Genomic DNA, 65972 nt, shown 5'->3' on the forward strand with positions numbered 1-65972 from the left:
TAACTCCCAGTCTTGTAGAGAGATGCCCAGAGACGTCCCAACAAGCTGAGGGGCTGTGACAAAGGTGAGGAGAGAGAGACAAGGCGAGGTCTGCCCTGGGGGGCTGCAAGGTTCAGGAGCCAGGAAAGGAGGAGAAGGCAGGACAGGTCAGCAGTGCCGTCTGCAGGCGGGACGGGTCATGGGGCACACAGCCTCTTCTAGAGCAGGGGAGCAGGACAGAGCAGGGCCCTCTGAGGCCGGCTGGAGAGGAGGAGTGACCCCGCCAGGAGTGGGTGGGCACACCTTGGAGCCCGGGGGCAGGGGAGGGTGCTGGAGGACGGCTGCAGGGGCAGGCATGGCAAACGGCAGGATTTGGGAAGTATCAGGAGCACGAGAAAGGTGGCTGGATAATGAGCTGATTGGCAAATGAGTAAACAGCAATTGCTTGATGAAAAATGTTTATGATGCAATTAGCAGCTGTGCCATAAATAAAAGTTTAACTGTGTTTATTATAAACTTGTTGAGCCACAGGAAACAGCTCCATGATTGAGCCAGCCTTTAATGCTCTGTTTACTGCATGAAACGTTCTCTGTATGATGCGTAATTAAGTGCGCTCTTAGCCTCAGCGCAAGAGGCTCGTTCTTTCAACCTGCAGCCCTCTCTCTTCCATACCCACGAGCTCAGCTCTATCCTGACCCCATACCTGACCCCTGAAGCCTGGACGGAGAGAAACCGGCCCCTCCCTGAGCCACACGTTGCCTCTACTGCCCAGATCCTGCGGTGTGATGCCGGTGCACAGCCCTACCCGCTCCCCGGGGCCCCACAAGTGTCATTCTGACTCTGTGGGACCTGCTTGGCATCAGCCTGCCTTAAGGCCAGAAACTGAGCACCTGCCTCACCCTTGGCCCACCCAACCTTCCCCAGATCCCTTTGCCCTGGACTCTTCCTCTTCTCTTCAGCTCTTCCTGCTACAAAATTCTGCCCGGGGCCCTCAAAGTCCTCCCTCTGTCCAGACCCAACACCGCCTGCTCCTTCCTCCACCACCTGGGGGTAAACTCCCTTCGGCGTGCTGTCTTTTCATCTCATTTCCCATAATCTGTTTGGTTTGGCTTGGTTTTTAAGCATGAAAGTGTTCAAAAACAGGGACGATGAGAAATGCTTGGGCCTTCACCACCCTCCCTAGAGAGCGTCTCTGAAATCGGTTTGTGTCATCTCTGCACATTTTCAGAGTCTTACCATTTGCAAACACACCCAAGAGCAACGCACTTGTATTCTGTGCAGATTGCATCAACGTGATCGCAAATACCAAACCCTTTGCGGCTTCCTCTCAGGGCTCAGCGCTATTTCTGATGCGTATCAGAGCTGGCCCTGCTGATTCTAACCCCTGTGCAACACTGTGATGAGCAGAGAAACAGCACCTATGTATTTTCCTGCTGAGGGGTCTGCAGGCCCGCTATTTTGTCATGAGAAGCACATTTTCAATGCCTCTGTCTCCTTGCTGCCGGATGCCCCAGATGACCCAGGGTGCCTTGATGACCACAGGTTGCTGTGGGTGACCCGATGCCTCGGATAAGTTTCTCCAGGGCTTGCGCTGGTCGCTCTCTTGCCACAGCATGAAGTTCACCGCTTCGCATCTATTTGCCTGCCCTTACGGTACCTGAGTTTTGGGTATTGCTAACCTCTTACGTTTTCTTGGTGACTAGTGAGATTGGGTGTCCTTCCATACAATTTGGGGCTGTAGAGGCAGCTTCGTGGACAGGCAGGACGTACCACACACTCAGGTTCCCAATTTGGTAGCCAATGACCCAGAAATCCAGGATTGTCACAAGGGCAGGTGAGGCTTCTCCCGGGTCTTGCTCCCGCAGAACCTCTGGGCCTGGAACATTCTCCATGCAAGACAGCCATGCATCACACCCTTTACCCTCAGGAAATTCGCTGTCTGCTGCCCCGCCCCCGCCCCCTGCCCCAGGACAGGGTTGTGAGTATCCTGGTGTCCTGCTTCTCATAGGCAGCTCAGGACCTACAAGGCCACTTCTTTGTCTGGGGAGAGAGGGAGGCAGCACTCAGGGTCCTCAAAACCATTTATCCACCCCCACTCCTGCACACCGCCTGTTGCCCTTTGTTTCTGTTGGTTGTAATTTTCTTATTGATTTGTAAACATTTCCATGTTTCCGGGAGTAACCCTTGCTCATTGCGTATGTTACAAATGTCGACATCCAGCTGGGGCTCCTCTCTTTCCTTCGGTTATGGCCCTTGTCACCTGAACCCCTGTATCTGCACAGCTTGCTGCCCTCACCCACTCCCACGGTTCCCTCGCCCACGACAGGGGATCCTGGGCCTCGCTCTAGGAGCCAGCACCCCTCCATGTAGCAGCGTCGTTTCGCAGTACTTTGCTGCTACGTACTTTAAACATGCGTTGTGTATTTTTTAATTTTTTTTAATGTTTATTTCTGAGACAGAGAGAGACAGAGCATGAGAGGGGGAGGGGCAGAGAGAGAGGGAGACACAGAATCTGAAGCAGGCTCCGGGCTCTGAGCTGTCAGCACAGAGCCCGACGTGGGGCTCGAACTCACGAACCCACAAACCGTGAGATCATGACCTGAGCCGAAGTCGGTCGCTCGACCGACTGAGCCACCCAGGCGCCCCAGGTTGTGCATTATTTAGAACCCCTTCTCATCACAGAAGGAATGGGATGATGTTACCAACCTGAAAAATAGGAAAGATAAGCACCTTTTTGGTATCCTAAGTGTGATTTCACATGGCTGTATCTATGCACACCCCACATAAAGCAGCTGAGCAAGCTCTTTGTGTTTGTACCTGTCTCTTCCGCGAGGCAGTGGTGCCTCGTGGAGGGTGGAGAGACGAGGAGGAGCTAGAAAAAGACTCAGAGCAGCAGCCTCTCCAGGGCAGTGAAGAGAAGGAGGTGGGGAGAGGCCTTGGGTTTGCTTCTTAGTGACAGACTGCTGAGCGTGTTTGAAGTCCACGGGGCAGGACTCAGATGCCCAAAGAGGAAGGGAGGAATCCTGCCAGGAGGGCATCTCCTCCCCAGCCCAGCCACACGCCCCCACACCCCCTACTGCCTCCTCGCAGGGCTCCCAAGTGCCATTCCCTGCCCCAGCCCTTCCACACACACCCATACCCGCTCTCCCTTTCCTTTCTAGGCCACTAACGCCTCTTCCAGGCACGTCTGTCCGCCCGGAGTGTGGGCTCTGAACACAAAAACTGCACTTGCTTGGGCCATCTGGGTGCCTCAGTGGGTTGAGTATCCTATTTTAGCTCAGGTCATGATCTCACGGCTCGTGTGTTCGAGCCCCGCGTCGGGCCCTGTGCTGACAGCTCGGAGCCTGGAGCCTGCTTCCGATTCTGTGTCTCCCTCTCTCTCTGCCCCTCCCCTGCTCACATTCTGTCTCTCTCTCTTTCTCTCTCTCTCTCTCTCTCTCTCTCTCTCATATAAATAAACATTTTTTTTAATTTAAAACAAGAAAACTTTTGCTTGTAGGTAAATACATTTATCTCCAGTCCCGAGCAGCTACCCAGCCCACAGTTGCACCTGCCTTCCCTCCACATGGCGTCCTCTGTGGGGCCTGGGGTGGGGACGGTCTTGGGTGTAGGGACAGCTGCTGCCTCCGTGCCATCCCATGCCTCACCCGGCCCAAGGGTCAGAGGAAGGCCCCCAGCACCCAGTCAGAGGGCCACCAAGCAAAATCACCCACTGAGCCTGGGAATGATCACAAAAAGGTGAACTGTCCCTTTAATTTCTTCCCAGGCAAAGCCTTGAAGACTACAAAAACAACATTTTAATTTAAATTCCGATTCCACATTCATTCACGGAGCACCTCTGAGCAGGGATTTCATTAAAGGCTTTAATAGATTTTATAGGACTTGTCACATCCGTAAAGGTGATGGAGCAAATGCATTTTCTCTGCCCCCAGAATTTCAACAACGGCTTGGAAAACAAATTTACCATGAAAATGCAGAGCAGTCCAGCCTTGCACAGACAAGGAGAAACGACCTCACTCCAGGTAAACAGAGCCATGACAAACCCTCGCTTTCTTCCCCCACACAATGGGGCCACTGCCACCAAGGAAATCGAAGGATGGTCAAGACTCGGGGTGCACCGAGGATTTTGCCAGGAACAGGGGAACCAGGGGTCTCGGGTGGCCCGAGGCCCAGCAGCACCCTGCAGGACCAGGCTGGACACCTCATTTGTGCGCTGGTGGGTGTGGCATATAAGCAGTGTGGCCAACTGACCAGCGTTTTCCCAGGCCATCCTGATTTTAAAACGGAGAGTCCTGGAAACCCCCCCATTCAAGCAAGCCAGGATGGTGGGCTACAGGGTCAGACAGGCAACAGATCAGCCCCCCTGCCCCCCCGCCAGCCCATTCCACACTGCACCTGCCTGGGCCCCTATGGGTTCCCCAAATTCAACTGCCCTTAGCAGAGCCAATCAGACCTTGGATCCCCCTTCCCAGAGTGCTGGCAGCCTGCAGGGCAGGGCGTCCTGTGGGTCCTCCTCTGAGAGGAGGCCAGGGACCCTGCACACACCAGTGGCCTCCCTCACACTGTCCACCCCCGCAGACCCTGCTCCATGCACGGCCCAGCATCATCCCCCGCCCCACCCCCACCCCACTGCCCCAGAGAGGTCCCAAGAGCTCAGCAGAGACAGCCCAGGGCTGGAAAGGCAGATCGTGGCTTTGTCCTGAGGGCCACCAGCTCATGGTCAGCTCACCCCACACAGGTCTTTCTCCTTGGCCTCCAGAGCCTCCAAACTCCCAACCTCATCTCGCAGCCTAAGGGCTCTGTCCAACTCCCCCAGGGAGCTCCTCAAAGAGCCCCTTCCCAAGTCCCGCGCTGCTTCTATAACTGGTTCACCACCTTGTACTGGACGTGCCCAGCATCTAGCCCAGCCCCCACTCCTCCTCTGTCCCCTTGCCCAGAGCCACAGGGCACCTGCTGGCCACCTGCCTCTTGGCTGCTGCCTGAGGACCCTCGCAGGAGATTGGAGCCCGGGCACTTATTCTCACCCACAGGGCTCAGCTCCTGTAAGGCAGCCTTCTCTAGGTGCTCTCAGGTCTAGGGGTGGGCTCCACCTTACCCAGGGCAATCCTCCTGCCTACACCTCGGTCCCCTTTTTCAGCTCTCCTCAGTTTCCCAACTGGAGCGTGGGTCTCCTAGCTGGACCCTAACTGACACAGATCTCTAATTTGGATTGTATACCAAAATAAATCCGAATGGACCAAAGAGGCAAACATTTAAATATAACAATAGAAGTACTAGAATAGGGACAATATTATGAGCTCACAAAGCACAAACTATAAAAAGAATTTCACCTCGCATAGTACAAACATTTCTGCAAGGCAAAACTACTCTAAACAAAGATAAAAGTCAAATAACAAATGAAGAAAAATATTTGCAGGTGTTTAAGGATAAAGCCTTACTGCATAAAAAGGCTGTACAAATCAGTAAGACAAAGTCCAACAACCCAATAGAAAATGGGTCAAGGACATAAATAATTTATAGAACAAGGAGAAGTTACAAACTTTCAAACACATAGAAAGCTGTTCAACTTAGCTCCCGGTAGGAGAAACGCAATCTCAAACCGTGTCGACCCTCTTAGATTAGCAAAGATCCAAAGGTTTCTCGGCACAGACGCGTTGGGAGAATGGGGACGACACCTCACCCACTGCTGCAGGGCGGTGGCAGGCTCTGTGGGGGGCAACGAGACAACAGACCTTCCAAAGTTAAAACTACCCCGTATTCCTAGGGATCTACCCTGAGACAAGCTCACTATCGGGAAAGGCACACGTTCAGGGACATCGCTGCATCACTGTCCATGACGGAAAAGTGAAAAACAGCCTGAATGTCCATCAACAATGGCTAGTCAGCACCGTGGGCCACACGGGGACTCTCACAGACACAGAGCCACGTGGACGGGGCTGCCCTGGAGGCCCCGTGAGAGACTGATGGCAGAACAGATGCCTCTCTGTGGCTGAGAAGGCAGGAGAGGTTCCCTCCTCAGGGTGACCCTCTCTTGTGCCTTTTTCTTTTTGAATCATCTGCATGTATAACCTATTCCCCCTCCTCCAAAAAGGAAAAATAAAATGTATTAAAATATTTATATATACATTTTTGAATTCCCAATCCTGTAGCCAGCCCCAAAGGCTCTGACCCTGGGGACGGGATCGGGGGCCTCCCCATGTGATTTTATGTGTTGGCAGGCTTCCTTTTGGATGCTAGCCCCTCTGAGAGTCTAATGGGAGCTTCCGCTGACTCCCAGCACCCCACAGACGGGCCCCTCCCCCAGGAGCCCCTGGAAGCTGTCCCTGCGGGCACATGTGAGGGAACTCTGCCACCGTCTGGCAGATGAGAGAGGAGACACAGTCTGGGGACCCAGGTGGGTCCCCAGGACCCTGTTAAACCCCGGGGTGTTGCTCTGGGGCCACATTCTGTGTGATCCAGGGCTCTCTGTGAGGGTCCACGGGGACACACACTGGATCTGAATCAATCAGTGTGTTTGTCATACTTCCATTACAAATAAAGAAACAAAACCCAGGTGCCCGGCTCACCCTGACCTGCCTTGGCAGTGGGGTGGGGTCCTAAAGTTAATACAATCCCCAGAAGCTACTGAAGCAAGTGTTGGGGCCCTTTCCAACATGACTGTGGACAAGACCAATGACCCCAGAGAGAAATGTGGTCTGACAACGCCCCCCCCCCAGAAGCCCCCAGGAATCCACTGGGACGGACAGAACTCAGGCTGGGGGTCCATGAGGACAGGTAGTGACAGGGGTCCCCACAGGATGTGAGAGAGGACACAACCCCCCCTAGGGCACCCCCACCTGGGTTTAGGGCTGAGTTTCAGGCCCCATCTGATGGGCTGCCCAGCCACTCTCGGCCCACAGCCCCAACAGCGATCCTCACCCTGCCTCCTGTGTGCCCAGGGGACAGGCCCAGCCAGGTGCCTTGGAACAGGGCGTGCACAGACGGCCCACACCGTCCACTCTCTACCACAGGATCTACACTGCAGGGCATCTATACCGCAGCCAGCACGTCTACACTGCAGAGGGTCCTCCCTGCACTACACCCTGTACATCCACCTTGCAGGATGCATAGTGGAGCATAGCCACCCCTGATGTGTCTACACTGCAGAGAATCTGCACTGCGCCCTCCAGGGCATGGGTCCCAGGGTGTACCCGCCTTGCGATCTGTCCATGTTGGGATGCGTCTACAAACACATGTGCGCACAAACACGCACAGTCTGGAGCCAGGACTGCCAGAGCCACTTCTACTGCCATTTGTGGACTGAATGACGAAGCGTCGACAATCCAAGGCAAACGTGCTAACGCTCCACCTTCGATACCCAACAGTTGCCCACATGACCCCTGCCTGCCCCTGGGCTGACCTCCGCCAGGACCATCTGCAGAAGTGACTGTGGCTGCAGAGCCTCGAACCCTGTTCTCAGTCCCAGGAGTTAGAACTAATGAAAGGAAAATAAAATCTTTGACGTGAGGATCATGATTTTACCTTTGAAAGTTTTTTCTTTAACATTTCGAGAATGATTTGTTTTCTGTCTTTTGCATTTTTTTTCTCAAAAGCTTCCCACTGCCTTTAGGAAAAGGTACAAAAGTCTCCATGACCCACCCCTCCTCCGGCCTCTCTCGTTTCCCGTAGTCCTGACCCCTCTATTTGGGGCTCCCCGCGAGCATAAAAGCACTGAATGCGTTTCCCGCCACAGATGGGGTGACTTAAAACAGCACAACTTCACTCTCTCACAGTTCCGGAAGGCAGAACTCCAAAGCCAAGGTGCCAGCAGAGCCACGCTCTCTCCCAATGTCTAGCTGGGCTTCCTCTCTCACCCCTCCCAGATTCTGGTGGTCTCCAGTGTCCCAGTCTCCACCTCCATCGCACATCACGTAGCCTCCGGCTGTATCTTCTGTGTCTGTATGCAAATTTTCCTCTTCTGATAAGGATTTCACTCCCGTCCCTACGACCTCATCTTAACTAATCACATCTGCAAATACCTACTTCCAAATAAGGTCACGTTCACAGGTGCTGGGGTCAGGACTTCAACATGTCTTTTTAAGGACCTGACTCAACCCACAACGCTCATTGATGAAGACACCAGTAAAATGTTACGACCCAGTTCAAAGGAAAATCCAAACCACAAACATAAACATAGGCGATCAAGAACCCTGAAATGAGTCTGTAAGTACGTGACGACTGGTCACCACTCAGAGAGCAACCCTCAGGTGCTTTCCACCGACGGAACTAATCTGCGCTTCGGTGAAAAAGAACTGTCTGCACTACTATCAATTTTCTGGGATTATAGAGCTATGAATAGTTCACAGATAATGAAAGACAGAAAATCTGTAAGGTAGAGCCAACAGGACACCCAAGAACTTTTGATGACATTTCAAAGTCTTTTGGCTCACAAATCATCCCGACGACACCACACGTGCACACAGAAGTGGAGAGAACACAGGACTAGCGTGCCTCCCACCACACTCTGTCAAAGATCCGCTCTGTCCACACTCCCAGGACTGTCTTCAGGCAAATCCCAAACACGATCTCATCTTTCGCTCATAAATATTTAATGAGTAGTTTTCAAAGGATTTTAGAGACAAAAATGACATGACCCTACTGGATTTTAGAAAAATCACTCTGGTTGCCAAGTAGAGAAAGACTGAAGAAAATAGCAGAGGCAGAAAGGAGAACTCCCAGACACCCGGCACGTGTGAGCACACAACACACAGTCCGCGCAACACACACGCACACTCAACACGCAGCGTATACACCGCACGCATGCACACGCAACACACAGCGTGTGCACGTGCACATCTCTTGCCCATCACACGAGCTCCTCACCAACGCAGGGACGACGCTTTCACACAGATCACGCGGAAATGTCAAGTCCCCAAAGCCCCACTGGGCACCTCTGGAGCCTTTCAAGCTGCTAGGCCCCCGCTCAGGCCCCCCGGCGCCTGCCTCATCTATCGTCCCCCTGGGCTCCAGGGAGCCTCCCGCTGCCCAGACACCTTCCCACCCTCAAAAGACCCCTGGACCCTCTTCTCTGCTATGTTGGGATGTAAGATTTGGCCACCAGTGTTGCCATCAGAGATCTGCACTGCCCCTGCCCCGCTGGGAAGAAAGCAGGCTGAAGCATCAGGCAGGGACTTAGCTAAGGCCTCTCCGGGCAGTTGAGACCTGTTAAGCCCCTCCCCGTGGATCCCTCTGCAACTGTTCTATCAGTTGCTATCTATCTAGCAACTGAGACTCCAGCCCCCGGTCTCCCAACATCAGGTGTCCCCACCTCTCTGTCTTCAAGGGTGCTGGTACCCATAACTCCCCTCCAAATCAGCCTGTCCCCAGGACCCACCTGCCAGTGTCCCCCTCCCCCACCAGACTGGGATCTCAGTGGCTCCAGTTCCCAGTGGCCACCTTTTGCCAGCCCCAACCCTCCTGTCCACCTTCCATCCAGCAGCCAGAATGATTGTTTTGAAACACAAACGCGGCCACATCACCCCTCTGCCTAAAACTGTCTGCAGTCCGCACTGCCCCCAGATAGAGACCCATTAAGGTCTCTTCTCATTGTGGCCCTGCCGGCCCTCCAGCCTCACCCCTTCCCACCTCTGTCCTTGCTTGCTCCCTCTCATGCTCCTACACCTTCCCCAGGTAACCCTACTCACCCCTGGAAGCTAAGAGGCCACCTCTCTAGGAAGCCTGCCATAACTCGATCAGTGTTGGCCCATCAAAGAAAGACGAGCCTCTAGCATGATGAACATCAACCCCAGAATGGAACTACTTGAAGGTCAGCCACACGTGTCCCTGAATCCTCAGGAACACGCCCCCACCCCCCACCCCCCACCCCCGCAACTGCCACAGAAGTTCACAAATGTGTTGAATGAGCCACGTGCAGTTCTGTCACAAAGCCTGGGGTCCCACCACTGGGGCCTCCTTTCGGCGTGTCCAGGTTATTCTTTAGGAAAGTTCCAAGGGACCTGGGCTGGAGGGCCACCTCCCCCCCCCCCCCCCCCCCCCGCCCCCCCCAAGCCAGCTGTCCTGTCCTCTCTGCAGCAGTGCTCATAACTGGCCACTAGGTGTCAGGGTTGGGCTGCATTGAGCAGAACTCACCGGGCCTGGGAGACAGAGGGGATCCTGCTCACACACCCCAACCCTAAGGAAAATGACTGCCTTGGCTGTTCAAAACTAGTCTGGGAGAGCCTCTTGGAAGACGGGGGGTTCGAGGTGCTTTGGGCCAGTGGCTAACCCGGTTTCTCAGTTCCCTGCACAACCTGATGATCCCCACCACACACCACCTCCAGGAACCCCTGTCCCCCCTGCACCCTGCAGTTCACAGCCCCTTACAGCCTCCTGTCCCACTTACAGCTGATGTGAGGCCAGTATTGACTCCAAGTGTCCATCTGAGCCGCCCAAGCCCCAGGCTGAGACCCCAGACCAGGCCCAGAGCAGCGTGGGCAGGTAGGACGGCAGGTTCATTCCAGCATCCACAGGCAGTGGGCCCAGCCCGTGCAGGCAATGAGCAGAGCAAGGCTCACACAGCAAGGACGGACCCGGCTCTAGACCAGCACTCCAGACCACCCTGCGGGGATATGGACAGAGACCTCAGGCAGGACCCACCTCCGCGGCAAGAGCCACCAGCTCTGAGGGTCTCTCAGCGAGAGCGCGAACTCTGCTCACGGCTACGCTCCTCGATCCCCGGGAAGGACTCAGGGGCTCCGGGTTTCCAGCTGCTCTGGAACCTGCCCGCAGAGGGCCAGGTTCTTGAGGGAGCAGCAGGTAGCTGACACCAGGGCCGGCCCCCGAGTGTCCTCCCGTGGATGACGCTGACGGCAGCAGCTCCATCGGAAGCCAAGTGTGTCCGGTTGCTCTAGCATCACAAGCTCATGCCGGAGAAGCCCCGTCGGAGCCTGCTGTTTTCACCTACAAAGTAAGGCAAGACTGGTACCGCCTCCTGGGTCCTTACGGGCAGAAACAACACGAGGGCTGATAGGTCTGGCAGCACCCGGCCCATAGTGGCCACTCGGGTAAAGCAGAAGGAGACAGGCCAAGAGACTTGGGAAAGGGGACAAGACGTCGTCTTCAGGCAGAGTCCAGGCCTTACGGGCTACAGCAGGCAGCCTTCCCTCTGGGGGAAGTGCCCTCCCACATGCACCCCGGCAGGCCCCATGGATAAATGGTTTGTCCAGAGCCAAGGCGTTTCCTGGAGTTCAGATGTTCGGTACTAAAACCCAGAGAGGCCCAGGTGCACCAGGATGGTCCTTCCCACAAAGGGGATGTCAGAGGCTGCAGGGTCACAGATGGGGAGGTGGGGGGCTCTTGAGAGGGTACAGTCAAGGTGGACACCCAGGTATGACCTGTTTGGACAGGATTGTCATGGAGACTAGAGAGGCTACACATGAGTGGGAGCTGGGCCCTTGCTGACTCACCCAGGGCGGGTGTGGGGCCCAGAATCTCCTTCAAGACCTGGAGCTTCAAGAAGAGGCCTGGGGAGGAAGGACACCCAGGTCCTGGGCTCTAGACACAGCCTTGAGGACACACGGACCACACCACAGTCCTCAAGTCCAGTGAGAAGACAGAGAAGGAGCCCCAGTGAAGCACTTGGCGGGGCTCTGGGTACGAGAAGGCAACGCTGCTCAGGGCAAGAGGCCACCATTAAGCCGAGACCTGGAGCCTTTGCTATGAAACTGGGCCCCCCTGCCCCTCACCTCCTCCAACCCCCATCCCCAGGCTGGCCTGCCTCTCCCATTCCAAGATGGAAGCCGTGAACTCTGTGCCCACACACCCCATTGACTCTGATCTTCCTCCCAGACCGCTCAGACCGCCAAACCACGTCAGCCCTTCCCAAGGTGCCCTCGCCTAGCCTGGCACCTGACCTCCTCCACGAACACGGTGTCACCCTTGCCAACTCCACCACTGCAGCACGGAGGAACTCCGGCACGGGCAACGTACGGTGCGCACACACGGCCTCCTCGCCTTCTCCATCCCCAGCTGATGGCACAGCTTGCTGGTCACCTGAGACAGAAATCACGGTGGGCAAGGGGTGGGGGGACTTCCAGTCTGGATTCAAACCTCCGTCCTCCCCTGGGAAACCACAACCACGGTGGCCACGGGCCCCGTGAAACTAGACTCTCCCCACGGATTGTTGCAGGGCCCAGCAGGCCAGGCCAAGCAGGTCAGCGCAGGGCTCTCCGGCCCACCCACTCGCAGGTCTATGCTTCGGTGCTGGACGGGGGCAGAGGTCCCAGGCAAGGAACTCTGAGCCCTGACCAAGCCACATGCCTGACCCGTAGCAAGCCCGCCTGTGCCACAGCACCAGCCCAGAGTTGTCCGCATGCCCTTGCACACACACCCAGCTCACATACGTGGACACCACGGCCACACCTGCACGGACAGCCTGCTCTGCCGTGACACACTCCCACCAGGTCTGGCTCGCAGCGGAAAACTCCCTCCACCTGCTGTCTCTCTCCCTCCCTGGAACCCTGGGCCGAGCGCACTCTGGTGGGGACAGAATGGTCGCAGACCCAGCCCAGGGCTCCACGAGGAGTCAGGCAGGGAGAAGAGACGTGTATCCTGCGGGACACGGGACCAGAAGAGCCAGGACAAGTGGCTCCTTAGACATGAAGCATCGCTCGCAGGTCTGTCTAGTTCAGTCTCTCAGACAGAAGCCCTCACCCCAGACTCTGGGAGCAGAGGCCACCCCTGCCCTACCCCAAGGCTCCAGGCTGGGTAGAGCAGCCATTCTGAGCTGGGTTGGTCCCAGCCTCAGCCCCTTATCCTGACCACTGCCAGAGTGGCAGCAAGAGGCCCCTCCTATAATCGCTGGACAGAGGTGCTACCACAATCCTGCCAGGTCCCAGCCCAGCCCCGTCCCTAGCATTATTTCTAGGGCCTGGTGCACACACAGTAGGCCAACATCAGCGTCTGCTGCAGGGACCAGCAGAGGTTCAAGTGAGCCAAAGGGTGAGCGGAGTCCAGGGCAGCCCCATCGGCAGGAAGCCCAGTGTGGGGCATGCCTGTGGGTCCTGGGCTGGGCTGCCTCCCTCTACTCCTGGAGGCACCCTTTGTTCAGCAGCCATCACTGGCTTGTGGAGCAAAAGGCCAGGCCCTGCACAGAGGACGGAGACCTGGAGGGAGAGGCCAGAGCCAGCCCCGATGCCCCCCAGCTAAGCCCTGCTTCCTTCCCCACACTCCCCCGGCCCCAGGCACGGACCCTCCCCAACCCCCACAGAGCACCCAAAATCCCTCCCTGTGTCAGAGCCTTGCAGACACCGGGCCTGCCGGTCCCCACCACAGCAGGACCCTGGTCACCGACCACAGAGGCCAAAGAGAAGGTGCTCCAGGTGAAGGTGTCCGGGATGAGTAGACGAGACTCGAAAGCAGGAACGGGCGCTGGTGCCACGTGCAGCCCCGAGGCAGAGCCAGTCATGTGCACGTACGTGTCACCCAAGGGTGAGCGAGTACCACGGGGCGTGTCAGCATGACACGTGCGAGCAAGATGCTGCACACACGGGGCATGAAAACATGTGTGCTCACCAGCACCTGTATATGGAGCAGCGAGCACCTGACCTGGGGGCCCCACGCCTGCCCTGGCTGCCCTTCCCCCATCACCAATACCCCTGCAGCCAGAGAGGGCCCCTTGCCAGTGCCCGGTCTCAGTGGCCATCCCGGACAGCCCCACGCCACCATCTGGATGTAAAGATGGCAGGAGGGGTGTGGAATTGAGCAGGAGTTTCTGCAAGTGCGGGGGAGGAGGGCGTGTGTGCTGAGATCTGTGTGCAGTGCGGGAAGGTGTGCGTGCTATACTTCGTACAGGGCCCTGGGGTCGCCAAAGCTCGTGCAGCAGGCCAGGCTCCCTCCTCTGTCCTTGGGGTCGGTGCCAGGCAGGTAGGGAAGGGAATAAGCAACCTTGCCCGGCAGGACCCGTCACTCTGGCCCTACTTGCTGCCAGCTCAGCCTGTCCTCCCCTGCCCAGGAGCCCCGAGGGCGACCTCATCCTGGCCTTACTCCACCAACTGTCCCACCCCTGCCTCATCTGCCCACAGTCTGAGAGCCAGGTCCAAGGTGAACAGGTCTGGCCTCTGGAGCATCCTATTCCCGGCTGCACCTGTGGAAAAGGCCGGCTGCCCACGTTCCCCGGGACCAGAAACAAGCTGAACTGTGTGGCATGAGCCCTGCACAGAAGGACAAGCACTGCCCAGCTCCAGAACCACCTCCTGGCCTGGACTTCTGGTCTGAGTCATGGCTCTGCAGGAGTTTATTCGAGGATGAATCAGCCTTGCCTGTCTACTGACCTTCGGCATGAATTCGGGGACTGACAAGGAGGCCGGGCTCATGGATGGCTCCTTCCTGGGTCCCACCTCTGGCCCAGGGTGCTGGGCCACTCCAGGCGTAGGGGGAGGGTGTCCAGGTACATCCACAATCTCCCACCACCCACGTGCGTTTTTACATACACAGATGTGCCTGTGACCCCTCCCACCTGAGACACATAGGCACCTGCACCCTCCCTCCCTGCCCTCGCTCTCCGAGCAATCACAGGAGCTCTGCTGGAGACAAGAGGAGACCCCCCCCCTTCCACCCATCTCACTCCAAGTGCACCAGGACCACCCGGGGAGACGTGCCCCCCAACTCGGGACAGGGACACGTGCTTGGTGAAGCCCCCCTTCCCACCCAGTAGGGCCCGCTTCTGGTTGCTGGAGCCTGAGCAGGAAGGAGGGGAGCCGCCACTACAAAGTTGCCCACACCTGCCGCCCCATTTCCATTTCAGCCTCCAAGCCCTCCTCATCCGAGTTTCTGGGGGACAGGAAGGGGTAGGCTGTCTGGTAATACAGCCAAATGACCCTCCCATGCTGAGAAGGGCCTGGCTTGCCTCGGGGAACCCTCGTGCCTCATTCCTGCCTGGGTTTAAGTCACCTAGAAGTTTCTCAGCTGGTGTCTGGAGAGGGAAGAGGGAGTGCGTGTGGGCAGGGCAGGGGCCGTATGCAGGGCAGGCAGGCTGTGCAAGCAGCCCAGGCCCTGGCCCAGGTTGCCCCAAACCCTGCCTCCCAAAGACCTCAGGTGGGGCTGGTGCCATCCACAGCCAACTGGACTCTGGACAATACGCCCCCTTCCAACCTGGCTGCCCCTACAGACCCCCGGCGGGGCTCCTGCACCAACCCCTCCCTCGTCCCCCTCAGCCCCCTCCACCCCCTCACCCCACAGACCCTCTCCACCTGAGGATGTGGCAGGACCATCCTCCCCTCCTCGAAGTTTCCACAGAGACAAGAGCCAGTACCCTGGTCCGGGCAGCCAAAGCCCCTGGTCCCTCCCTCCCTGAGACCCCTCCCTCCCCTTGTCCTTTGTCCTCAGCACACACACTTGCAAGGCTCTGCCACCTCCTTGGACTCTTGAGGCTCCAGCCTTCTCAGCAGGGCCACCCTCTCAAAGATGGACGGGGCGCCAGCATCGCCGGCAGGCCCCTCTGCTTTGCTCCCCCGTAGCACACCTCGTCTTGGACCACATCTCACGCCGCGCTCGATGCTTCCCTGCTACGGCATCAGCCCTGTGAGAGCGGGAAGACTTTCCTCTTTGCTCACTGCTGTATTCCTGGTCAAATGCTCGTGGAGCAAACTAATGACCCTGGGCCTAGAGTTGGGGTGTTTGAAAGTTGACTAAGCCGGAGCCCCTGTGGGACCCCAGTCTGGCTGCCCCGGGTTTCTCCCACCTGCCCTGAGCCAGAGGCCTCCCTCAGCACCTGGCACAAGAACCCCCAGGCCATGACCTCCCCCTGGGGACAGCTCAGCGCTCACTGGGTGTTAAAGGACGGGGAGACAGCTGGGCGCCCAGTGGCAGGGAGGGAAGGAGAGTCCCGTCCCCTCAGGGTTACACATAGAGGGCTCTCTCTGCCTCCCGGAGAAGTGTGAGGACCTGGTTCCCATCCTAGGAAGACGGGCCGTGTCTTTTTCCAGGGAACTCAGCTTCTCAATTACCTTCTTAGAGGCAGCTGGGGCCCAGGCACCTCCTCACCTGGTGAGCCCGTGAAGGAGAGAGCAGGAGAGCAGGCAGGCCTGGACCCCAACCTGCAGGGCAGAGTGCCTGTCGTCCCCACCAGGCCTGCCTGGGTGGAGCTGACATTGCCGAAACACAGGCGAGCACACGGGTGCTCGGTGCACACATGTGCACATGCGTGTGTGTGCATAAGTGTGTGTCTATATGTCTCCACGTGTCTCTGTACATGTCTGCATATGCCTGTACAAGTGTGTGTGCACGCGCATGTGTGTGTAAAGACCCAAGTCACCCGTTTCAGTCAGGGATAGGTGGAAGGTGGCTGCCACACCCACGTATCATGACAGAGTAAAGCTGACACGGCTAAGCTCGCTCGCGGCCTACATTGTCTCAGGGTCTAACGCTCATTACCCACTAGCCACACTGTCCGTGCTCCCCCGCCGCCCTGCTCTGAGGGGGACAAGGGCCCACTGGGCTCTCTGGACCTGCTTCCCCCCAAGCGTGCAGACCGGTGCACACAGCAGCACACAAACACAAATTCACCATCACACAAGATCACGCTCCCTCCCCCACGGCTCCCTGCCCGCATCTCTCCACAGGCTGACAGCATCTCACCTCACTCATTTCTGAAAATGGAACCGATCTCCCCGGAGTGACGTTCACACAGTGCCCAACCCACAGGGCAGGACAAAGGACCAGGGGGCAAGGGCTGGGGCCACGGTGTTGCCAGGAGCCTCAGCTGAGGTGCTTCTGTGGGAGGAAGGGGCATCTAGGAGAGTCACTGCGCCTGCAGGCCTGGCATTGGCTCCCTGGGGTCCCGAGACCCCCACCTGAATGTGCCAGGGGCTAGCTAAGCACCCGCACCTGGTGTCCCCATTCTCCCCCAGCCCCTGCTGCCTCTGGGCCCTCCACCCTCCCATCTTCTACCCCCCCCATCCCACTTCAGAGGTGACAGCGGGGAGCCAGGCCAGCACCCAGGACAGACTTAGGAGGGCAGAGACCAGGTCTCAGAGGGGATCAGAGTCCCAGACCCAGCCAGACACCGGTGGGGTGAAACCCAGAGTCCGGTTTGCCTCAGAGGAAGCCAAAGGCACAGTGGGAAAGCCCACGAGAGGGTTCTTGTACTTCTGATACTGGGCTGTGGCCCCTCCCGAGCACTCAGGAAAAGGCCTGCCTGGAATCACCAGCTCCGGAGAAAGTTTGGGACGGCACTTGGTCCTTTGCTGAGCCGGGACAAAGCAGGAGGGATATAAGGGTCCCACCTGGGCAGGGCTTGCCGTGAAGAACCCCACTCCAGGGCCCGTGCTCAGGGCGAGACAGGACACCAGTCTGCTACGTGCTGGCCAGAGGGCAGACAGAGCCACAGACCCCTCCTAAGATGAGCAAGGGACGGGGACCCCGGCATCCCTCCCAGGGAAGGCCCACAGCCAGGCCCAGAGCGGTCAGCCACTCAGCACAGCCCGCATACCTGCCGACATGGCCAGTATGGCCAGACACTGTGGCCAGACACGAGCCTGACCCTCTCCTCTTCCTGTCTTCTGGCGTCCAGGAACCAGCACCTCAGCCCACCCGAAACATCCCCAAGTCCAGCCCCAGCCCCACATCCTCAGAGGGAGCCACCCCCAGGGCTTCTCCTCACAGTCCCTGACCACACATCCCCCAGCTTTGCTGGTTCTCAGCCTGGAGCTCACCGTCGGCCCAGAGACCATCCTGCCCGGGCCAGAGAGCCACTCCCTCCCTCCCAGGGTGCCCGGGCCCAGCCTGGTTCACAGAAGCAAGGCGGACAGCATTCTCTCCGGCCTCTTTCACTCTGCTTCTCAGAGAGAATGTCCTTGTTCAAATCGACGAAGTCTGAGGGTATTCACACAGGACAGTGAATTGTTCCAAAGCAAGTTCTAGCGACAGTGCCCTACACACACCAGAAACAAATGCCTGCGTGCTCCTGCATGGAGGTGAGGGTCCTTGGGGCTGCCAGGGTATGGAGCAGACCCTGCTGGGGGCCCCGTGGGGTGGAGGCTCAGCCCTAGAGGGGTGGCCGGAGCCCCCGGCTGAGGCTCCCAGCACCCCCACCCGGCTATGCCCACCTCTGGGCCCGTGGGAGGAGAGGCTGGTGCACCCAGCCCCCGGCCTCGGGCCGGGTGACTTCAGGGTACTTGGGCAACTGCCCCGGCTCCTGTCCTGACCCAGGCCGCGGGGACACAGGAACTGCGGCTCTGGTGAAGGAAGCACAGCGAGGAAGGTGGGGAGACACCCAGCAGGAGGTAGGCAGCCTTGTCCTCCTAGACTGGAAACACACGGGCCCTTGACGCCGAAGTCCCTGCTGAGGACCTGCCCAGAGACGGTGCCGGGGACCGTCAGTAGCTGCAGCATTGCTGAAACAGCCCAGCTGTAAGGTATCGGGACTGAGCAAGTCTTTGAGAGTGGCTAGTGACAGTGGGCACTCAGGGAGGGACCAGGAGCTAGACAAGAACAAATCTCTCCGCACACTTCCACCGCATGTGTGGCTTTGGCACACGTACATGTCCTTCTTTCGGCAAAAGAGAGAGAGAGAGAGAGAGAGAGAGAGAATTGGGTTGTCTGCAGGCAATAGATCCTGCTTCCATACAAAGACATACAGACCCCCCCCCCCCCAGATTCCTAAATCTGGCTGGAACCTATGTAGACCGCCCCGCAGACCCAAGTACAGAGCTTTACGACAGAAACCGCACACGGACAGACACAGATGCACGATACACACGGGCACACACACAGGGTCAGGCACAAGACCTGCCAAGGCACCCACATATGCAGATAAGGGTGCCCAGGTCTACAGGGACCCACAGACAAAGGCACGGACGAGCTCAGTGGCGCGCACAGCCATGGCCAACAAACCTGGGCCTGCCCAAGGCCCCCACACACAGGCACACATGTGCACAGATGCACACGCACGCACGCATACACGCACACCAGGGCCGCCCACTGGAGACTCCGACCAGGCGAGTGAGCATGGCAGCAACCCCGGGGACGACTGTAAGTGCTACCTCGGTTCCTGTCCCCACTTCCCCCGCCAGAGCTCCACGTCAACCAACGGGATCCGCCTCCCTCCTTCTCAGCTCATTGGCGCTGCCACCAGGCTGGAGACCTTGCCGGGAAGCCAGCTCCCGCTGAGGCTGTTGGCCAGGCAGGTCCCGAAAGCCCCCCAGGAGATCAAGAGCTGACTGGGACCCTGATGAGCACCCGTCCATGGGGGCCACACCTTCCTCCTCCACCCTTGCCACAGCCTGAACTGGCCTCCTCCACACGCCCACGGAGGCCACCAACCTCTGGCTCCATGTCATCGGACAGGTCGGCGGGGAAAAGAGCAGGTAGCCAGGCAGAAAGGGTGTGCGCTGTGACTGGGAGGGCTCTGGCTTCAGGACCCTGGGATTTGAAGGGGGCAGGGTGAGTCTGGGAGGCGTGTTTGCAAAGGCACTGCCTTGACCCCATGTAGAGTGTGCATGGGGGGCAGACAGGACAGGGAGGGGAGGATGGAGGGAGGCCCTGTGTGTCCTTAACCCTGGCAAAGTGGCCACAGCCTCTGCCAGAGAACTTGAGGCAGCTGCTGTTCCAAACGAACAGCCAGATCCCAGAGTTTCTCTTCTCTTTCTCAGAACCCAGCCCCAGGAGGCCCCCGCCCAGACTCCCAACTCCACAGCACCTCCCACCGGCCCCTGGGAGCGAATCCTTATCAGTCCCACCTCAGGATGCAGGCTGCTGGGCTGGATCCCCTTGAAAGCAGAGGCTTCCCCTTCCAGGCTGCGGTGGGCGCCAACTTCTCCTGGGACAACGGCACCCGGGCACAATGTCACCCTCCCCGAGCCGCTGCCACCCTTCTACGTGCTCCTGCCAACGGTGTACTCTGTGATCTGTGCCATGGGGCTGGCAGGTAACACAGTGTCATCTACGTGATTCGGAGGGTGCCCAAGATGAAAACAGTGAGCAACGTGTTCATCTTGAACCTGGCCATCGCCGATGGCCTCTTCACGCTGGTGCTGCCTGTCAGCATCACGGAGCACCTCCTGCAGCGCTGGCCCTTCGGGGAGCCGCTCTGCAAACTGGTGCTGGCCATCGACCACTACAACATCTTCTCCAGCATCTACTTCCCGGCCACCATGAGTGTGGATCGCTACCTGGTGGTGCTGGCCACCACGCAGTGCCGCCGGGTGCCCCAGCGCACCCTCCGCGGAGCAAAGATCACCAGCCTTTGTGTCTGGATCGGTGTCACCATCATGGTCCTGCCCTTCTCCTCCTTTGCTGGCGTCTACAGCAATCAGCTGCAGGTCACGAGTTGCGGGCTGATCTTCCCGCGGCCTGAGAGGGCCTGGTTCAAGGCCAGCCGCATCTACATGCTAGTCCTGGGCTTTGTGGTGCCCGTGTGTACCCTCTGCGTGCTCTACGTGGACCTGTTGCGTCGGCTGCGGGCCCTGCGGCTCCACTCCAGAACCAAAGCTCTGGGCAGAGCCAAGCGGAAGGTGACCACCCTGGTCCTGGCTGTGCTGGCCGTGGGCCTGCTCTGCTGGACGCCCTTCCACCTGGCCTCCGTCGTGGCCCTGACCACAGACGTGCCCCAGACGTCACTGGTCAGCGGCATCTCCTACGTCGTCACCAGCCTCAGCTATGCCAGCTCCTGTCTCAACCCTTTCCTCTACGCCTTCCTGGATGAGAACTTCCCAAACAGCTTCCGCAGCACCTTCCGGTGCTCAGGGGCCTCAGCGCCCTCTGCAGAGCCCCCGTGTGTCTGCTAGGAAAAGCGCTGTTCCCTTTGGAGGAAAGGCTCACCTGCTCACGTCCCATCGCCACCTTCTCCACACAGAGAGAGGAAGACCCGTGAAGGCCGCCCACCAGACCTGCAGAGACGACCGCGACATCTCTGCCACCTGGACAGCCCCTGGGCAGGCAGCTGCAGGGAGTCAGGTTCTGGCCCCACCCTGCCTGTCTGACCCCGGGCACGACAGGCATCCTGACTCTACTCACCTGCAGAGAGGCAGACAGACGACGTCCCCGGAGGCTCCTTCCCCGTCTTCCTGACAATCATAATCTGGAGGGAAAGAAACCCACACTGTGATTGCATCCCGGGGCCACCACTGCACTCCACACTCGGCACCCTTGGGCTGGCTCCTCCCAAGACTGTGCTGAGATGGCAAAAGTGCAAGCACCTGGGGCAGGAAAGCCAGGTGTTACTGCAAAGGCCACAGACTCAATTATCAAATAAGGCCACAGAATGCATTCTCATAGCTTGAAACTTGGGCGGCATTTCACCAGGAGGCCTATGCCCACTTGGTGTCCTCTCTTGACCCTGCATGCTGTGTGGCCCATGCCCCTTTCGTGCCCTCCATGTCATAGTCTGTGGCCACCAGGACCCTTCTTCCAGGACCTTTGGACCCCCACGGTCTAGAGGGGGCATCTGGTACTTGGATGGGCTGACATCCGGACCCCTCCTCCCTGGGTTGTGGCCTGGGGCCTAGATTCAGCCAGCAGGAGCCCTGTGCTGAACCTCTGGGGTCAGGGTGGGGACACTTAGCTGCTGGCTATTCAGAGACCTGAAGCCTCAGCCAGGCTCCCCCGCCCTTAGCCCCGCGGCTCCCAGCTGGTTCCATGCTTGGCGCTCTAGCTGTGCCATTCTGTGCATCATCTGGCATCTCCCAGGACCCTCCTCAGCTCATGGTGCCCCAGGCTGGCTTCAGTCCTCATGGCACAGAGCTCTGAGCTGTCTGTCCAGCTGGCATGCAACACCCACCATTCACCATCCATGAGGTGCCCCCCAGGGGGCGTGACTGCCGCCCTTCACATACTCCAGCTTCTCCAGTCACGTGGTCCTTAAAGCTCAGACCCACATCCTTTTCCCCTCCTCTCTGTCAGCCTGAAACAACTTACAGCCACCTCTGTGCTGCCTCGTCCCCGACGACACCGGAATCTACTGCCGTATGATGAATTTCCCCTGATCCTAACAGCTTAAGACAACATTTTATTATTTCATAGCTCCTGTCGCTCAAGAATTTGAGAGACGTTTTGGAGTAGTTCTGGCTCAGAGTCTCTCATGAGGTTGTAGTCAGGCTGTTGGGTGAGGCTCTGGTCACCTGAAAGCTGGACTCACATTGGGTCGCTGCTTCCAAGGAGCCCCTCACATGGCCCGGCGCACGAGGCCTCAGGTCCTCCCCACATGGACTCTCCCCAGGGCTGCTTGGGCATTGCCCCCGTGTGGCTGCTGGTCCCCCAGGGTGAACCAGTGGAGAGTGGGAGCCAGGAAGAGGCCTCAACACCATCTAAGACTGTCTTGGGGGGCACCTGGGTGGCTCAGTCGGTTGAGTGTCTGATTCTTGGTTTCGGCTCCGGTCATGATCCCAGGATCATGGGACCAAGCCCCACATTAGGCTCCCTGCTGAGCGCAGAGCCTGGCTAAGATTCTCTCTCCCTCTGCCCCTTTCCCCTACTCTCTCACTCACTCGCTCGCTCACTCTCTCAAAAATAAATAAAAACATTTTAAAAATTGGGGCGCCTGGGTGGCTCAGTCGATTAAAGCGTCCGACTTCAGCTCAGGTCATGATCTCGCGGTCCGTGAGTTCGAGCCCCTCGTGGGGCTCTGGGCTGATGGCTCAGAGCCTGGAGCCTGCTTCCGATTCTGTGTCTCTCTCTCTCTCTCTGCCCCTGCCCCATTCATGCTCTGTCTCTCTCTGTTCCAAAAATAAATAAAACGTTAAAAAAAATTTAAAAAAAAATTTTTAATTAAAAAATAAATAAAAATAAAAATAAATTTTAAAAGACTATCTTGGAAGCCATTTGCCACATTCTAATCATTAGAAGTCAGCCACTAAGCCCAGCCCACACTCGGGGCTGTGGACATTTTTTAAGCCACCACTAACACCCACATCTCTCACTGGAAGATTCTGGGACCTGTTTGGTCACTGCAGGGCGGACACCTCCGCCAGCAGCAGCCCCAATTAGTGCCTCCGCACTGGCCCTGCCGTGCAAGCTTCTTGAGGAGAGGAGCTGAGGCTCTTGACACGTCTTCTAAGACCGCGGAGGTGAGAGCGGGTGTGAGGTGCAAATGAGTGAGTGAACAGGGCACAGCAGTCACAAAGGCTGGAGGGTGCGTTCCTGACAAGCGGTGGGAACAGAGGGGCGGGGAGGGGCGTGGCGCTGCTCAGAGACTCCTCAACACTCGACCCTGCCCCCTTCCTTCGCCCCCGGGCCCCAGCAACACTGGGAGCACGGATGGCAGCGTGGCAGGGACCAAGGCCAATCAGAATCAGCCAGGCAGCCCGCAGTTCCCCGCCCCATCCCCACGTCCGATGGGAGGGAGGGTCCTCACGCCAGGCCCCCGGAGACCCCAAGGACGGGGGCGGGGGAGGGGGTGGCCATGGGCCAGCCGAGATGAGGGGACAGGTGAATCCTCACCAAGGTTCCACCCAAGCGAGTTGCTGGGTCCCCAGGAAAATGCCAACCGCCCGCCTCCCCCGCTGGTTGTCTCCACACCCTCCACTGTGACTTCCTGAGGTGGAGTGGGGGGAGAGAAAGGAGTGTCCCCAACCTCTGAGCTCGTCGTCCAGGGGAGGACCCGGGGCTCCCCTCGGCTCTCCAAATCTCCCAGCTAGGGCGGGCCGGCTCCGCAGCGCAAAGTCCAGAGGGCAGGCGAGCCCTCCGCCTCCCTAGCAGGTGCAACCCGGCCGCTGACCCCTGCCCGCAGCCCCGGCCTGGTCCACAACCTGGGCCTTCCCCCACGAACCCGCAAGGAAGGTTCAGCCGTCCCTTTTGCAGAGGTGAGGAAACTGAGGCTCGGAGGAACCAGGAGACTTGACCAACCCCGGGGGCTGGTAGGGGCGGAGGCGAGGGGGGCAGGTGGGGGGGGCAGGGCCACGGCCGACGCGGGAGGGGACGGAGGTGGGGACGTGGTGCGGGTGGAGGTGGGCAGCGGACGCCGTTGGGCAGGGGCGGACACAGTCCTGGAGAGCTTGGGTTGGGACCCTACGCCCACGGTCCTGCGGGCTACCTCACAGGCCCCTCACGCCTGCGTGGCGCGCCTCGTGTGACCCCTCACGGCCCATCTCCGCGCGGGTGCTCGCTGCGGGGTCGGCCCTGCACGGACCCACCTTGAGCTCCTCCATCAGCAGAACCACAACTGTCCTGAGCATTCTTCACGCACCTCTGCCCTATGGCCGGTCACTCCCAAACTTTTCGTTGACGCTTACTTTTGGTTTTAAAAGCAAAGTGCCCGTCATTAAAACTTGTACCAAACCACACATTGGCGCATCTGCCTGTGCCCAAACACCTCGGCCTGAGCTCGCCCTTGCTACCCCCTCTGAGGGCCTCTTTCTGAGAGGGTCCTCGGCCAGTAGAGTCAACCTGGGCAGAACAGGGTCCCCACAGGGGCCAGAGGGGCGAATCCACATCTCAGGGCCACCCGGGGAGGCTGTTCTTTTCATCTTCCATCAAGACCCCCCCTTAGACCTGCTCAAGGGAGGGGGAAGGGCTGGGGCAGGCAGGGGGCCTGCTGAACCTGTGACCCAGGTGGGAAGAGCACACCCCCACACTGGACCCGCAGGGAACCTCTAGCAGCCGGGGCAGGCTGGACGCACAGTAGTCGTTCAGGGAGAAACGGTTTGTGCTGGGGGAAAGGCAACAGACCTCCAGGGCATCGTGAACTAACTGGTCACATCCCTTCTCAAAGCCAGAGCCTGGCCAGGTGAGGAGCACAGAGGGAGTGGAAGGACTCACAGCCCCAACAGCCCCACCCCACAGGGGCCCAGAACACCTGCTCAGGAGGCAAGGGTTTATTACGGCCCTCCATGGGCCTAGAGGCATGATCAAGGTTGGTTACATGTAGGGGAAATCATGCTTGTTGCATGCATAAATACATGGAGATACATGTTACACCAGCACAAATTCACAAATCCTGCAGCCTTGGCAGGACAGTGCCCCAGCTGAGGCAGCCCCAGTGTCCAGAGCCCCACCCACCCACTGCAGCCAGCACAGCCCCATCCTCTCCAGGAGCAACCCCACAGGGCCAGGGCTCCCTGAAGCAGGAGAAGTCGGCCCAAAGTCAGTGCTTCGTGTTCTTTGCAGGTGCTTAAGGTCACCTGGCTGAGGTCTGCAGCTCAGCTCACAGGTGGAGGCAGAATAGTCTGTCCAGCGCTGGGAGAATTCCATAGTTTCTCTGCAGGAAGAGTGTTTGCAAAGTCACCAAACCACAGTTACATCTGCAGACCAGGGAGGGTGCTTCTCTGGTGACAACAGCAGGGAGACACCCTCCCCTCCAGTGTTTCCACAGCTGGACAGCCCTCACACTTGGCTCAAGCAGGCCCTGTCGAGCCCCACCCCTTACACCAGCTCTGCATGTGAAGCCATCCCGATGTGGCCCCAGGTAGGGTAAGTCCCGGCAGCAGGAAGCTCAGACCTGCCCCACAGACACTGGGAGGCTTGTAAATGAAGCAGGAATCAGTCACTTGGGGGGGGGGGGGCAAAGAAGACCCCATCCCCACTGCCACTCCTCTTCCACGGCCACCAGGATCCAAACACGGCGCAGGGTCCCGCCGGCTGCATAGCTGCTGATCTCTGATTTCAAGAGAGCCGGGGAGGACACACGGACCCCCAGACAGAGCATGGCAGAGCCCTCCCCAGCACCAAGCAGCCAAGACCAGGAACACAGGGCTGTTTCAGTAATGACAGAGTGGGGGCACCTGGGTGGTTCAGTTAGTTGAGCATCCGACTCTTGATTTCAGCTCGGGTCATGGTCCGGGGGTCGTGGGATTGAGCCCCACGTCGGGCTCTGCACTGAGCCTGCTTGGGATTCTCTTTCTCCCCCTCTGCCCCTCTCCCCCCCTTGCGTCCTCTCTCTCTCTCTCTCTCTCTAAAAAGAGAAACACAATTTTTAAAGAAGACATTTTAAAAAAGAAACAGCGGCCTGAGGTGATCAAGCAGCCCACAGGCCTTCTGAGCCGCCTCCGCACGCGCGGGCAGCACATCTGAGGCTGACAGTTCTTGGCGCTTCTGGAGGGAAAAGCCTCTGAGAGGCAGGTGGGGGACGAGAAGAGGAGCAGCTGAGGCACAGGCAAGTCCGTGCCAGCGGCTCTAAGCCCCGCTGCCCGCGGACGCCTTGCCAGCCCTCCAGTCAGTTCCAAGCCCAAGGAGACGGGGCAGCGCTCCACGCAGACGGCACGCCGCACAGGGGCACGGGGTGGGCACGCTGCTGTTACGCCTCCAGGTGTGTGCACGCCAAGAGCGCACAGGGTGCGGCGGGGCAGAGGCCAGAAGGGTCCCGAGGAGCGTAGGAGAGTTGGCGTGCGCTCTGGTCACGCACGCTCACCGCTGGGTCCTCGCGTCCCCTCTCCACCCTGAACCAGGAGGGCAGCTGTAGTCTGACCTGTCCCATGATGTCACCGGGCCCTCTGAAGCCACGGTGAAGTCTGTGAGTCCGGCGACGCTCAGGGCTCAGGTTGCCGTCAGCCTAGAGAGCAGTGACCTGGGTGAGCTCCGTGTTGGGTGTGGACGGGCTCTGTGGGCTGACAGGCACCATGGGCAGGTCCACGCCTAGTCATGCGGGCCGTGGTACTGTCTCGGAGGTCTTGCAGGCGAGGGCCACATCCTTGGCAATGCTGCGCACACGGTCAGACACCTGCATCTCCCGGCGCAGGGCAGGAGCACAGCAGAACTTTCGGAAGCAGGCCTTGAAATTCTCGTCCAAGAAAGCGTAGAGGATGGGGTTGAGGCAGCTGTTGACGTAGCCAAGGGCTGTGCAGAAACGCAGAATGGCCACTGCGGTCTCACTGCCCGGCTGAACGCCCAGCCCTTGGACCAGCACGAAGACCTGGACGGGCGTCCAGCAGCCCACGAACACCGCCACCACCACCAGCACCAGCCGCGTGATGCGCCTCAAGTTCCGGTCCTTCTCCCGGGAGCCGGACAGCAGGCGGACGCCACGCAGCCGCCGGATCATGAGGCTGTAGCAGATGGAGATGATGAGCACGGGGATGATGAAGGAGAAGAGGAAGATGCCGATGGCAAACACGGGGCCCCAGTAGTCCTGTGGGGCGGGGATCTCCACGAGACACTCAATCTCTGCAGGGAGAAACACAGGGTCAGGGTGAGCGAGCCGGCACGGGGCCCTCTGGGGCCAGAGGACGACAGCACGGGGGAGGGGGGCCACCCACTGACCTTCGTCCTCGACCTGCGCCGAGCCCATGATGGCGACAGGAACACCCACGACAGACGCCAGAGCCCAGATGGCCACGTTGACGGCCTGGGCCTTGCTGGACGTCCGGACATCGAGAGCGCGGATGGGGTGGCAGATGGCTACATAGCGGTCCACGCTCATGGCGGTCAGCGTGAAGGTGCTGGTAAACATGTTGTAATAGTCGATGGCGATGACTGTCTTGCACAGGGCATTTCCAAATGGCCAGAAGCCCAGGAGGACATCTGTGCCCTGGAAGGGCAGCGTCAGCAGCACCAAAGTGTCCGCCAGAGCCAGGTTAAAGATGTAAATGTTGGTGGCTGTCTTCATCTTGGTGTGCCTGCGGAGAGCACAGGGGGAAGGAAGACCTGGCCCAGTCCCTCTGGCTGGACCCGGCGGCGGAGGCCCGGGGGCCTTTCTTGTTGCCACCACCAGGAGCACCCGCCCCGAGACCCCTGTGGGAAGGCAGGCCCCCCGGCCCGGCACAAGGGACTTGGGGCACAAAACTGTGCTTCTGGCACACACAGAAGGCTTCCGAACCCCAAAACCGGTCCGCTTTGGGAAGGCTGGGATGTCAGGCAGCAGAGCACCCCTGTGACTCCACGTGGGAGCAAGGGGACAGGAATCTTCAGAAAAAGGACCAGTCCCCCTCCCTGCCTTCCAAGTCTTCCTGAAGACAGTCCACGGACTACGATGTTGGCCCTAGACACACCAGAGGTTCCTGAGGGCTCCAGAGTCTGTAAAAGCACATCAGAGGCCTTCCGACCCATGTTGTGGTCCGGCCATAGAGACAGGAAACGGCACCAGAAATGGGAGGTGTGCTAACAAGACCTGGCTGTATCCAAGGGACACAGCCTTGGGGACCTTATAGTTACGGAATAAACACCTGTCGAGTGGGGCACCTAGGTGGCTCAGTCACTTAAGTGCCCGACTGGCTCAGGTCACGATCTCGTGGTTCATGAGTCTGAGCCCCACATCAGGCTGTCAGCACAGAGCCTGTTTGGGACCCTCTGTCCCCCTCTCTCTGCCCCTCCCCCACTCGTTCTCTCTCCCTCCCTCTCTCTCTCTCTGTCCCTCAAAAGTAAATATATATTTTAAAAAATAATAAATAGGGGTGCCTGGGTGGCTCAGTTGGTTAAGCATCCAACTCTTGGTTTGGGCTCAGGTCATGATCTCATGGCTTCATGGGTTCAAGCCCCGCATCAAGCCTGCGCTGGCCGTGCAGAGACTGCTTGAGACTCTCTCCTCTCTCTCTGCCCCTCCCCTACTCGCACTGTCTGTGTCTCTTTCAGAATAGATCAATCAACTTTAAAAACTATCAAAAAATAATAAATAGCAAATAAATGCTTGTTGAATGAATCAATGTTATGATGGTGGCGATGGAGGTGGTGATTGTGGTGGGGATGGTGGTGGAGAGAATTCTGGTGATGGTGGTGATGATGGTGACTGTTGTGGCAGTGGTGCTAATTAAGGTGGTGGTGATCGTGGTGGTGGTGGTCGCACAACACCAAAGATGTTGCCGTCACCAGGAACACCAATGTTCCCTGTAAACTAAGCTTCCATAAGGGAATCTGGGTTCGGTTCTGCCTCTCAGAGAAGGATTAGAAAGAAGCACAAACAGACCTCAATTATGACCAAATAACAGCAACAATGACCACAGCGGCAGACACCTGAGCCAAGCTCTCACATGGATTTTATCTCATTTAAATTTCAAAGATGCGGGCGCCTGGGTGACTCAGTCAGTTAAGCGTCCGACTTCAGCTCAGGTCGTGATCTCACGGTCCGTGAGTTCGAGCCCCGCGTCAGGCTCTGTGCTGACATCTCAGAGCCTGGAGCCTGCTTCGGATTCTGTGTCTCCCTCTCTCTCTGCCCTTCTCTCACTCACGCTCTGTCTCTGTCTCTCAAAAAAAAAAAAAAAATGACTAGGGGCGCCTGGGTGGCTCAGTCGGTTGAGCGTCCGACTTCGGCTCAGGTCATAAACTTGCGGTGTGTGGGTTCGAGCCCCGCATCGGGCTCTGTGCTGGCAGCTCAAGCCTGGAGCCCGCTTCGGATTCTGTGTCTCCCTCTCTCTCCGCCCCTCCCCTGCTCATGCTCTGACATTCTCTCTCCCTCAAAAATAAATAAACATTAAAATATTTTTTAATTTCAAAAATGCTATTTTGATCCCCACTCTATGCAAGAGGACCCTTAGGCTCAGAGGATCTAAGTGGCCTTGAAAAGAGCTGGCAGAAAAGCAGAGAGGATCAAGAGAACTAGAAGACGAGCCACAGACAGGAGGAAAGATTTGCCAGAGATGCATTTGATACAGGCTGCTGTCCAGAATACACAAGAAGGCTTAAAACTCGACAATAAGAAAACAGACGAAGACTTTAACAGACACCTCACCAGTGAAAACAGCAACGAGATACTGCTACACGCCTCTTAGAACGAGCAATTTCCAGAACACTGACACCACGCGCCGGTGAGGGTGTGGGGCGGCGGGAGCTCTCATTCGTTGCCGGCGGGCATGCCAAACGGTGCAGCCACTTTGGGAGACAGTTCGTTGGTCTCTTACAAAACTAAACATACTCTTACCCTACGAACCAGCAATCACACGCCTTGATATTTACCCAAAGTTGTTGAAAACTTGTATCTGCATAAAAACCTGCTCACAGATGTTTATAGCAGTTTTATTCACAATTGCCAAAACTTGGAAGTGACCAAGATGCCCTTCAGCAGGTGATGGATTCGTAAACCGTGGTCCATCCAGAAAATGGAATATGATTCAGTGATAAAAAGACATGAAAAGATCTGGAAGAACCTAAGTGCATATTCCTCAGTGAAAGAAGCCAGTATGAGAAGGCTACACGCCGTATGACCCCAGCTACGTAACGCTCTAGAAAAGGCAAAACTATGGAGACAATAAAAATATCAGTGGTTTCCAGGGGTTGTGGGGTGTGGAGGGATGAACAGGCAGAGCACAGAAGATTTTTAGGGCAGTGAAACTGTTCTGTGTAATATTATGATAGTAGATACATGTCAAAACCCACAGGATGTACAACACTAAGAGTGAACCATAATGTAAACTATGGGCTTTGGGTGATTATGATGTGTTAACGTAGGTTCAATTGTAAAACTGAGTTGTAACTCGTTATAAAATGTACTAGTCTGGCGGAGATGTTGCTAACAGGGGAGACCATGCATGTTGGGGGGCAGAGGCATATGGGCAATCACTGTACCTTCCTCTCAATCTTGCTGTGAATCTAAAACTGCTCTAAAAATAAAGTATCTTTAAAAAAAGCAGGACTTGGGGCGCCTGGGTGGCTCAGCTGGTTGAGTGTCGGATTTCGGCTCAGGTCATAATCTCGAGGTTCGTGAGTTCGAGCCCCGCGTCGGGCTCTGTGCCGACAGCTCGGAGCCCGGAGCCTGCTTCCGATTCTGTGTCTCCCTCTCTCTCTCTGCCCCTCCCCCTCTCACGCTCTGTCTCTCTCTGTCTCTCAAAGATGAATACACGTTAAAAAAATTTTTTTTTTAAAGAGCAGGACTTGGAGCCGGGGTCCGGGACTGCAGAGGCAGTCCACCCCAGTCCACAGGCTCAGAATACACTGTGCTAATACTCGGACCAGGCCCCACACACCAGGGTCTCTGGGGACTGCTGTGGGCAAGACAACCTTCCCTGTCTGCTCTAATCAGGATGTGGCTCTGAGAGTCCTGATGCCACAGTGCGGAGGAGACACACAGAGAAGTGACGACAGCAAGAGTGAATAAGACCACCCCGGGGCGCCCGGGTGGCCCAGTCGGTGAAGCCTCCAACTTCGGCTCAGGTCGTGATCTCACAGTTTGTGAGTTCGAGCCCTGGGTTGGGCTCTGCGCTGATAGCCCAGGGCCTGCTTGGGATTCTCTCTTCCTCTCTGTCTGTCTCTCTCTCTCTCTCAAAATAAGTAAGACTTAAGAAGACAAAGACCACCCCAGGTTGCTGCACTTGTCACCCACAACCCACCCTCCAGCCACAGAGGGGCACGTGTGTGAGTCCAGTGCCGCGGGGTCCAGCACTGGGCACAGCCAGCTGCTCTTCCTGGCCCCGGTGTGAGCATGTGCACCATGCACCTCGCACACATACGTGCGCACACTCGCATACGTGCACACGCCAGTGTTGACACGTGCACACGCTCACATACATGGACCTGTTCACATGCACGGACAACCCTAACCGTGCATGTACACACACTCATGCCTTCGTATGTGCACACACACACTCGTGTGTATACGCTGTGCATGCCTACCCCGCTTTAAACCACACACGCGTGCACGCACACGTATGGCACACTGACTCGTGTGCACCCACTCCCACACATACGTGTACACAGGCACACATGTATGTGTGTGGCTCACACTTGTGTGCACTCCTGCACGTGTGCATTCACCTTTTGTGTGCGCGCATGCCTTGTGTACACGCTTGGGCATGTGAGCACACGTGAACACACACACATGCGCACGTCCTCACGCTGTGGCCCCACACCATCCCCACACTGTTCCCCTACGATGGACCCCGACCCCACTCCCGGCCACCCCTCTTGGCCACAGGGGCTTTCCCATTCTGAGCACAAACATGCCGGAGTCAGCCCAGACGGCAGCAGCGAACACGATGCTGGAGCTGAAGGCAAGGGCTTCGGCACCTGCCCCGGCACGGGCCCCGGAACCGGCCGGCGAGAGCTGCCTCTTAGGGGCACGGTGAGGTCCAGGAGAGCCTCACGCCGCGGCTCAGCCGGGAAGCTGGCCCGCAGCTCAGGTCAGGGAGCGTTATCTGCCAGGAGTCAGAGTGACAGTCCGTCTGGGGCACGGATGCACCCTCTGCCCTCATCAGGACGGGGGTGAGCAGGGCTGATCCTTTCCTCTCCCTCTCCCCCTAGTCAGGTGCCCCAACCCTGAGGACTCGGAGCATCCAGGACCTCAGGACTGACCCTGACCCTGATCCTGCCTGACAGGATGACCAGAAATGGAATGGGAAAAGTGGGAACCCCCCACCTGCCAGGCCCACCCAAAACAGCCCCCTGCCTCAGTTTCCCCTCTGCAGTAATGTGGGACTCACCAGTAGGGAACCTTGGCAGGTCCCCAGCCTACCTTAGGATGACATACATGACGAGGCAATTTCCCAGCAGTCCCCCAATGCAGACGGCCAGGTAAAGCCCTACGATGGTGACCTTGAGCCCAAGGGGCAGGAAGGCGCCGTGGCTGGCATTGAGCAGCAGGTTGGGGGGGCAGCAGGCTGTGGTTGGGGCTCAGGAGGGACAGGTTGCCCTGCAGGTGGCTGCCGTAGAGGACCTCCCAAAATGGGGCAGGGAAGAGGGACTCCATGCCACCTCCCTGCGTGCAAAGCAACCTGGTACCTAGGAGAGGACAGGGACACATGACCACAGCACCCAACACCCACCCGGCTGAGGCCTCCGAGCACAGTGTGTGTGGCCCAGCAGGCACGTGGACCCCCCACACATACACACAGGCAGCCACAGACGCAGAGGCATACATCCACACACAGAAACAATGGAGGCAAGCAGACACGTATGCACAGATGGGAACACGCAGAGAGGCATGTAAGTCTCGTCAGACCTGTAGACTCCCACATGGGGCGTGTGGATGTAGTTACACTCCAGGACATGTGTCCACCCACAGGGACTCATGGACACACGGCCACCCGTGTGCACACATCACACACAGAGGTGTCCAAAGCTGACCTCGTGCACGCACAGGCACAAGAGGGTCAGAGACATACCCAGAAACACCTGCAGCACAGGACCGAGGCTGATCGAGCACTCAGCTCCCTCCCACCCCTCCCCAGTCCTGCCTGAGAGCTGCAGTCTGTCCACACCGGGCCCCCAGCAGCTTAGGCCTTACCTTAGCAACCTCCGTGGGAGCCAAGACTGTGGGGATGCTAACCGTCAGCGCTGGCAGAGCAGGGCTGGGATCCCACGGCCCTCAGCGCCGGATCTGGACAGGGCTGCGGCAGGCGGCTGCTCCTTCCCTGTAGCTGCCAGACCAGACGCAGCAGCCTAGCGCGGAGCTGGGGGATGGGGAGGAGACTGCTGCTCCTGAGGGGGAGGGGCCACGCGGGGTGGAGGAGGGGGCCGCAGGGAAGGCGGGGGTCACCAGGCCCCACACTGGATGGGGAGAGACCAAAGGACCAGGACACACACTTAGAGATGAATGACAGACGGGTTCCGACACACGGACACAGGAACTGAGCCGGGGCACAGACATACACACAAGGACGCACGGGGACTCGGGGACGGGCACGGGGGACAGACACAGAGACACGGGACAGAGACAGAGTGGACACACGGGATGGAGACACAGGTAGGTGCACACACAGACTGGGACACAGACATGGGGGCTTGTCTCACACACAGAGACACTGCCTCGGACAGGCTCAGACCAGCCTCGGTCTGCACTCTTTGCCCAGAACAGCACCCTCAGCTGGGCTCCGGGGGAACTGAGGCACAGCAGGCCAATAGGTAGGTAGGTGGATACACAGTGCCCCCGCCCAGCCAGCCCCAAGCGGATCAGAGCCTTGTAGACAACAAGACGCCTAGACTCTACTGTGGACCCTGTGTCCCTGCTGTGTGCCCCGCACGTCCATCATGAACGCGAGCTCATCCGTCCCCATCATACCGGCTCATTGTCATCAGCATCACCTTCATGCAGACAGGAGCATTAAGCCTCAGAGGTGCGAAGTCACCTGTCGAAGTAGCAGAGACAGGGTTCAAACCCAGATCCACCTGCAGCTTTGAGACACCCCAAGGGCGTCTCGCCACAGCAGGGTCCCAGGGCAACATCTGAGCATCATTCCGTCACAGCCTGGGCCCCCACACCGACGCAGCCAAAGGGCTCCAGTGGGGCTGCCTCCTTCCCAGCCCTGGGGTCACATGTCGTGTGGGAGATCTCTCAGATCAGCTACCAGCCTTGCAATCATGGGGTCATTCTTCCTGCACAGGCTCTACTCACATAGCCCAGACCCTGCTTGGAGCATCCGTCTCCAAGGATGGGGACCTGGTTGCTAGGCGACTGGCAGCAGCGTCGCTAGGATACCTGGCAAATCAGAGAGGACAGGGCAGGCAGATGCCCCAGGACTCAGCATCCTAAGCTGTCCCCCAGGGCTTATCTCTGCATCTTCACTGCGGCTGACTCAGGGACACGTGTGGAGACATGGGGCACACCCACGGGGACACTCAGGACACAGGCTCACGTGCCTGCATGCACACACACAAAGATGCCCAAACAGGCACACGAGTGAACACACAAACACAAGCTCATGCTCAGAAATGCACAGACACCCGCAGGCACAAACACACGGACCACACACGCGTGAACCCACGCCAACGTGCACTCAAGGCACATGAGTAGACGGGACAGAACAGGCAGACACACAGATCAAGGCCTTCAGACACCCAGGGGCCACACACGAGCACCACACTCTTCAGGTGAAGCTTGAAGTATGATCCTGCTGACCTCGGGAGCCCAGCAGGGGCAGGAACCCAAGGAGGCCAGGCTTGGCCTCCCGCAGCCTCCCCCAGCCGGGCTGACCGAGGTCTGAGCAGCCAATCCCAGCCCCTCCTGCCCCCGCTGCCTGCGCCCACCTGCCTGCTCACCGGCCCGCAGAGCTCGTTTCATAATGGCCTCCAGCTGCCTCCCAGCTCCACCACAGACTAGGGGAAGGGAGGGCCATGAGGCTGGTCTGGAAAGGTATCCCGTGAGAGTGCACCCAATGGACCCAGCGCTAAGGACGGCTGGAAGCAGATACCTGGCCCCTCACAGGGATGGTCTCAGCCGAAGGTCAGGCTTGGTCACCTGGCCCGTGGGGGGTCAGGCTGGAATGCTGACTGTACTCCCTGGGTGTGACAGCGGCCCAGCCTTGGACCCTAAAGGGCTCCCACAAAGGGAGCTGGCAGCACCGAGGAAATAGCCCCTGCACAGCCAGGGTAAGACACAGAACACATGTGTCACACATGGGACAGCAGGGGACACGTTATGTGAGACAGCATTGGTATCAAAGCAGGACAACTCACGGGAGCCTGGGTGGCTCAGTCGGTTAAGCGTCTGACTTCAGCTCAGGTCATGATCTCGCGGTCCGTGAGTTTAAGCCCCGCATCGGGCTCTGTGCTGACCACTCGGAGCCTGGAGCCTGTTTCAGATTCTGTGTCTCCCTCTCTCTCTGACCCTCCCCCATTCATGCTCTGTCTCTGTCTCAAAAATAAATAACGTTAAAAAAAAAATTTTAAAGCAGGACAACTCAAACTCACATCATATGCAGGCAAAACAAAACACGCAGGGGCACCAGGGACAGCCCAAGGCATGCGGCTTACGTGAATGACGGCACAGAACGCATGTCCACAAATTATGGTTGTAGCTCCTGGGCTGCACTCAGGAGTCATGGGAATTTGTGGCAGGACCTGGTCCCAGAGAGATTTCCACCCACAAAGTGGGGCGAATGCACCTCACTCTTGCCCAGTGAGTCACAGCCCGGAAACGCCGCTACTCGTGGCCTCGGGCAGGCTCGCCGTCTGCTTCAGTCCATCTCTGGGTGCTTTGCTACCCCTGGGCGCGGCACAGGAATCCAAGCAAAGTCACCAGAGCCTAACAGGGAACAGCTGCCCTCGGGGAATTCAGTTCCCAGGTCATTTGTGCTGTTAAAAAGCGAAAGACCCTCCGGGCACCTGGGGGGCTCAGTCGGTGGAGCAGTTGAGCCTCCGACTTTGGTTCAGGTCACGATCTCACGGTTGGTGAGTTCGAGCCCCGCGTCGAGCTCTGTGCTGACAGCTCAGAGCCTGGAGCCTGCTTCGGATTCTGTCTCTCTCTCTGCCCCTTCCCTGCTCATGCACTGTCTCTGTCTGTTCTCAAAACTGAACAAACGTTAAAAAAAAAATTTTTTTTTTAAGTGAAAGACCCAGGTTCCTGGGTGGCTCAGTTGGTTGAGCATCAGACTTTGGCTCAGATCAGGTCTCAAGGTTTGTGAGTTCAGGCCCCATGCAGGGCTCACTGCTGTCAGCACAGAGCCTGCCTCAGATCTTCTGCCCCTTTCTGCCCCTTCCCCATTTATACTCTCTCAAAAATAAATAAATCCTAAAAAAAATTAAATTAAAAGTGAAAGGACTCTTTCTTTCAAGTTTATCTACTTATTTATTTTGAGAAAGTGCACACCCAAGCAGGGAAGGAGCAGAGAGAGAAGGAGAATCTCAAACAGGTTCCACGCTCAGTGGGGAGCCCGTCGCGGGGCTCAATCCCACAAACCCAGAGATCATGACCTGACCCGAAATCAAGAGTCTGATGCTTAGACTGAGCCACCCAGTGAGCCACCCAGACACCTCCAAGGACATTTTTTTTTTAGTTTATTCATCCATTTTTTTAAAAGAGAAAGAACGTGCATGTGCACACGAGCACAAGCAGGGGAGGGACAGAGAGAGAGAGAGAGAGAGAGAGAGAGAGAGAGGATCCCAAGCAGGCTCCACGCTGATAGTGTGGGACTCGAACCCTCAAACTGTGAGATCATGACCTGAGCCAAGATCAAGAGTCAGATGCTTAACCTACTGAGCCACCCAGGTGCCCCTAAGAAAAAACCAAAATGGAAGGATTTTATCGGTTGTGAGTTTCATCATAATAAATTACTTTGTGTGATTTTAACTTTATAATATTTATATATGGCAACAAAAGAATTGACCTGTACATTTTCAATATAATGTGAAATTTTGTAGTCACTTCACAAGTGTCTTAATTTTTTTTTTGGAGTTTTATTCTCAGGCTTTGGCAGCAGTCAAAATGCTTTTAGATCCCAGCATTCCCATCAGCCCTTGAAAAACAGACGAGTCCTGGGCACAGAAATAGGTGGGAGACACCTACCTGGTGGCCTCGCACAGCTACTGGGCCCTAGACACTTGGGGATCCCCGTCCCACCCCCCCTTCCCGCCCCCCTCCCCAGGAAACTGCAGGGCGTGCAGAGGAGGAGCCCGAAGAAGCTGCTTTCAGGAATATGAGCTGTGTAGGCACCAAGCCCTCCAAGGATTAGGGAGGAGGGGTATCAAAGGTTTTCAGTCCTACAAAAACAGAGGGAAAGTTACAAGTCCCTTCTTGCAGGAGAGCAGCTCCCACTGGCCCCATAAACCCCCCTCCACTGCCAGAAGCCAGCAAGTAACTCCCCTTCTGCGAATGCTCCTGGCCCAGACCTGGGAAGCTGAGAGGAGAGCCAAGATCCCCGTCTCACAGCACTCACCAGGGTGGGAGCACAGAGGTGAACCTGAGGCAGCCCCTGCCTGACTGTGGGTATCCGGGAGGACTGCCTGGAGGAAGTGGCCTGCTACGTCAGACTCCCTAAGCCGTTGCTGCTTCTGGATCCCAGAGGCCTGTGTCTTCAACAAGCCCCAAGGCTGGTGCTGAATCCCAAGGCCCAGACCACACCCCAAAGGCACGTGCTGGGCAGGAAGGGGCAGCACCCCAGGAACAGCTTGTGCAAAGCCTTGGGGGCCAGAAGGATGGACAGTCATTCCATGGAGCTTGGGGCTGGTGCAGGCTCTGATGTACAGGGGCACAAAGTCATAGTTTACCCTTTCACCAGGAAGCCAGAGGAAGCTCCCAAAAACAAGGTGAACCGTCAACACCCTCCTGCACAAAGGCCAGGTCTCAGCTGAGACCCCATCCCCAGGACAGTTCCCACCTCAGGGCTGCAGGTCCTGAACCCCCAAAAAGGCATCATCATCCTTGGCACACAACCGTGAATGAAGGGGAGAGTTGTGCATGCACCATAACGAATTGTGGACTTAATGCAACAATTTTGGCCTAATGTAGCACCAGCACATGAATTAATGAGTTCTAAAGGGTTTTTTTTTTTTAATGTTTTTATTTATTTTTTGAGAGAGAGAGAGAGAGCAGGGACTGAGGATCCGAAGTGGGCTCTGTGCTGACAGCAGAGAGCCCCATGCAGGGCTCAAACTCACCAACTGTGAGTGAAGTCAGATGCTTAACCCACTGAGCCACCCAGGGGCCCCTCAATTAATGAATTCTAGAATAAACTGATGAGTGCATGCATGAGTTATAGAATTAATAAATTGAGAAGTGAGTTAGTTATGAAATATGATGACACTAACAAATACATTACAGAAATATAGGACCCAGGACCCAGAAGTTTAGAGTTCGGGAAAACCTGGCTCCGGTCTTGCGGGACCCCTGAGACTCCAAACTTGACCTGGAAGAGGGTAGGTGTCCTCCTGAGCTCTGCCCCAGTTTCCCTTCCCTGTGAACGACAGTGGCGGTGAGAGCCCTTTTGGGTCCAGCAGCGGAGAACGCGTATCAGACAGGAAGGTCTCATTGCTACGCCCTCTGCCCCCAAAGCCACTCCCCAGAGACTTCTCCAGCCTGGAAGCTGGGACCACAGCTCCCAGAAGAGTACGTTTGGGGCTCCCAGAAAGGAAAGAAAGGGCACCCGGGCTGGAAAAACTGGCGGTCACCTCCTCGGGTCTGCTGCAGGGATTTCGCCCGTCGGATGTGGGCGCCCTCCAAGCACCTGGATCCTGACTCTGCCGGTGCCCCTCCCTCCCCAGGGGCAGGCCCGCCCCCGCCGTGCAGGGGGAGGGCGGGACTCCCGGTTGCCAGGCAACCGCGTCAACAAGTCCAGGAGAGTCAGGGCTCAGTTGGAGGCTCAGACCCCGGAAGGCGGAAAGTATGGGGTGTACGGATGGGGGACAAGAGCCGGCCCCTCGACCAATGTAGCAAGAATGAGTTGGGGGAGGGTGATGGCCTCCGGCAAATGCCGTGTTGTGTGGCTGTGCCTGCGGCCCACAGTGGGCCAGAACCTGGCCCAGGGTCCGGGGCCTGAGGTGCTGTGGGCTCGGAAGGAAGAAGTCCTGCAGGGCTGAACCAGGCCCCCTGGGCGTTCCCCTCTCCTCTCTCGTGGGCCCTCCCCGCCCTATCACCTCCGTGGGCTCTGCTTTCATCTAGACCCAGCAGGGGACAGGCTAGGAAGACAGGGTTCCCCCCAAACACGTCCAGGGCAGCAACTGTCCAAGTTGCTTTCGGCCTCCCACAGACACACACCTCCCAGAAGGACATGAGTCCTCTGCCCAGGGCAAAACGGAAGCCCACGGACTCTCATCTCCAGCCCCTAACACTAAGGCCGAGTAGAGCAACCCGCCCCCCCCCCTCCCGGGGTTGCAGTGCGGGAGCGGGGGGAGACTGGGGGTTTGCCGACTGACCGTCAACCACAGACATGGGGGACTGGGGCACACTGAGGGTCCCAGAATTGTGGGGAAGGGCCTGCCAAGCTTAACATGTTCTCTACCCTGGGTAGGGCCCCAGGTCTCCGCATTTTCTCAGTGGACAGAGAACCAGCCGGTGGGCAGGAAGGGAATTTCCTGAAACTCAGCGGATCAGAAATGTCTGGTTGACAGCAGGGGTAAGGAGGACGGGTGCTAGGCCCGCGCAGAGGTGCTGAGTCTGCAGACGCAGGACCTAAGGCCAGCTGCGGGGAATCTAGAAGGGCCAGAGCTGGGAGCGCACGGGGGGGGGGGGGGGGGGGGGCGGGTGCCGGGGGGACCCCCTCTTCCCTCGGCAGAGCGGGTCGAGCATGCAGTCGCCAGCAGAGAAGGAGGCCGGGCTCCGGGGCCCGCGGGAGCGAACCGGAAAGGGGTCCCTTGAGGAACGCGCCCGGGGGGCGCCCGCGGCGCAGCCCCCCAAGCCAGGGTGGGCCCTGACGCTGGAGGAGCTGGCGGCCATGAGCCCCGCGCAGCGTCACCGCCACCTGCTCTTCGGTGACCAGCTTGAGGACGTGGGCGCGGCCGCCTCTATCTTCCCGCGCGAGTCAGTGGAGCTGGGGAGCCGTATGCCCGACCCGCGTGCGTGGACGCAGTCACCGGAGCCGCCCGGCGTGCGCCAGGACCGGCTCCTCGGCGTCCTCAAGGCAGCCGAGGCCCGGGGACGAATCCGCGCCTTGCGGCTGCGCTACATCCGCATGCGGGTGAGGCTCGGGGCCGGAAGGAAGGGGCGCGCAGGCGAGAGGGTTGCGGGGCGGGGAGGGGACACCAGCCCGTGTGCCCCGAGGAAAGGGGTGGGGGTGGGGGGCGCCCTGCAGGAGGCGGCGGGCGGAGCTAGGGCAAAACATCGCGGAGGCTTGGAGACCCGAACCCCCGCCCCGCGACCCGCAGGCGGAGGAGATCTCGCTCCTCACCTGGCAGCAGAAGTCCGCGCGCGCCGCCATCCGGCTGGAGCTGTTCCTACCGCCGCAGCTGAAGCCCACGCGGATCCCGGACCCCCTGGATCGTCAAGAGGTGCCCACAAGCCCGGGAGGGGGTGGAGCGCGGGGGGGGGGGTGCATCCCGGCCCGCGTCCCCGCACACCTGGCCCCAGCCGCTCTCGCCCACAGAGGAGGCGCGTGGAGACCATCCTGGAGGAGAAAGTTGACGGCAGCGTCTTCCCACGTTGACGCGGCCCCACCCTTCCACATAAAGTTCTCACGGTTCAAGCTCCGCCTGGTCATTAAGCCCCCTCTCTCCAGGTTCCCCGGGGAGGGAGGCGGGGGGGGGGGGGGGGGCGGGTGTGGATGCCGCCTTCTCTGCGTCCGATGTCACAGACATCGGGAGACACAGAGTGGGGCCCCTCCAACAAAGTAGAAGTGTGCAAGTGGCCAGGCGTCAGATCAGCAGAGGACACTGATGATCCCTCAAGCCCTGGGGCTGTCCCCATCCGGCAACCTGGTGCCCTGCAAGTCTGTGAGAGCCCCCAGTCTGAGGGGACAGGAGTAAGAATCTGATGGGGAACGGTCACACCTCCAGAATAAGAGCAACCTCAGGGAGAAAGTGGGGCCCAAGTGGGACCCCGGGTTGGAGGTCATTCCATCAGGGATCAGAGAGGAGGGTGGCCTTCTGGTCAGGGAGAGTGACTGCACAAGCCAAAGGTGGTCTTTGGAACCAGCCGCCCAGGAGGCCCTCCAGAGGACGGAGACTGGGGAACGGGAGACCCCCTCAGGGAGGCCTGCACTACCCCACAGAAAACCACCTTACCATCCTGAATGACCTCTTCAGTTCTGCTCGATCCCCCTTACGCCGCGCGCACACACACACGCGCGCGCACACACACACACACACACACACACGCGCGCGCGCGCGCATACGGGAAGGAACCCCCCCCCCCCCCCCCGTGTCCCATTCTGACAAACCCACTTCCTGCAAACCCTCTGGACTCTGAAGAGTCTCCCAAGTTTCTGGATATGTCTCCCCTTAGAGAGCTTACTCTTCTCCCAGACACAAGCTCTTTGTAGAGCCTGGAACTTGGCCACCTTTCCTTTTTCTTCCCTCCTGGTCCCTAGCACGCTCCAGAGGTGGAGGCTGAAAGATTTCAGACAGGTCATGTCTGAGTGGGCCTCCCGCTGAGTGGGCCCACAGCAAAGAACTGATCCTGGGGGGGGGGGGGGTCATGCTTTACCTGCAGAGGTCAGAGCAGGGTCCAACAAGGACTCCTGCTCAGTGGTGGTCAGTGCCCCTCCCTGACCCGGCTCAGGACGGGGACCTAGCCTCATGGGGATGCGGGCCCTCTGAGCCCTCAGCAAGCCCTTCTCCCCCTGCACCTGACCCTTCACCCATTCTAGGCTGTTGCTGCCCTGGCCTTGATCCAAGCCCAGAACTGTGTGTGGAAGCTGGCTTCTGTGGCAGCTCTGGGAGGGAGGGGAGGGCTGTGTGTGGCAGCTGTGGGTGGGGGCTGATCTTTAGGCAGAGAGGGGGAAGGAGAAACAGGGGAAGAGAAGGTGGCTTGGGCTGAGGACAGAGATCTCTGTCCAGGAGTGGTGGCCACTTACACCCGGACACGAACGAGGAGGCTGACAGCCAGCCCTGACTCCCCTGGCCAAGCCCCCTTGTGATATGGACCAAAGCATCCTGTCCCTTGGGGATGTGCTGATCACCTAGGATGATTTCCTCTGCTTGGTAAACACGTATTTCATTTCGTCACTTGTCTGAGTCTCCATTTCTTTATCTTTAAAATAGAGATCTGGAGGGTCTCACCGGGCTGTGAGTGAACACAGTGAGTGCCCCATAAGGGTATGGTCACTCTGCATCAGGCAAACACAAGAGGACAGAGGCACAAGATAGACACACAAAGCCCTGAGAAGACCAGCAAGAGGGTGGCCTCACAGGTAGCTCTGCATCGAGCTGGCACGGGGCGGGGGGTGGGGGGGTGGGGGGATCGCTGCACCAGGGAAGGGGCCCTAGCTCTGCAGAGGAATCCAGGGAAAGTGGCTGAGGACATTTCTGCCGGGCCCAGAAGAGGCTTCTGCTATGGGAGAGTGCAGCATGTGGGCCAGGACTCAATGTCCTGGGGACTGTAAGGGATCAGGTTGGTCCTGGAGCTGGGATCCTGCTCATGCTCTGGACAGCGAGTGCTGGGTTCAAGTCCCATATCCACCATTATCTGCTGCATGGCTTTGAACCAGTTCTTTCCCAGCCCATCTGGATCCCTCCCATGGAATATGGGGCACTCTCTGTTGAGACAGGCTCACCGGAGGAGGTGCAGGAGACCCAGAAAGGCCAGGGCAAGGGGAAAAGAGTGCACAGCCAAGTGGCCAGAGGAGGTACAGTGTATGGAGGGCCGGGAGGGCAGAGACGGTGTAGAGTGGCATGAGTGCAGGGAGAAGCGTGTGACCCCACACTTGGTCAGCTGCCCCACACATCTCTCAGGAGGTGGGTGGACACTCCACACCAAACACTGTGGGATCGGTGTGGCTGTGTGACACTGACCAGGTGCTGACCTGTCCTTGTAGGACCTACCTCTCAGGACTGTTACCTAGGTTAAATAAGAAGCTTCTGGCCTCTGGCCTCCCCTGGCCAGCCCGTCAGCCAGCTAGCTCTGTGGCCATGCCGGCCGAGGCCTCTGGGCACACAGCGTCAAGAGGCACCCCAGCCTCCAGGGCCCCTCTCGCCTCCCTGACCTTGTGCCACCCTCTCCTCCAGCGCGGCCCCCACTCTCCCAGGCCCCTGCACTGCTGTCCTGCCAACACCGTCCTTTGCTGAAGGACACCCCCCTCCTCGGCTGTATGGCTCTCCTTAGCCCTCCTCACCTCTCACCCAGTCTGCCAGTCTGTTTCTTGTCTGCTCCAGGGCTGGCCTATCTGACTTACTGTTAGGTGCCACTGCCTGGCGCACAGGGAGCACCCAGATGATCGCCGAATGAAGAGCACATACAAAATCTCCACTTCCTTTTACATCTTGAAGAAGAGTTCTGAAAAGCGTGTGCATATCGGCTTGTGCAATTGGAAGGCATTTTGTGAGCGGGACCCGGGCATCAGGAACTGACCAAGCTGAGTCCCTGCACTGGGGACAGGAGATGCACATGGTCCAAGGCCAGGGGGACGCAGACACTCTGCAGCCCATTTCCAGAGCATCGTCAGGGCTGCTCTGGCACTGGCCCAAAGCATGCCAGGATAAGAAATTTAACTGACAGCTGTAACAGAGCATAAAATATCAGGAGAGTCAGCCAAAGAGAAGGGACAGGGCATTCGTTGCAAAAGGGAGGGTGTGGCTTTAAGCTTGAGGACATCTCAGGGCAACTGGAGGGGTTGGAAAAGACTCAGGCCCCACAGACAGGAACATTTGGTGACTCCAGATGTAGGAACCCATACCGCCAGTATCCACCAGCACCGGGGAACAGGACGCCCCCTTTCTTGGGAAGGCCCCTAGAACCCTGTGCCGGTGAGCTCTTAACCCCACTTTACAGGCCACAGCACATAGTCGCAGGGAGGCCAGGCCTGGGCCTGGAGGAACCACTATACAGTCCTTTCCAGCCTGGCAAGGAGCATATAGGACCGTAGGGTCTTAAGGGCTCTTGTGCCCAGGCACTGGACCAGAGTCTCAGGGGCACCCACAAGAATGGCAAAGCTGGACTGGCCCCCCTGAACAGAGTGGAGGACACGACCACACCCCCATCTACTGCAGTGCCAGCTCAGGCCGCCCTGTGTCCAGAGGCCCCATCATTAGCACCTCGTCTCCACGGGCCACCCTCAGCGACGGTGGGCACCTGGGTGCCCCGCCGAATCTAACGGGACGTGGGGAGGGGGCGGGTGGGGAGCAAGGCCAGCCGAGCGCGGGGCGGGGCGCGCCTGGCAGGGCGGGCCGGGCGCCTCCCCGCGCGAGGAAGTCCCGGCCCCGCGCTTTGGGGAAGTGCAGCCGAGGCGCCTGCGCACTGCACCCTGCGCCCCCTCCCCGACTATCGGGCCGGACCTCGGGGCGCGCGGGCCGGCGGCGGCGGCGCGAGCGGCTCGGGAGCGCGGCCGGTGAGTGCGCGCGCGCGGCGCCGAGGACGGCGGCCCTGCCCCTCCCGACCTGGGGCCCGGGGGCCGTCCCGGGCGGGAGCCTCAGGACCCGGCACCCCGATCCGCACCCCCACGGACTCCAGCCGCGGGGTCCACGTGGACCCTGGGCCGCGGCGGGACGGGAGCCAGTTCCCCGCGCGTGGGGGAGGGGGCGCTGCAAACCGGTTCCCCTTTTTCTGCAGCTCAAAGCCTGGGGAAGTGATTGCTCAAAGGGGAGGGGGGGGCCGGAAGAACCCAGGTTTCCGCGTCTCCCGCCCCCCGCCCAGCCTGTTGGGGAGGGGCCGAGGCGGGACACCCTGTCCGTCCCCACCCCTGCCCCCTTGGATCTGGCAGCCACTCACCCTGCGAGGCGCAGGGGAGGCACTGCGCCCCCGGCCCCAGCTGATCTGGGGCTCCCGGCGCCGGCCTCCCTCCAGAACGCCGCAGGAGTACCTCCTGCCGTCTGACTTGAGTCCCGGCTGCTGCAGTGCACGCCCCTTCGGCAGCCAGGGTGGGGCCCAGAGGGAACCTGGCTTCTCCCGCCCCCACCTCGCCTTTGGGTCGATGGTGAGTGGGGCGCCATGGCGAGTTCCTTGAGGTAGGGGTGGGGGCGTCAGAGCCTGGAGGAAGGGGCCCCTGAAGGAGACAAGCTCTACCAGGCCAGACCTTGCCAGCAGAGAGAGGAAGAGAAAGAGAAATGGGTCGCCCCCACCTCTGCAGTGGGGGCAAGGGTCACCAGGCTTAGGAAGACCTGGCCAGCCTTGGAGGAGCCAGGCAGGGGCTCCCCCACCAGCTGAACGGGGGTAGCCTAGGAAAGGTGCTGAGTACCATCAGAAGCAGGGAATGGAGCCCCTTTGTCCACCCTCCTCCCAAAGGTTATGGCATTTTTTTCTGGGATTGTCACATTTTCTTATTCTTTTTTTGGACTGGGCGGGCTCGGGGACGTTCTTTTTCCTTCTGTGGAGCAGAGTAGCAGCCGCTCCCAAGGGAGCCTCTCTGTCCCCAGAGGCCAGGCTTGCTGCCTGTCCAGCCCCTCCCATCCCAGACTTGGGGGCCAGAGCCTAAGGGGCTGGGAAATGCCAGCAAAATGCCAGGATGAGGGAGGGGCAGGGACCCTAGTTCAGGCCTTATGTGACCTCGGGGGGGGGGGGGGGGGGGGGGGGGGGGGGGGGGAAACAGGTGGCCCCAGTTAGCCTCAGGAAGGTGCAGGGAGCCAGGCCCAGGCCTGCAGCTAGGAGAGAAGACATTGACCCCAAAGTCAGCCTCCAGCCTCAGAGCCCCTAGCACGTGGGCCTGCACCCTCGGACAGGGCCCCTCCTCCAATTCAGAGCCAAGCCTTCGGGTGCTAGGGAGTGGAGTGGGGACAGAGCCCTGCCCCCACTCACGGTGGGTGGGGGCGCAGAGGAGGAAGAGCAGTTTTCTGCCTGGCTACCAGACCTCAGAAGTTGCCACACCCCTTCCCTTCCCTTCCCTTCTTCCCTTCCCTTCCCTAGAAGCTTGACCCCTGAGGGAAAGGCAAGCTGTGAGGCTGCTGCTTCCCCATCTGCTCACTGGGAGTCTGTGGGACCCTAGACTTTACCCTAGTTCTGGGGCAGGGCAGGGCCTCGGCATCCCCGCACCCGGGAGGAAAGGGGGCCCTAAGCAGTGCCTACCTCGGGCACTGCCGCCTCAGATCGCCGCTCACATGCAGTCCTAGCGTCTCTGTTCCCAGAGCTGCCTGACCTGATTCTGCTGTGATGCCTACCCTAGAGCGTCCGCCTCCCCCTACCCTGGGAGACCCCAAGATGGGCCAAACAAGGGAAAAAAGACCACAAGCTGAGGGAGGGGGGCAGCAGGGAGGATGGTAGTTAAAAGAGAAAATAAAGTGAAAGCAAGTCATGAGGCTCCTGGCCACCAAGATGGGGGTGTGGGGGTGGGACTGGACGGCTCAGGGGGGCCCTTGTCAGCTGTGCAGGGGAGCACCCCAGGCCCTGGGGGTCCTCACCTAGGCCAAGAAGGACACAGGCAAATGCAGTGGTGGAAAGGCATCTAAGACTGCTCCCCAAGGGCACTGATGGGCCACCCTGGCATGGATGCTGGGATCTATGGTTGGCCTCCCCTGGGGTGGGGGTGGGGGTGGGGGGATCAGACTCCTAACCCTGACTTGAGGCTTTGGTGCCCAGTGCCCCCTGCGCGCCCTCCCCATGAAACACGGGTGTGGACGCCGAGATGGAGGCTGGCCCTCACCCCCTCCAGGGACCCCGCATCTCTGACAGCCCAGCCCATTGCTGTCCCCCCCCGCTCCCCTCCCCCACCGGCACACCAGGCCCGGTTGCCTTCGGCAGCCTGGCAGGGGAGGGGGAAGGGAGGCCGGGAGACCCTGGGTGTGGTAAGGTGCCAGCTAGGGTTGGGGTGCCCGGGGCAGCGCCCAGGACCAAGAAGCCACAGGCCCCCAGGCCCTCCTCACCCTTGCCCCGCTGCATTCCCACACCCTCAGAAAATCCTGCCCCAGTCAGATCCTTCACGCTGGAGGCCTAGTCAGCTGCAGACATGTTGGAACCCCCCCGGGGCCACCTGGCAAATCTGGACTCCTAGTGGGGAGCAATCCTCCTGCAGAAAACCCAGAACGGAGGGAGCTGAGGAAGGGGGTCTGAATGTCTGACCGCTACCCTTACGCGTTAACCTGACAGCCCCAGACTCTTGGGGGCCCCCAGCCCCTTGGGAGGGGCCAGGAGCCGGAAACCAAGAAAGAGGAACCCAGACTTCCGGCTTCCCAGGGACAGAGCAAATGGGGGTGTCCCGGAACCTTCTGTGGAGATCTCGTCTGGGGCCCCCCCTCACTGCCCCTGCCCCTGCTCACAGCCCTGGTGTAGGCTGGGGGCAGAGGTAGGAGCCTGAACAGAGTGGTCTAAAGCGGGCGGCTGCTCCCCCCAGGGCTCCTGGAAGGAGGGAGAGACTCTCAGGACCCCTTCTAGGGGACAGTGGAGACTGTGGTCTCAGGTTCTCAGGGAGAACCTCCACCTCTCTTCTCAGACTCTCAGGCTGTGGTGAGGGTCCCGGAGCCAGCACCACGGAGCCGGGGCGGCCTCCACCACCCACCCATGCCCACCCCGCATGAGACTGAGAAGCAGGTGCACCACCTACACCCCTGTCTCTGCCCCCCTTTGTGGGATCGGGGGCGGGAGAGACCCTTGAACACCTGGGAGGCCGGGAGGGCGACCACCGAGGGGAGTCAGGGAAGAGGTGTGTGCGGGGCCCTGGGTTCTGGCCTGGAGCTGAGGAAGCCCCCATCTCACCAGCACATAGGGCCAGAGGAGGCAGACCAGCCCCCCTCGATGTCCAGTCATGACGCGGCCCCCCCGGCTGCCCCCAGCCGCAACCCCTGCTGCTTGTGCTGGTGTTGCTGTTGCGGCTGTTCCTGGTACGTGGGGATGGGGGTGGGGGGGGGGGGGGGGGTAATACAGGAGGGGACTGAGCAAGGAAGGTGGGCTGAGCAGACATAAGGCCCGGGGTCCTGCCGCTGGCCCCTCGGATGGGTTCTGAGGGGTCACCTGAAGGCAGGACGCCTCTGCTGCCCATAGCTCTCTACAGGGGTTGTTGGGCCCTGGTGACCCGTCGCCGCTGCCCCGACCCCTCTGTACGTGTGACTTTCGTGCCTGGTGTGTGCCTGAGGGTGTGTCCATGTGCAGGCACCTGGCCGACCCACATGTGTGCGCACTCATTTGTCCGCTTACTCAGCACATGCTTATATGAGGCCGCTGTGATCCAGCCTAAGCTGGCCCTGGGCACTTACAGAAGAACAAGACAGAAGCAGGTCCTACAGACTGTTAGGCGGGGGGACACTGGGCAGAGACTCGGCCCAGGGATGACAGGGACAGGCTTCCAGAGCGGCCATGCCAGAGGGCAGCTGTGGGGCCTCCCCGTGCTAACGGGCTTCTCTAGTGTGGAGAAGCTCTTGGGAGTTTTCACGCCTTGCAGAGGCCTGGTCCTATTCAGGCTTCCAGCCTGTGGCTGTTGAGTGGCCAGCGCCGTGGACCCAAAGGGGGATCTGCTGACCAGTGAGCAATTCCGGCCCGAGGCGGGAGGAGAGGGGCAGCCTGAGGGCAGAGGTGGGAGGCCATGAAGAATTAGGACGCACCGAGAATTGGGCTTCGGGGGTCAAGGGAGAGTTTGGGGTCTAGCAGGCAGGGGAAGGGAAGAGGGCAGGTCTGTCTGGATGTTTGGGTTTGAGATGTCCGTTAGACATTTCACTGGCCCTACAGAGATCTGGCTGGAGGCATGGATATGGGAGCCAGCACTGACGCAGTGAGGAGCCAAGGGAGGGAAGAAGGCTCCCTGGGGAGAATCTGCAGTCACACTTGCAGGCTGGGGCTTTCCTACTGCATCAGCTGGGGCCTCTGGGAGAAAGGAGTCGGGGCTGAGGTCGGGCCAGGAAGGGAGGGGCACACCAGGAATCTGTGAAGTCCCAAAGGCTACAAGACGGTAAAGGTCTCCCCAGCACCGGTGAAACTGCCTTGGCCCCAGGGGAGAGACCGGAGGGAGGGGCGAAGGGCAGCCCGTGCAGACACTCCTTCCCTGGAGGGTGTGAAGGGAGCAGACGCCAGGGCTGCCTACCTGCAGGGGGCTGACACCCGGCCGAGAGCCCCCAGGCCACACATGCCTGTGGAACACATCTGTGTGTGTGTGTGCGCGCGCGCGCGCCAAGACCACGTGTGCCAAGGAGGCCAGCGCCACCTTTCCCTCTGCGGTTAGGAACGAAGAGCGGCGGCGAGCGTGGCGGGCCTCCCGGGAGAACAAGCTGCAGCCCCTCCCCAGCTGCGAGGCGTGGTAGGTGTGGCCAGCCGTGCGCGCGCGCGTGTCCGGGGGGCGGGGGCGCGCGCCTGACCTGGCCTGGCGGGGAATGCCCACAGCGCCACGCCAAGCCCGGAGGAGGTGCGGAGCTGGGCGCAGTCGTTCGACAAGCTGATGCACAGCCCGGCGGGCCGAAGCGTGTTCCGGGAGTTCCTGCGCACCGAGTACAGCGAGGAGAACATGCTCTTCTGGCTGGCCTGCGAGGAGCTCAAGGCCGAGGCCAACCAGCACGTGGTGGATGAGAAAGCCAGGCTCATCTATGAGGACTACGTGTCCATCCTGTCCCCCAAGGAGGTGCACCGCCTTGTGGACCAGGGCTGGGGGCGGGGGCGGGGGTGGGGGGGCGCCTCCTGAGCCCCTGACGGTGGCATCCTGTCCCACAGGTGAGCCTGGACTCCCGAGTGCGGGAAGGCATTAACAAGAAGATGCAGGAGCCTTCGGCGCACACATTCGACGATGCGCAGCTGCAGATCTACACCCTCATGCACCGGGACTCCTACCCGCGCTTCCTCAGCTCCCCCACCTACCGTGCCCTGCTGTTCCAGGGAAGCTCCCAGTCCTCCAACGAGGCCTAGGCTGCCCACCACAGCGGCACAGACGTGGGACCCCTCTGGTGGGCACAGACTCGGTTACCGGCACCAGTGTGCGTCCGCGGATGTCCGGCACACCAGCGGGGCCCAGCACCCCTGAGGGCAGTCCCAGACAGGAGCCCCTCTCTACCCCGGGGACCTGGGACCCGGAGGTCCTGCTGAGGGGAGGCGAGAGGGCCTCTTGACAGCAGGCAGTCTCTCCCCAAAAAGCTCCCCACGGGGCTCCTGCGTGGGGAGAGGGAGACCTCCCACGGGGTCTGGTGGACCCACCGGCCTCACTTAGGCCTCCTCCCCAAGCAGCCAGGGACCTTGAGAAATGCCTTTGGTGGGCAGTAGAGCCTCTGTGTGTCTAGTTGTGACAGGAGGAGACAGACCCTCTAATTCAAGCTGTCTGCGCCCGGATCAGACCCAGAACCTCAGAACTAGGCTCAAGGCAACAGGAGCCAGTTTCTTTTTTATATTTCCATTAATTTTAAACCTGGAAACATGTCCTTACTGTATTTTATCAAAAAAATGAAAAAGATGTTTTCATATTTATCTCCATTCCTTCTCCATCCAAAATAGGATCTTTTATTGAAGATATTTTTAAAGCAAAAGTCTCTCCTTTCTTTCCACATTTGGGGGTGGGAGATTAGAGAATGAATTGCCCCAAACCCAGAGCAGGGAGCAGCGGGCTCCAAGGACACCTGGCCCCGGTGGGCAGCTGTGCTCAGCCTTGCCCTTGGGACGGTGCCATGCCCCCTGGCAAGGGCGACCCCCACAGCGTCTCGCCAAAGCTAGGGTTGGGCAAGGCATGTGCTTGCCAACCTGTTCCCTACATTTCTGGGAGGCAGAACATTTCAAACCTGCAGCAGATCCAGGAAACTGAGACTCCGGCCCAGAGTCCACCCAATCCACTCCATCGGATTGGAGCAGACGATCATGGACGGCTTGGAGACCCAGACTTAGCCTCCTGCCCACGAGCCCTGGGCCCTGAGCTACAGTGGCTGGGGAGGCTCATGGGACCCTGGATCCTCTGTGTCCTAAGGCCCCCTCCCACCTGCACATGCTTATGCTGTGCGCCCCTGCACCTGTCCCTCCTCCATGGGCACACACAGGCAGGAATCTGGGTCCCTCCTGGGATCACCAGGCCCCTCCGAAGGCCAGCGGGCTCTTCCCTCCACCTCTGTTCCACTAGGGCCAAACCTAAGTGTCACCTGATCCCAGGGAGGAGGGCCGTCCCCAGTGGTGGGGGGGGCAAGGGCGGCCCAGGTCACAGCCCAAGACCGTGCGTGGCCCACCAGAAGCAAGGGCCAGGAACAACACCATGGCAAAAAGGAACATTTAATAATTTGGGGGAAAGAGGAAGAAAGGTGTACTGCAGGCAGGGTGGGGGGCAGGGTGCACAGCCCTCTGAGGAAGTCCAGGTAGGCACAGGGCAGGTCTCCAGAAGCTATGTCTGTCGACAGAGGACGCGGGGAAGGCCATGGCCAACGCTGGGCACGGCCCAAGGCTTCAGACATGTCAACGAGGGCTCAGCAGAACTGCAGCAGACGGGAGAGGCGTCAACCACGCAGCCTCCGTGACCCCCGCAGGGCGAGAGTCAGGGCTGGGATCTCCACCCACCTTGTCTCAAGTCCCGGGAGGCTGGCTGGGCATAGCTGTCCCCCATTTCACATCACACAGATCCCACACAGGCTGGAGACACCCGCGTCCAGAGAAGGCTCACCCACCTACCTTCCAGCGGTTTCCACACTCATTACAGACGACAAAGGTGGTCATGGGCTCATCAGAGCTGCGGGTCTGCACCTGTGAGAGCCCCCCCACCCCAGGCCCAGGGATCAGTCACTCAGCAAGAGGCCCCAAGCAGCAAGTCTTCCATCAAGTGACAACTTGGGGAGGCTACCCATGCCCTCGGGTAGGGGCGGTATGGCAGCACCCAGGCCCCTGTGGGTGACCTGTGCTGAGGCTGCGCCAGTAACTCCAACCCTCCGGCCACCCCAACCCTTCTCCCGTTACCAGGGACCCCTGACATGTCCCGAGGTCCACATCAGTGTCCACCTCCACGGGCCTGAGCACAGTCCTGTGGCCACCGCCAGGCAGCCTACCCCACCCACTCCCTTGCCAGTGCAACGTTCCTCGCGGCCCCTCCGTGCTGGATGAGGCCAGCGCCCCCCAACGTTAGTGCCCAGAGCGAACCACCACCTGAGACGCTGCTTACTGGGGACCAGGGTTGCTGGCAAGGAGGAGGTCCCAAAGGTGGCCATCCCTCTCCCCGGCCCAGTCAGTACACATTCACAGCGCATGTGTCCGGACCCAAGTGCAGTCCCCGCCCCACAGAACTGGGGGCAGGTGCGGGCACCCCTCTTGCTGCCCTCAGGTCCCTGGGACCCCGGGAGGACGGCTAGCGGCAGCTCACCTGCGTGTAAGTACAGCTCTTCTTCTTGCACTTCCCACAGGTGAAGAGGTCTGTCTGCGTGCCCCCCGTGCGGGCCATCTGGTGCTCTCGGATGGCCTCCTTGGTCATCGCCTTCCGAATCTCCTTCAGCTCGTCGCTGGCCATCTCCTGGGCAAGAAGCCGTGTACTTACCCACTGCTCACAGGGGTGGCCCCCGCATCCCTCCCGCAGGACTCACCTCTGACGTCATCACAGCGATCTGCTGGGGTGTTATGGCACCGCATAACACGTTCCGCCGCAGGTCGGGGTTCTTAGCGTCCTTGAGGTTGGAGATGCGGCTCCGCACACGGTTTTTATACTTCATGTCCGTGTTCCCCACGTCCCGGAAGATACGTGCAGGTGTTTAAGGACCTATCCAGAGGCCAGTGCTTCTGCCTTCCACCCACCCCCTCGGGCCAGCCGAAGGAGGCCAGTGAGGGCCTCCTCGTGGGGGCCCTGTCGGGGTAGGGGCTGGGAGGGGAAGGGGAGCCCAGCAACTCAGTACCCACCCACACCGGGCACCGAGGGGAAGGGCTGCCGGGCGGGGCCGCCACCAGACCCCCCCCCCCCCCACCGCCGTGGCTAAGGCCCAGCTGCAGGTTCAAAGCCCCAGTGACCCCCGCCCCACCAGCAGGCAGAATCCATCCCTCAGCAGGTCTGGGGAGGGCCCTCCTGGTCAAGACGGGTGAGCCCACCCAACTGACCGACCACCCGGTGAGGGCACTGGGGTGGTGGCCCCCAGGGGAAGCGGGGCCCGGCTGGCCTCACAGCTCGACCAGAAAGCCCCAGATCCCAAACCCCTGCGCAAAGGATATATTCCTCAATCTGGGCCGACAGGCCCTCGCAGTCTGCACCGACGGCCGTGTGATCATCTGCAAGAAGCAGCTCTGACTAGCCGCCCCTCTGGCTCCACCACCTCCAGCCTGCCCCGCACCTGACGCCCAGGATCCGGGTGCTCTGGTGACCCCAGAGACCCCCTGCTCCCCACACCCGGGGTCAGCTGCAACGGCTAGGGGAGAGGGCTGTCCCCCAGGACCCTCTAAACTCAGGCCGCTGTGGGCAGGCAGAGTCCGGGCCACCCCGGAAGTCTGGGTGCGTATTAGGAGTCAGGACCCCCAGGCAGGCTGTGCAGCGCCCGCCAGGGCACTCACGGTCTGTCTGCAGGGCGGCGGTCAACAGCTCACGGCACTTGTTGCGCACGGCATCACAGGTGACCGGCACCGGGGGAAACGTGGTGATCCTCGGGGCCGATGGCATCCTGGGCAGTTCTGGCCTCTTGCGGCTGGAGAAAGACAGGCCCGCTCGGGCCACGTATACCCCCATGACACACCGGCCCCACCAGGAAAGCCAGCAATACAGCCACAATCCCCCCCATCCTGGTCGCTCTACCTTGACAGCAGCCCATGGTCCTGCCCGCCTGCAGTCCAGCCCCCCATGCCCCCATGCCCTCTGCCTAGTTGGTCAGAGGCGGTAAAGCCAACTGGGTGGGGTGTACTCCTCCGACGAGGGCACGATTGGGACCGCATCACCTGTAACGGTCTCCACCCTCCAGGAGGCCGGATGCAGGGCCACGCTGCTCAAGACCAGCTGCCATTTCAGGGAGAGGCAGATGGTGTTGGTGGCTGCCCGAGACCACGGATGGCCGTGCCCAGCGCAGATGCCCCTCGAGCCGCTGGGCACTCCCTACAAGCTACCTGACGACCAGGTTGCATCCACCAAGCCCTCTCTCCTCACAGCCCTGCATCTTGTGACCCTGTGGCCCCCAGGTTAAGTCAGTGGGAGCAGGGGCCTCCTGGAGGAAAAACAACACGTGCAGGGGGGAGCAGACGAACCCACGGTCCTGCAACCACGCTATAAATCCAGAGCTCAGCCCTTCCTGGCCCCCGGCCCCTTCTGCCCAGTGGGGTCAAACGCAAAGCAGCCTATTGGCCACAGCCCACCCCCAGAGGACCCCCAGTCTCCATGACTGCCCTCTCTGGGGTGGCAGCAGCGAGACCTCAGTGCCCCCAGAACTCGCATCATGCTGCAGGCTGGGGCACCCAAGGGAAAAAGAGTCCAGAAGCAAAGTGACACCAGGCTGAGGGGGATTGGCCAGAGTGGGCCAGTGAGAACCAGACCCAGGACGTGGATGTGCAGCTGGGGCGGAGGGGTGGCACAGCCCCCCCCCCCCCCACAGGCCTGTTCAGGACACGTAGCAGCTCCGTGCAGCCAGGTGGACACAGCCTCACCTCTCAGACGCTTGGGGCTAGAAAGACAGCGTCCAGAGGAGCTTTGGAAGAGAAGTGTGCAGCAAGAGGCCGACCAGGCCGGGTTCCCTGGGGAAAGTCCCTTCCAAGGAACCGAAAGGGCTGATGCCTTCGTATGACCTCAGCAGACCCAGGGCACAGGGAAACCAGCACCTTCATCTGCCGAGCACGGGGCACCCAGAGGGCAGGAGGGTGTGCACCTGCCTTCCAGATGCACGCTACCTGGGATCCTGGGCCTCAGGGGCCTCCTTCGAGGACGATGCGGGCAGAGGTCCACCCCTCCTCTGCTCCCTGGCTTTGGCGTCTGAAGCATCTGCGGGTGCCAGGAAAGGGGGAGGCTGGCTAGGGAGAGGCAGAGCCAGAGGGGAGGCCCAGGCCAGGGAAGGGAGCGGATCACCACCAAGACATAGCCTTAGCCAGACCACCAGCCCTAGGCCACCAACCCGAACCCCACCGGGGCCCCTAGCTGCTGAGCCTTCCACAACTGGGGCCCTCTGTCCTCCCCGCTCAGAAGGTCCCAAGACAGCCCCCACCCCCTCTTTCCTACCCCCCTCCTCAAACAGGCCACCTGTAAGGTTTCTCTGGGGTCTACCCCACTGCCCATCCAGGCAGGGAGGACTGCCATCTGCCCAAAGTGACCCTTGAGTATGGAGCCCCCCAAGTGACAGCCCCCACAGATGAAGCATGATGAGGCATGGTCATTCCTCAACTGGGCCTTGGGGGTCACAGAGAACTGCCATCCACTGAGCACGACCCCACAAGGTTCCTGAAACCCTAGCCTGTGCTGGGGACCGGCCCACGGGATAAGGAGCAGCCCCCACACCACCAGGAGAAACACACTTGTCCAACACGTGGGCTAATGGCCACGCGGGAGTAGAAGAGACCCATTTCGCAAGGGTTTGGATAGAGCCCAGGAGAGGCTGGGAAGGTGGGGAGTGGAGGAGGGGGGCCTCAGGGTCCCAAAGTCGGCATCTCTGCAACCCCCAGTCACCCTGTGCTGAGTGGCTGTGCCCCCTCTCCTCTCCCCTTGCCCCCCAAACCTTCTCCCCTCTTCCTCTCCCCCCACATCTCCTCCAGCTCCTTGCCCTCTAGCTGCCCTGACACCTCTCAGTGTGACCACCTGCCTGTGCCAGGTCCCTGCAGGGCCCCTCAGCCACCCTCAATGCAGTCCTGCTCCTATCTTGAACTTTCTTTTCTCCTTGCTCTACATGGAACGCCTCTCCCCCCAGCCCCAAGCCTTCCTGGACCTGTTCTGTCACACCCCCGCTCCCAGGTGGCCCTGGCTCAGGGACAGCACTGCCAGCACCCTACACAGTGCTGACCAGCGCTTCTCAGGGTTCCCCTTGCCCCAGCTCTCAGCCTGCTGCTGGACCCGCACCCAGGAGCTTCTTCCAGGACTTGATGAGCGACTTGGCCAGCGCGATGACCCCCTCATCAGAACTCTGCTTCCGCAGGGCGTTGACGGACATGCCGACGCGCGTAGACTGCAAGGCAAGCAGCCTGAGCTGAGGGGCAGCAGTCAGACCCTTCTCGCAGACCCTCCTAGGCTCCCACAGGGCAGGGGGTGGGGACCAGCTTGTGAGGTGGACGGCCTTTCCGAGGGTTACTGTCCCATGTGGAACCCAGGAACCTCGGCAAGGAACGGGGTGGGTTATCTTTGGATTCCCCTTTGTCTTCCTCAGCAACAAAGGCAGGGACGGTCTCTTCTGGGACAGACACCTGTGCCAACCAAGGCCCAGGGCATGGGCCAGGAAGCCCTGCCAGGTGCCCAGGAGCTGTCCCGGGCAGGAGGCACGCAGGGCCCTACCTGCAGCAGGTGCAGCGTGACGGGCATGGCCTTCAGCTCCCGCAGCAGGTCCATGGCTCCCTCCTGGAAGGAGAAGGGGGACCTTCATAAATGACTTCAAGGTCTTGGTGGGATGATCCCACCTCCTCCTACACACAAGGGTAGGGGGGCACAAACAGTGACAACTGGAGATCCACCTGTGGTCAGGTGCCCAGGGAGGGTCAGGACGAGAAGGAAAGCGTCTTTGTACACTCAATCCCAGCATTTTGGGTCACTGACCAAACCATGGCTACGGGAAACACCGTCAAGGACCTCAGCCCCTCTCTGGCAGCAGTGCCACACCTAGGTGCAGGTGTGGGGCCCCCGGGGTACTCACTGTCCTGTCCGGTCTCAGGACAGGTGGATTGGCAGCATACCCTGAGGTGGCCCCCCTACCCGCTCAGAGGGGGCGACCCAAGCAAGGTCAGTGTCCCCTGCTGAGGCCAAACGCTCTACTCCCACACCTACACCATATCCAGGTTCAAGTCCTGTGGCCTCGCCCTTCATCAATCCCTCCAGGTCTTGCCTGAACCCTCAGGCCAGCCACCTTTCCCACCTTGCCCCCTCCCACCCCACAGCTTTGTTTCTTCAAAGCTCTCTCCCATGCCAATGCCATGCCCAAATGGGCCATTCTCTCCACTCGAGGCTCAGCTTAATGTTCAAGTGTGCCAAGTTGCTTGCCCCAGGGCCTTTGCACCTGCTGCCCCCGCTGCCATAGAAATACCTCCCAAATAGCTACAGGTTTGTACTCTCCCGCCTTCAAAAGTTTGTTCAGATGACACCTTCTTGGCAAGACCTCTTCTACTAAACATTGAAATCACAACCCATGCAACACCCCCATCCTCCTCCCCTGCTTTGCTCTCTTCCACAGATGCTTCACTTTTTAACACACCGCTGTGTTTTAATGTATGGGTCTCTCCCTTGACATGAAGGGGACAGAAGTAACCTGACCAGCCACCCAAGATTGAGAGCGCCCCATGTCCTGCAGCACAGGCCGTGGGAAGGGCTGGCCCCACTCCCAGCCGCCCCCCGGCCCCCCCACCCGCCCACAATCTGGGTGGCACCTCTGTTCTGCAGCCCCCTCCCTGTCACCCCCAGCGGGCTCTGCCCCTCGGCCTGTGCAGAGTCCAGCCCTGAGGTGATCTCCTCAGGGAAGGAAGATGGTTGTCAGAGCCGAGGACACAGTGCTGCTCACTGATCATTTTCCCTGAGACAGAGCCTTGGGCTGTGTAAGGTCAGTTTCTTGTGGGCTCCAGACCAGAGGCATAAACACAATTCCCATCATGGCTCCCAAATCCCCAAGAAGCCTCACAGGGACTAGAACCGCCGCTGGCTCTCACTGCCCATGCCACAGCACCCCCAAACCCCTTAGACTGCCTTCCCAGTCTAGAGGGTGGTCGACACCCCCTCTTCAATCTCCCCTGGAGCTTCTATTCACGCTGTGGCCGTGCTTTCGACCTGCATACACCCTCCTCCCAGCTCTACCTGGCCCCAACCAGCCCTCCATGGGTTCTATAACCCATCTCTGTCCCCACCTGGGGGGTGCTGTCTCCTTCAAGAGAGGAAGCAGCTTCTTTCTCTGGTCATCTCTGGAAACAGCTAAAGATTGTTCCCACACCCTTGCTCTGTGCTGCCCACGGCCTCCCAGGGGTATGAAGACAATGTGTGTGGAGGGGGTGCTGCTTGCTGGATGAATGAATGAGTGGGAGCCAGCCACCCCTCTGGCCCCAGTGTAGACCCCTGTCCAGAACCTGGTCACCGGGGACCCAGGACGAGCCTGCTTAATCCCAAAAACCACCCGAAGCACCAGTGCAGGCGGACAGCCCTGGGGCGGCTGTGCAGGCATCTCAGGCCCGTGACTGAGCCTCCTCCACCACCTCCCTATTCTTAGTCTGCAGGGGAGGGCAGGTTGTGTTTATTCAGCCTCTCGGGAAGCCAGCCAGGACCCCTCCCAACATCCTAAAGGCAGGTGCCACCCACGAAGGATGCTTCCATGTGAGGGTACACAGGTTGCCAAAATCTCAAAGCTGAAGACGAGCTGCAATTGGAACCCCATCTACCTGCTTCCTCTTAGGGATCATGACACAGCCTCCTACAAAGGCTCACTGACCACAGGACAACAGAGGCCGGGCAGCATAGTGAGCACAGCTGGCGGGGGCGGGGGGCTCTAGCACCAAAGCACTCCCAGGCCAGGCTCACCAGACCTCCCAAGGGTCTTAAGCAGGGGTCTCTACATATCTACCCACTCCCCAGTTGCTGCTGGCTGAGTCCTGGCTAAGGAAGGGAAAGAATTTATTAGGGAAATCTGGTTCTTGTAGGGCAGGGACAGATACAGAGGAAAGGGGGGGCCTCTCCACCAGGAAAGGCCTCTGGCCCGCTTGTGAAGGGGTATGAGGGCCACAACCCCAGGCCCAACAGAGTTAAGCGCTGTAGCTCCAGGAGAAAAGGGGGTCCAATCTCACACTCCAAACTCTTGCACACTGAGAAAGGATGTGGGAGACCTAGGGTGGGGCAGAGGGCTCTGAGTCGGAATGGGGGGGGGGGGGGGGGAAGCTGTCTGCGGAGAGTCCTGAGAGCGAGAGGGAAACTGTGAGGATGCCCAGGCTGAGAAGGAGGAAGGCAAGGGGGGGGGGGGGGGGGGGGGGGGGGCAGCCAATAAGAAAGGTCTGAACGGGCTGGGGACTCCGCAAGGCCTGAGGGGCGGGACCGAGGAATGCTTCCGCTGGCCGGCCCTGGTAGGGGTGGGGTGGGGGAGTCCGGAGTTAGGGGGCAAGTAAGGAGACGGGTCTCAGGTCTGCGGGATCTCAGCCTGGTAGCTGGGGTCTGAGTCCAGAGAGGGCGGCTCCAGGGACAAGGTCCAGGCCCGACTGCGGCCTCTGCCGTGGGTGCGGGAGTGAAGGGCAGGGCTGGCCCAGGGCAGGGGTCTCGGCCACCGACGGGGGTCTCCCCGCGTCCCGGGAGTCTCTGCTGGGGCGGGGTCTCGTCCTGCCCCTCGGGTGGTCTCCCCGACCCTGAAGGGGGCTCGGCAGGCTCGGCAGGGGTCGGCGGGGCGGGGGTCCCGGGGTCCTGGCGGCCCGCGCCCCTCACCGCACTCTTCTTGGTCACCATCTTGTCCAGCCTCCGGGCGATCCGCGCAATCTCCTCTTCTTTGCCCATCATCGACACGGGGGCAGGGCCCCCAGCGCCCGCCGCGCCAGCCTCAGCCTCCGGGCCTAGACCCCCTGCCCCGGCCGTCGTCGCCTCCCGCACCCGTCGCAGCCGACGCAGCCCAGCCGCGGGCGGGAGACCCTCCGTTCAAACCCCCGGCCCCCGCGGCCGCCGCGCTGCATCCTGGGACATGTAGTTCTCGCGGCCGCCCGCCTCGCGCGCGCTCCCCACGCGCTGAACCACAACTCCCAGAAACCATGCGGCTCGGCATGGCTTCCTGGGGAGTGTAGTCCTGACGCGGGCCGTCGCCGAAGGACGACGGGCCCGGAGGACTCACAATCCCACGAGCCCCCGCGCGAGGCGGTTAGCCGGCGGAGGGCGCTGCGGTAGCGCGAGGCCAGAACGTGAGTCCCGGCCCCTGCGCGACCCCGAGGAAGTCCCACCCCGGCCCTCCGCCCGGGAGCTGCCCGGGGTCCAGATACGTGGGACCCACAAAGGCACCTTGGGGTCCGTCCCCTATCTCCATCCGCTTCGAACGCTCCTCTTCCACCTTCGGCCGTCCGGGGACAGCCGGACCCGGCGGGAGACCCCCCCCCCCCGACCCCACCCCACCCCCAAGCCTGCGCGGACCCCCTGCGCTCTCTGGCCTGGATTCTGGCCCCTGAGCCCTGGTGCGGGGCGCCCGGAGGTGGGAGGGAGCAGTAGCCGGATGCAGGGTTTGGAAGAAGCCGGGGCTGCGGTTCAGAAGGTGCCGGGGGACTTGGGAGAGGCCGCTTGGGCAAGGCTCCTGCCTCAGGAGTCAGCTACCGGCTGTGAATCCCGGGCTCTGCCCTTGAGACCAGTCGTTAACCGCTGTGCGCCTCGGTCTTCCCATCTGTGAAACGAAGATGGTAACATTGTCTGCCTCAGAGGGCTGCTCTCAGGACGATGTGAGTTGGTACAAATCATGCGTTGAGAACAACAGATCAGGGGACACAGCGTGAGCAGTTCAGTGGTCACCTTTGCTGCTGGAGGTCCCTGGGAGTGGCCACACGGTACTCAAGTCGGAGGGATGGCGCTGGCAGTGAGAGGGCTGGGGAGGGGCAGAGCTCGCATCCCCTCCAGATGTCTGCCCCTTCCTCAGTGATGCAGATGCTGAGTGGTTTGCCGGACAGGGCACAGTTCTAGGGCGAGGGTAGAAGCCAGAGAACTGACGTCTATAGTGTTGTGGGCCCCACATTCGCTAAATTTCAGACCAGGTAATTGTGAGACCAGGTGCCTGGGTGACTCAGTCGGTTAACCTTCTGACTCTTGATTTCAGCTCAGGTCATGGTGTCCCTCTGTTGTCAGATCAAGCCCCGCGTCTGGCTCCATGGTGAGTGTGGAGCCTGCTTGGGATTCGGTCTCTCCCTCTCTCTCTGCCTCTCCCCTGCTCGTTTGCATGTGCTCTGTCTCTGTCTCAAAAAATAAATAAACCTTAAAAAAAAGTGACTCTAATGCGTGACCTAGGGAGCTGGTGAAGAATGAAGACCCTTGCTTCTTGTAACCCAAGGGTGGGGCCCTGAGGTCTTTGCCCTCTGTCCACAGGGGCAGAAGCACAGAACTGTGGCCAACCAGGGTGGACTCTGAACAGTGGGCACCCAGAGGCGGGCAGGGGCTCAGGAGGCCGGGGGGCTGTGTTCCAAGTGTGCAGATGGTGCAGACAGAGCCGTAACTGGGAGGTGGCTGGTGGTCTGGAGTTTGTGCCCAGCCCCATGACTTGGTCCGCGCTGCTGGGAAGAACAGAGGCAGTCACAGGACAGGGACTGTGGGGGGTTAGGGGGAGACGGGGCAGGTCTGGGAGCTGAAGAGGCGGACTTGGTGGGGTGGCAGGGAGAGCAGGACGCAGTCTCAACCTGGGGCTCAGGGACCAACACCCTATCAGGAAGAAACCAGGTGGGAAGGAATCTTCGTGTCCTTCCCGTTGACCTCTAGTGGAAGCGTATTGTCCCTTTGGTTTTGAATGAAGCGATGGCCCACATCTCACAGCAGTGCCAGGACTGGCCACAGCACAGACGGGAGCCACTTCCCTCCACGGCCACCCTGCCGGTGCCCCGGGTGGTCACTGCTGCCGGAATCTGCAGCGGTGAAGAAGCGCTTAGGTTTCTGTGTCACACGTTTTTTGTTTTTCTGTATCACACGTTTTAGGAAATCCTTTGGTAGCTGTGTAGCGCTGTAACTGGTTTCCTTTGTAACCCTATGAATTTGACTTTCTGCTCGGGCCCCATGACATGGCACCAGAGTAAGGTCATGGGCCAGAGAAGAGGCTGTCAGCTGAGAACTAGGGCCCTTCCGCTACGCAGCCACGGTGAGAATCCTGGGCCTCCTGCCTTGGACCCTTTCTCCCCCACGAGAAACCAGGTGGTCTCCAGCAAAAGACTGGGCTGCAAGGCTGCAGTGGGGTGGCCCAGGGTGGGGCAGGTGTTGGGGAGGAGGACAGAATAGGTGGGGCTGGGTGGCAGAGGAGGCAGGGTGCTTCCAAGCTGGAGACCTGGAGGCCACAGCCCTTCCCCTGTGACAGGAGCCCTGAGCCATGGTGCAGTCCAGGGTATGGCCCCATGCTGCATGCATGAGTGCCCAGGGACCAAGTAGGGTGATCCTGCCCGGAGGCCTCTGTGGCCCTTGATGAACGAGCAGCGGCCTCTAGGTGGCGGGAGGGAGCCACAGACCAGCAGGCCAGCCAGCTACCCACCACCCTACCCCTTCGGAGGCCAATTCTGGCCACAACTGAGAAGTGGCCAGAGTGGGGCTGTGCTTAGTCGTGGAGAGAGACCCTCACCTGTGGGGGCTGTAGGTGGATCCCACCCTCGCTAGGGCAGCACCCACCAACCCCAAAATTCTCAGTATTCCACTTCAGAAGTTCCTGGTCACGGGGCCCCTCATGAGTTCACGACCTTTGGAACCTTGCTTAGGATGTTCACAGCCCACCGCAGACCCCTCGTGGACCCTCTTCAACCTTGGGAACTTACTCCCCAACAAGCCGCCTGAGCCCCTGGGGCCATCCAGCACCCTCAGAAAACTGGTCAAAGAGGGTAGCGTCACAACCACGGGATTCTCCCGGGGGGAGTGGTATGTAAACCTCGCTGTACCCCTACTAGGGGGGTACCCCTACTAGGGGACTCCAGGGCGGGGGCCTTCCTGGTCCCCTTCCTGGTCCAGGCCTCCTACCCTGACCCCTCTGCAAACGAAGAACTTCATTTCCCCCGTCTAGCCACACGCAACAGGGGAGACAGTTGCTCACGTGTGCACACGCTGGCCATACCTGAGGGTGCACGTGCACAGACACTCAAAACCCCCTGGGACTGTCCACGAGCTGGCTCCCAAGGACTGTCAGCTGGGAAAACCAGGCCTTCATTCCACCCGCATCTGCAGCCCAAGACACCTAATAGCTGCTCAGTAAATATGTGTTTCATGAAGGAAGGAAAAAACAATAACCCGCAGTGGGTGGGCAGTAAGAGACCCACACTTACCAGCCACCACCCAGCAAGGGAGCCCTAAAGGCAGGCCCCACCCCCACCCCCAGGGAGGGCCAGCTCAGGGCTGATGTCTCCTGCTGCTTTAGGCCGAAGGCCTGACCCACAGATCTAGAACCAGATGGGGCCCTCCCTCCAGGACTCCCAGCATCTCCTGCTAAGATGGGCTGAAGCAGGGGAGGGGGGTGTGGGGGCAGAGAGTTGAGAGCTGAGTCAAGGCAAGTCCGGGCTGGGCTGGGTTAGGAGACCATGAGCCGTGAAAATGTAGACGTGTGGGTGGAGGTCCAGCAGCTCCCGATCGGAGGTCAGAGGTGAAGGGGAACCAGCAAGAAGCAGAGAGGAACCCCCAAGGGACGGAAGGCAGCGTGCACTCCTTCCCAGACCCTCCCTGCCTGTCTTACTCCAGAAGGCCCTCCTGGACCTTCCGCAGGCCGCCTGGAAGTGAGGGTACCCAAGATGGCGCCATGGGGCAGCCCCCAGAGAAGAGAGCTGCACGGGCCGGCCCTCAGGAGCCCTCCTCTGTGTGGAGCCCGGCCCTACCCTGGGGGCTCAGGGGGAGGCACAGCCCCGACAGGGACCTGGGGACACCCCAGCGACACCCCCAGGGTCCACCACACATAGGCTGGACCACACCTTTGGCCCAGAGGCCTGCCCCTCCCCCGTCCTCAGTCCGGAAACATCGGAAGCTCAGGCCATTTATTTTTCTATTTGCGTCCCCCGCCCCCTGCTCGCCCAAAGCCGGCCATGACCCAAGCAGGTCGCATCCGTGCTTCCTTTCTGGCTGAGGCAGGGGCCTCAGTGGGAAGGCCCAAGCCACTGAACTCACATCGAGCCCCACCTCTTGCTTCCCATGGCCACAGGGTGTGGGGGCATCTTGCAGCCCCAGAAGCCCCCACACGTTGTCCACTACCCTTAGGCAGCTCTCCCCGGGCCTAGGTGACCAGCTGTTTCTACATCCACCGGACCCTCCAGGCCGCCAGGGCGGCCACCACGGTGTCACTGCGGGGCCGTGACCCCAGCCAACCCCATCAGGGCTTCCCTCAGATCCTGGCCTCTGAAGTCAGGCAGGGCAGTGACCAGAGACTCATGCCCAGCAAGAGGCCTCATCCCGTGCACCAGCAGATATCTCGGCTCTGCCGCTGCAGCAGCCCTCTCTCTGGACCTCAGTCTCCCAGTCTGCAGAATGGGAAGAGCTGCCCACCCAGGGTAGCATCTATAGGAAAGTCCCCACTCCAGCCCATAACCTTGGCCCAGGCCCAGCTCCCTCCCCCAGAGGCAGCACTTGGGGGAGGCAGAAGGCATCCCCCAGAGGCCACATGCAGTCCTGGCGGCCTGCTCCAGGCTCTAACAATGTGCTTCCCCCCACACAATTCCCAGAAACGCAGCCTCCCTGCCCTGCCAGCCAGCCTGGCGGCCACTCCACCCTCCCCATCCCCAGGGGCCCCAGGCGGGGGGTGGGGGGTGGGGGTGTCAGGGGTGGTCACGGGCCATAGGCGAAAGGAGGCAGTCTCACTCCCAGGGCACCAAACCCGGGGGTCCCCAAGGTAGCTTCTCCCAGGGGTCCAGGCACACCAATCCTGCCCTCCTGGAGGGGGACCAAGGAAACTCCTCAGGGAGGCAGTTTTCGGCTGAGGAGCGAGGCCTGCTCCGGGAGCTGCCCTCCTCCCCTTCTCTCCTGATACTAAGTCCATCCTTCCTGAGCCGCACATCTCCACACAGCAGCTGAGCTGAGGCTGTGAAAACTAAGTCACATCACACCCCTCCTCTGCTCAAAACCCTCCTAAAGTGACCAACTCTCCTTCAGAGGAAAAAAAAAAAAAAAGAGAGAGACCCTCCCAGGCCCCACACAGCAACCTGTCCCCTCCCTTCTGCACTCCCCACTTATCCTACATACCAGCACACCTCTGTGACCCAGGGCCTTTGCACGTGCTGCTCATGCTGTGTAAAACACTCTTCTCTGTGCATCCCCTCATCTCTTTCACATGTTTCCTTCTGGGGTTGGCTCAAAAGTGACCTCACGGAACAACAGGTCGCAAGCCCCCCTGACACAGCCCCTCCTTCCTCTTCCACATCTGCCAGCACCCTTCTTGCACATCACAGCCTGGCACCCCATATTCTAACCTGCTTGTGGATTTGTTGATTGTCTGTCCCTCTCTATCGGAACGGGAAACCGCACCCCCAACCCTGGGCAAGGACCTGGGTCTGTTTTGTTCACTGCCAGACCCCCATCTCATAGAACAGAGCTGGGTTCGTAGCAGGCACATAGAAACAAACGAATGAATGCATGAATGAATGATTCTTGCCCTTGAGTGAGGGCCACTTGTCAAAGCCACTTGGCAGCACAGCTAGGGCAGCAGCAGCAAAGAAGTATAGCGGCAGGGCCCTCGGGGGGCTCTGCGCCTTCTCTCCACCATTCCCAGAACAGCTGAGGACTGTCACCAGACCCTGGCAGGAGAGAGGCCCAGCCATCCGAGGGCAGAGAGGTCAGGGTGGGCACTGCCCAGGATACCCACAGCCCCCCTCCCCTCGTGGGACACACCGACAGCCCCCCCTCTGCTTCTCCAAGAGCCCCTGGGGGGCCGGGGGGGTGCAGGGCACAAGTCCTATAGGGCTAGGACACCGGCAGAACCAGGCCCAGGCCACGCTGATGTGAATAAAGACAGCCATGCCAGCAGCTGCCCTGTGCCCTCACTGGGGGGCACTGGGGGCAGAGTGGGACAGAAGCTCCAGGCCTGGCCCGCCGGACGACCGGACAGACAGAGTGTCTGGCGCCTGCTCAGGCAGCCTGGCCCTCGGCTCCCTCCTCACAGCTGTGGCCTTCCTTCCTGAGCTGGCGTTTCCTGGCTCCTCCCTGCTGTTGCCACGGAAACCTAGAGCCCGGTTCCCATGGAGCCCCTGCTGAGCCTGAGTGGGGCCCACACAGCTCGCAGAAACCCCCAGGACACACATGGCCACACAACGCCCCCCCCCCCCC

The 65972-nt window shown here is 59.8% G+C and overlaps 5 protein-coding genes across 11 annotated transcripts; 3 read left to right on the plus strand and 2 right to left on the minus strand.

Annotated features, from left to right (window-relative positions):
- The first annotated feature begins 19637 nt into the window (after nt 1-19637).
- NPBWR2 (neuropeptides B and W receptor 2) lies at nt 19638-20741 on the plus strand. The gene is given in 3 exon segments (XM_049650401.1): nt 19638-19790; nt 19792-19888; nt 19891-20741. Coding segments are annotated over 3 exon segments (1038 nt in total). The 5' UTR covers nt 19638-19700.
- A 5227-nt stretch (nt 20742-25968) lies between these two features.
- Nucleotides 25969-32765, minus strand: OPRL1 (opioid related nociceptin receptor 1). Its single transcript, XM_049650406.1, is given in 4 exon segments — nt 25969-27048; nt 27145-27500; nt 32261-32397; nt 32399-32765. Coding segments are annotated over 4 exon segments (1371 nt in total). The 5' UTR covers nt 32666-32765; the 3' UTR covers nt 25969-26437.
- Nucleotides 32766-38777: 6012 nt separating this feature from the next.
- LKAAEAR1 (LKAAEAR motif containing 1) lies at nt 38778-40637 on the plus strand. Of its 3 annotated transcripts, none has more exons than XM_049650405.1 (5): nt 38778-38840; nt 39468-39572; nt 39732-40133; nt 40321-40443; nt 40539-40637. In XM_049650405.1, the coding sequence occupies exons 3-5, from the start codon at nt 39744-39746 to the stop codon at nt 40596-40598; spliced, it is 573 nt and encodes a 190-aa protein (XP_049506362.1). In that variant the 5' UTR covers nt 38778-38840; nt 39468-39572; nt 39732-39743; the 3' UTR covers nt 40599-40637. The 3 variants fall into 3 exon arrangements, with proteins under 3 accessions (XP_049506362.1, XP_049506361.1, XP_049506359.1); XM_049650404.1 differs by having other exon boundaries at nt 38796-38849; XM_049650402.1 differs by lacking the exon at nt 38778-38840 and adding an exon at nt 38856-38997.
- A 3571-nt stretch (nt 40638-44208) lies between these two features.
- Nucleotides 44209-50469, plus strand: RGS19 (regulator of G protein signaling 19). 5 transcript variants are annotated; one of them, XM_049650409.1, is made up of 6 exons: nt 44396-44435; nt 47466-47563; nt 47732-47853; nt 49185-49259; nt 49343-49577; nt 49667-50469. In XM_049650409.1, exons 2-6 carry the CDS (start codon nt 47534-47536, stop codon nt 49856-49858), a joined length of 654 nt encoding a protein of 217 aa, XP_049506366.1. In that variant the 5' UTR covers nt 44396-44435; nt 47466-47533; the 3' UTR covers nt 49859-50469. The 5 variants fall into 5 exon arrangements, with proteins under 5 accessions (XP_049506369.1, XP_049506366.1, XP_049506367.1 ...); XM_049650408.1 differs by lacking the exon at nt 44396-44435 and adding an exon at nt 44522-45020; XM_049650412.1 differs by lacking the exon at nt 47466-47563 and having other exon boundaries at nt 44209-44435.
- Nucleotides 50470-51180: 711 nt separating this feature from the next.
- TCEA2 (transcription elongation factor A2) lies at nt 51181-59690 on the minus strand. Its single transcript, XM_049650407.1, has 10 exons — nt 59448-59690; nt 56343-56405; nt 55914-56019; nt 54758-54848; nt 53441-53571; nt 53105-53161; nt 52489-52643; nt 52272-52418; nt 51590-51661; nt 51181-51396 (listed from the first exon to the last, which is right to left on the minus strand). The coding sequence occupies exons 1-10, from the start codon at nt 59517-59519 to the stop codon at nt 51388-51390; spliced, it is 903 nt and encodes a 300-aa protein (XP_049506364.1). The 5' UTR covers nt 59520-59690; the 3' UTR covers nt 51181-51387.
- Nucleotides 59691-65972: the final 6282 nt, after the last annotated feature.

Source organism: Panthera uncia, assembly GCF_023721935.1.
Source record: "Panthera uncia isolate 11264 chromosome A3 unlocalized genomic scaffold, Puncia_PCG_1.0 HiC_scaffold_11, whole genome shotgun sequence".
Lineage (NCBI taxonomy): Eukaryota > Metazoa > Chordata > Mammalia > Carnivora > Felidae > Panthera > Panthera uncia.

Coding starts and splice junctions, on each gene's coding strand:
- LKAAEAR1 (XM_049650402.1), top strand. CDS start 38,896: ATGAGTTGGGGGAGGGTGATGGCCTCCGGCAAATGCCGTGTTGTGTGG. Junction 39,573..39,731: donor ATGTCTGGTTGACAGCAGGG/GTAAGGAGGACG, acceptor TTCCCTCGGCAG/AGCGGGTCGAGCATGCAGTC. Junction 40,444..40,538: donor ACCCCCTGGATCGTCAAGAG/GTGCCCACAAGC, acceptor TCTCGCCCACAG/AGGAGGCGCGTGGAGACCAT.
- RGS19 (XM_049650409.1), top strand. CDS start 47,534: ATGCCCACCCCGCATGAGACTGAGAAGCAG. Junction 47,854..49,184: donor TGCTGTTGCGGCTGTTCCTG/GTACGTGGGGAT, acceptor CTCTGCGGTTAG/GAACGAAGAGCGGCGGCGAG. Junction 49,578..49,666: donor CCATCCTGTCCCCCAAGGAG/GTGCACCGCCTT, acceptor CCTGTCCCACAG/GTGAGCCTGGACTCCCGAGT.
- TCEA2 (XM_049650407.1), bottom strand. CDS start 59,519: ATGATGGGCAAAGAAGAGGAGATTGCGCGGATCGCCCGGAGGCTGGAC. Junction 56,020..56,342: donor TCACGCTGCACCTGCTGCAG/GTAGGGCCCTGC, acceptor CTTGCCTTGCAG/TCTACGCGCGTCGGCATGTC. Junction 53,572..54,757: donor CCTGAGGCCCAGGATCCCAG/GTAGCGTGCATC, acceptor GTCTTTCTCCAG/CCGCAAGAGGCCAGAACTGC.